At 37.7% G+C, this 58,827-nt stretch overlaps 2 protein-coding genes across 3 annotated transcripts; one reads left to right on the forward strand and one right to left on the reverse strand.

Annotated features, from left to right (window-relative positions):
* The first annotated feature begins 16,066 nt into the window (after positions 1–16,066).
* On the forward strand, positions 16,067–21,173 carry LOC139733921 (thioredoxin domain-containing protein 9-like). Of its 2 annotated transcripts, none has more exons than XM_071644734.1 (4): positions 16,067–16,119; positions 18,455–18,650; positions 19,259–19,536; positions 20,785–21,173. In XM_071644734.1, the coding sequence occupies exons 2-4, from the start codon at positions 18,477–18,479 to the stop codon at positions 20,993–20,995; spliced, it is 663 nt and encodes a 220-aa protein (XP_071500835.1). In that variant the 5' UTR covers positions 16,067–16,119; positions 18,455–18,476; the 3' UTR covers positions 20,996–21,173. The 2 variants fall into 2 exon arrangements, with proteins under 2 accessions (XP_071500835.1, XP_071500834.1); XM_071644733.1 differs by having other exon boundaries at positions 16,076–16,119; positions 18,451–18,650.
* Positions 21,174–31,734: 10,561 nt separating this feature from the next.
* Positions 31,735–56,266, reverse strand: LOC139733945 (protein cramped-like). Its single transcript, XM_071644758.1, has 19 exons — positions 56,144–56,266; positions 55,476–55,738; positions 54,191–54,315; positions 50,133–50,225; positions 49,540–49,600; positions 48,739–48,859; positions 46,436–46,518; positions 45,068–45,179; positions 43,938–44,019; positions 41,938–42,708; positions 41,483–41,626; positions 40,491–40,838; positions 39,395–39,466; positions 38,625–38,877; positions 37,540–37,688; positions 36,301–36,796; positions 35,564–35,718; positions 34,620–34,796; positions 31,735–33,224 (listed from the first exon to the last, which is right to left on the reverse strand). Exons 1-19 carry the CDS (start codon positions 56,203–56,205, stop codon positions 33,009–33,011), a joined length of 3,783 nt encoding a protein of 1,260 aa, XP_071500859.1. The 5' UTR covers positions 56,206–56,266; the 3' UTR covers positions 31,735–33,008.
* Between the last annotated feature and the right edge of the window lie 2,561 nt (positions 56,267–58,827).

Genomic DNA, 58,827 nt, shown 5'->3' on the forward strand with positions numbered 1-58,827 from the left:
AGCAAAGTTTGTGAGAGCTGTACTGTTTACAAGCTCAGCCAATCACTCCATTCAGCCTGAAAGAAGAAAAGAATTTGGATTCTAAATGCAGCCCGATCCACACGGCTTCACCTCACAAACCAGCTTCACTTTTCCGGCTGGAAAAAAAAAAAGAGAGAGAAAAAAAATAGGAGTGTGTGCTCACTTTTTCATACTTGTGTATAAATGGTTGGTGACCCAAAACAGGATTATACAATACACTTGCAAATGAGCAAAATAGTTTCCCTGACCGGTGATATCACCTTAATTTTATCAAAGGCTACTGAATGCTGTGTGAAATAGACTTGGTGCTTTGAGGAGGGAACAGGAAACAGTGTGACTGTGCTCCATGTAATACATTACTCTCTAAAGCAATGTATGCAAGCTCTTTCAAGACCCAACAGGATTTTGACATCATCGACACACAGTGTCAATCACCATGGTAAACATTGAATGATACAGTGATTGGAAATCTTCATAAATTTGCAATCTGCTGAACAAGAATGTCATCCAAATATTTTCAGGAGATATACATGTACACTGTATATCAAATCAGAAATGCTCTCAGCTGCGATATTATATGTGACTCTGCACCTCAAAACAAACAAAAAGTCGCCAGACAGGAATTTTTAGTTAAGACCATATTCTGAAAGAGCAGACCCTAAGCTTTAAAATGATGTATAACTCAAATCAAATGGACTCTCCTAACCTATCTAAATATTGGAAAGAAAGCACAAACTCAGGAAAAGTATGAACTGAGAAAAGAGGCTCTGAAGTACAGTGTCTATTCAAGCGCTTAATCTTTACCAAACCATGCTGGCTGTGCGATGAATGGGACAAAAAACAGGAAGTAAACCACCAGAGTAACAACAATGAAGGGATTATCAAATTAAACTGAAATTAAGCGTGCCTCATTAACACATTCTGTCCATAATTAATGCCAACTTTCAAAGCAGTAGCACTATGTTTTCAAAAGTTATTAGAGTTGAAAGTGAAGAGTGTGGACAAGGTTTTTCAGTTATGAAAAAGGGATTCTAAAGACACACCTGATCACACTATTCTACCAAAAATGTTCGAGATAAACTGCTTAAAAACACACTTTCCTGCCCGTTTTATGATACCAAATTTTAGCATAATGTAAAAGAAGACCCGCTCTTTTAGAAAATATGAAAAAGTCAAGTTCGGCTAGGTTGACCCATTTCACTTATTTTCAATCCTCACGCAAAATCAGTGTGTGCGACTTTATGTTCGTTTTGAGGTGCACAGTCACATATGTAAATATGTTAATCTCACTAAAATGGGTTGAAAATGGGAAATTTGTGATGCAAAAAGTTTCCATTTTAACAGTGTAAACTTGAGGTGTGTACGCCTATAAAGTGAATGAGAACAAAGGCCCATTTCAATCCTTGTGAAATGCACAGATACAGTCATCAACAATATTACAATGGCTATGGAAAGGCAATCAGTAGCCTCTGTGACAACACATTTGTACTTTTATTTGTCAGCTAAAGGTACAATTGTACATGTACATGTCATTCAATATTGCCATGAAACTGCAATGTATAGATCTAGACATCTAGAAACACTCTCGGTCACCTTGTAAACATATTGAAAGTGTGCATTGTGGTATGATATGTACAAGTTGTAGGAAATGGATTCACTTGACACTAAGTCCTCCTTTAGTCACCATTCAGCTGCCAATCAGTGCATGTCAATGATCTAAACTTGGTGCTACATCATATGGATGTACAACCAATCTGAATCATTGTCATGGTACTCTTATACAGTCTGTCAGTGTACAGTACAATATCCATTGTACAGTGTATTACCCCAAATATATAATTTGTGAATATAATGTTCATCTGCATTGTACAGGATGCAATGTTTGAATTTCAAATCATTCCTTTCTTTTAGCCTATTAAACTTCTTATACGAGCCAGTACCCTTAACACTGAAGTCTTTGAAATCCAGTGGCCAGGATAAGGCAGGATATGAAGAAACTCCTTAAAAAGTTGTCAGCTGCAGTGTGCCCACTAACCCCTTGAAGTCAAGCAGCTGGACCATAAAGGAAATAGCTGGAGGAGTAATTGCAGTGGCTGTCTGTCATTTTGACTCAGATCAAAAGGAAGTTATCAATGATAGGAGAGGAAGACTGAATGCACAGCTACGCACACTGCACTCTTCCTCTTCAACAAACAAAACAAATATTATACATAGCCCTCTTCATGTCTTTAATACAGTTCTTACCACAAGGTAACTGGTACATGTTACATGCAAGACTACATTGTACATTGATGGATGCACCAATTGTTTCTACAGTTGACATCATGTCAAACATTCTACAGGTAACACATTCCTGAGCTGTGCCATCAGATTGCTACATGTATGAAATGCATCATGTTTAAACCATTAAAATGTACATGTATGTATACTGTCCTTCATAATGATGAGAGCTAATTCCTGTTTGGAAAAGGATCATTGTATGATGAATTGCACATTTCTGACGCATGAAGGTCTACCAGGGGAAAAAAAAATGTACAGTATATTATGAATACGTTGTACAAAATGTGTATAATATCCATGATGCTTATCTGCATAATTTCTTCAGTCTCAATGGGCCGGATGCATAAACGCTAGCAATTGCTTGTGCTAGTCTTTTACTTGAATCCGTATGCATAAAAACAAGCAATTGCTTGCGAGCAGAAGCTTTTGCTAGCAAGCACAAGCAATTGCTTGCTGCCCGCAAGCAATTGCTCAGACACCAAGCATTTGCTTAAACACGTATGCATAAAACATACCTTTTGCTAGTTCTTGCTAGCAATTGCTTACGATTTTCCAAGCTCTGTCAAATGAGCTCGAGCTTTTGCTTAACCGGGACGTTCCCTTTAAGTATCATTTTCATATTTATAAAAGAAAGACGACACTTGTGTGGGAGTGGTATAAATCTACAAGAAATTACTCCTAAGTAGTGTTAGAAACTTTTTCGTTTCAACAACGGGAATGTCCAGTGGTTAGCACGCAAAATGTGATGAAAAACAGGTAGGATGTTTGACTTCGGTGGAGAGCAAGGAGACCTCTCTCCACGTGCGATGAGGCGCATCCGGGCTACTATAAGCAGTGATGGGAATCAGCCACTACCAGTGTGTGTATACAGTGTAGATGTGTGTGTGCGTCTGTGTGTGCATTTATGAATGTCATTTCATAGCTCCTTTGCTATGTCAGGAAATGTTTCCGCACACACATGCCCTTTCAAATACATGCTGTTACATTCGCCTTTGTTCTTGTGTTCGCACAGGCGTGACGTCCCTTTTGTTGAAAACGTAAGCAATTGCTTTTGCGAGACAAGCAAAAGGTATACTGTAAGCACAAGAAAAAGGTCATGCATATGGTTAAAGCAATTGCTTGAACTAGACCTATTGCTAGACGAGCTTGTGCTTTTGCTTGAAGCAATTGCTTACAAGCAATTGCTTGTTTTATGCATTCGGCCCAGTATCACGGAAGTTAAAAATGATCTTGTATCTACAAATGGTGATATCTACACTGTACAATTGGCCTATACTATACAGGATATCACAGTGTAAATCATTCAATAAAATAATTGGAACACGGTTCAATTGTGGGGAAAACTTTTAATTAGCATTCTTTGCTATCAAACACCATTACTAAAGAAAACCACTTACATTGTAGCATATAATGGCTACACATCTGTTCTACACATGCGATGCATACTACATAGGCCTACATCATATGTCTTGGTTATATCAGGGAATAATTTCCCTGGTATCGCATCGCAATTTGCTATGCACTTTTACACCACTGCTACACAAACTATCTTTTGTGTAGCAGTTTTCTTCCATAGAAATGTACAGGATACCATGTGAAATATTGTTCATCAGCTGAAATTGCTAAACAAATTTGAGTTGGAAAATTATTCCCTGTAGGCCTATATACTGTACACAATACAGTATACAAAAAACTCCACTGCACACAAACAAAGAAGCAGAAATGAGTCTCCCGGAGAGGTCAGCACTAATTACAGGTCATGCCTCCAGGGTCATGCCTCTACATCAGTTACTGAACTCACCTACTGAGGCCCCCTATAATTCTCATTTTCTTCAAGTTGAGGTATTTAATACACATTACATTCTGTATATCAATTTTTTCTGTAAAGGTGTCCCATACACATTGGTGGTGTCCAGAAACTACATTATGTACCTCAAAATGTGATATCTAATACAATGTTTCCCAGACATGTGATGGCATGCAGAAGACAAATAAATGTTCATCACATGTGCAGCCAGAAACTCACTGCACTTGTATCATTTTTTTTTTCAAATCATATATTTGTAAATATGACAGCCTCTGCATTTCAAGTGTAATTGGAGCATGTGTACAAATGTATCTCCGTGATATTATCATGGTGAGCATCCAAACTGTTGAAAACCCATAAACATATTAGCCCCACAATAATCACCTTCACATCTCATCACAGCACACCCCTCCGACAAATGTTCATCCCAAATTCCTGCCTACCGTACTCCTAACACTCCTCAGACTACAGGGGTCAGCACCTCTCATCACCTCCATATTTGTGTTGTGGAGTTGACAGAGACTGAGCTCCTATGACATTCAAAAAAAAAAAAAAAAAATGGCAGCCACTGTGTTTGTTGGGAAAGACGTGCCGTCTCCTGCAGAAGTGCTCCAGCCAAGAAAAAGCAGGACTGCCACGTTCCATCATGTACTGGAGACAGGATATATGCACACGACATACTCCACGCACCAGTGGCATACTCCAGCTTACATACGTGTGTGTGTCAGAGGGATTTATTACTGGTAAATTCCTCGCTGTGTCTGCCTTCTTTTTAACCAGATCTTATGCAGTATACTGTTATTGATATCGTTTCATGCAATCACATCTCACATAAATGTCATGTGTTATCTTATATCATCATTTTTTGTTTCACTGGTATCCTACATTCAAGTAGTCATCTACAGTCAAACACATTGTGTAACAAGCTTTGCTTGTTAATCTTATTACTGGAATATACATAAAGTCACTTTTTTGTTGTTGTTTGGGGTTTTTTTTCTGGGGGGGGGGGGGGTTCAACTAATCACAGATATCCCATTCTCTATGTGCAGAACAAAGACATTTAAAGCCAGTCCAACTTGAAGCTTTTTTTTTCACACAAACACATAAATTCTATTACTTTCCCACAAAGAGGGCCACAGAAGTTTACGGGACACTGAGATGTACAGTACTGAACACAATTCCAGACCTGTTTGGTTTGGGTGTTGTTTTTATGTTTTATGTCTATTTCAGCCATAACTGGGGGCTTCCATGTATGCCTATTGATAGTGGATTCATGTACATACAGTAGCTGTACCAACACAGCAATGCACCTGACTCATCGCATTACCTATCAAATCATCTTTCTTCTTATTTTGGAACCCCCCCCCCCCCACCCCACTATGGCTAATAGACATGTGTTATACTAAAGCAAATCTATGTTTTAAAGGGGATGGCTAGTGTAACTGATCAGTGGGAATGCCCCGTCACTGTACAGGCATGCTAACCTGGAAACATTAAACCGCACATTACTTGAATATGAGACCATTCTGAAGCAAACAATTTTCACACACCAATAGATACATGTACATAATGTACTCTTAAATGAATCCCACAAGGATTGGAACAATCATCCCCAAGCACTCCCACTAATTCCCACCGATCAGTTACTAGCCATCCCCTTTAAACCTGAATAAGTCTTTACATTCATGACTGTAGTTGGCTCCTTGTGAATCCTATTAAGTACATTTGTTGATTGGTTAAACCTTTGTGGTGTATTTCCTTTGTACAGTGTGATACTCTATCTTGCATGAAGTCTACAGTACCCAAGACATCCATGGTCACTGCATTTTCCATGGTGCAATGTACACACTGTAGAAACATCAACACTGTGAGATTTTATGATCTGCCACAGACTTTAATAGGCAGATGATACTATCCATATCACTCTAGAGCACTTTTCTCTGAAAAATATTAAGCTCTGATTGTCTGACAAATTTAGTGCAAGTTCTGCATGCATATAGCATACTGCATACATACACTGTATGCCATCTTTATTTCAGGCTATACACAAATATTCACAACAACATTTTGTATGTGAATGGGCGATTAGAGCCTCAATATTTCATCATGGCACGATATGCCATGGGTTTTAAATTGGCACAGTGCTAAGGACCATACTTACATGCAATTTGTTACCAGAACTATGTTCAATAAACACACATGCTCTATATTATGGGGGTTTCTCGTGGAAAACTATTCTTGCACCGACTATATACATAATTATATAATATGTGTGTGTTTTTGGCAAATTACACTATTTTAAAGTATTGACGTATTGTACATGACTGACACATCACACTCAGAATTATAACTCAGTATCTACATTTGTACCCTCCACCCCCACCCCCACCCCTACCCCCAAAAAAATGCAGTGAATGCCTTTGAGTGGCAATGTACAAACTGTAAATTTGTGTACAGCATGTGTACTATGTGGTATGTGGGTGTGCTACCACTCCAATTCAAATGGAACGAAGTTATATTTTTAGCACTGTCATGTGTCACACATATCACCACTGTCCCTTGCAATTGGAAGGATTCCTGAGATACTGTTATATGGGAACAATTATGGCACACATCCAAAGTCATTAATACCCACTGCAGCCAATGTCAATAATAGATCAGGTTTCCAGTGGGTGCAATGCTTTGATACAGAAGCCTTAAAAGCATCATGAGCCAAAAGTTTGAAATATTTTGCTTTTTTATTGCATAAGAGAGCTTTCTACAAGCTAATCGCCAGCTTTGGAAGTGAGTGAAAATAGAATACTTTCCAAAGGTACTTAAATGGATCATGGTGAATTTTCTATTACTTTGCATTGTACAGTAGTGAATCTAAATCTGAATTTCCTGGTAACTGCAAACTGTCTATGTTTGCAGAATAATATAGTGTATCTAGTATACTAGTATGACAGACTTTGAATTCCTGTCACTATTTTCCTGCCTATTTTTACATCTTGTCACTAAAAGATCTCTCTTCATGTCCAATACTTTCCTGAATGCCTTCTTAGTACCTCTAAGTTACTCAAATGCAAGTTCTTTTTTTTTTCCTCAAAATAAAGGTCATCAATTGAGAGACAGGAAGCATACAGCAGACCAAAAGTAATGAAGTTTTTTCTTTGCCATCACATTTAAAATCACACAAAGAGTATACTGTCATGTTTTTGTCAAACCAGATTGAACATTCCCGCAACAATCACCAAGATTGACGGAGGTTTCCTTATAGCTTACAGGAGATACTCTGTTGAGCTAAAGAGCAATCTGTTCATTAAGTGTGTTGAATCAAGTCTGGTTAAGGGAGTATCTGTCTTTAAGCTAAAGAACATAAAATCCCACATCATAAAACCAGATTTAGAAATTAGATTAGCATTTCTTCTTCACAGAAACCTCACTACACACAATACATTGTATGTACTTTTCACTCAGACCACCTGCAATTCTGTGCTATGTACAAGATACATCCCAAACCCTAAGCCTGTATTTAACTCTTACACCTGCTCACATGTATCAAAGAAAGGAAATTGCAACAGTATATATTGCACTTGGTTTATAATCAGTGTTTTTCAGTCATGTTGAGGATATTGCATATAAATTTTTACCTTGATCTTGTACAGTAGGCCTAGATATACTGCAGTAATTCCTATATAATTTTTACCTTCTATTCAACTTGCATTAATTAACCTGTGCTGATTCCTGTGTCATGAAACAAGCACATGCTGCTATACTCGTACCTACCAACTGTACAATGTACACTCCTATTCTCTGTCATCCAGCTCTGGTGTATGCAGAATTCAGCAGTAACTTGACAAGGCATCTCAGTTTCAGTTTGCACAAGTTCTCATATGGTTGTCAGACAGTATGCTATCAACATCTCAAGGTCACACACATTAAGATAGTAGAGTACCTTTGGCTTATTTCAGCTCTATGTTTGATAGTCTACTTGTTGTTCATGTGGATGGTGTGTCCGTAATGTCATGATGAGAGAAAATGAATGAAAAATGTGTCTGCCTTCAAGTTTTGTATCGCACATGACGTTCACTTGCTTGACATATCCAGGGTACAATGAATTGAGTTCAACAGCACTGCTTCTTTCTCTACACATCTGCAGGAAGATAGGCATCCTTGAGTTGGATGTAATTGTGAATTTTGAAGAGGATTACTTTGCACTGTAGAAGGTTGTTCCAGTGATGCATAATTGCCAAAACTATAAGCATGAGACTGATATGGGATTTCTGTCTGTATAATATACACGTACATCAGGGAGGTTTCGTCTCACCTCCCTGTATGCATGTCTCTTTGTATAATCAAAGCTTGTGTGAAGCTGATGCCATGTACAAGGCGTTTGCCTTTGCCTTTGCATTTTACTTCTTTTTTTTTTAACAGATATACTGTATGTGGTGCGATACAAATGTTGTGTCATCATCATCATCATCATTTGGCTCATTGCATGGCAGCTAGAACACATGGTTTAGTGCAATCCCCACATACATGTAGATTTCTACTGGGTTTCATCATCATGTGGGATGATTTGCATAGTGCCATAGGTCAATACCACACAACTATAAATTAACAGCCATCACTTTAGCAGCGCCTTGTTTAAACGACAGAAAGTTTTGTTTCCCAAACTGTCATGCTTTACATTGATGTAAACAAGGACTTAGGGACTGTATCTAACTAGATCTATACACATGACATAAATGATTCAACAGACATTATACCGTACATCAACAACTTACAGTAGTAGAGTGTTAAAACAACTCTATTTGCGGCAGGGTGCCTATTTCTGGATGGGGCACTTTCATTCATCAATAAAACAGCTAGACTACTATGAACATCATGTGTGCTTTTAGTCTCACAGTCACATTATGACATTAGAACACAAGCAGGATATCTTGCAAGTGTTATATGGGAAGTGACACCTGATTGGACCTTTTCATTAATGAACAAATGGCTCCTGCCTCAAATTGGCACCCTGTACAAAGCCTGCCGCAAACGGGGTGTTGTTTACTCTATTCTTGCAAGACAGCATTGTGTTCATCATTCATTGCCTTGCCTTGGCCTTGGCTTGCCATTGACTTGACAGAATTAAATCTCTCTATCGCCTTGTATTGTTCAATAATTCTAAAGAATCAATAAAAGAATGGCTCAAGTCATTGTGAAGCCATAGACGGTCTATCGTCAATGAAAATGGTGGGTGGCACTAGGTATGTAAGAGGTCTAGACAAACATTATTAGTACAGCATAGCAGCCGTGGTGGCTGCCACAGACTCCATTTAAACCAACGTCCAACAAGACAAGGTGATGCTCATCACCGGTTGCCGCTTACTTCATGCAGCACCTTTCACGGACTGTGATCAGGTGAGTGAGTGTATGGGACTTACTTCGTGCAGCCGCAAGCAGAGCTTTTCCGTCGCGAATCAGCTCCTTGATAGCTTTATTAGTCCTTTCCAGTTCAGCTTCATGAGCGTGCAGTTTCTCCCGGAACTCGGGACTGTCCAAGAAACATTCACTAAATTCCAAAGGTGACAAAACCATCATGAAAGAGGGTTAAATTCCATGTATGAGATATAGTAATCCTAGTAGTGGGCGCCTCCCATTTGACGTAGCACATAGCACATTCTACACTCGCTTTGCACCGGGATTTAGCAGCGTAGGGTAGCGCCTGGTTGAGGATGAGCAAACGCTAGCGTGATCATCGGCAAGTGTAGTACTCGTGTGCAATACGAGTACGGTGTGCGTTTTGTATGCTGTGTATTGTAGTGTGGTGAAAACAGAGTTGAGGGGGCTGTGGGTGGGTACACACGGGTGCACGATGGTACTCTAGGTATGTGTGGAGGTTTGTGTGTACGTAACGATAATCGTCTACAAAACTCCGATACACACTAGTACACTGTACTCCGCTGCGATGGTCTCGCCTCTACACCAACCATGTATTCTAGTAAGTATTTTCACGGGACGTGGACGTCGCGCCGGTAAGGTTGGCAGCCAGTTACATGCGAGGTGTTACCATACTCAGTTGGCTCCAAAGCAAACAAAATACATGTATCATAAATCCGGGAACTGTCTTGTACCAACCGGATACGCAAGAAGCCATCAACATAAGTTGTGTGCCAAACACCAGTATACATTTCAAAACTGTCTTTCGATTTTTTTCCACAAGATTAGTTCTATTTGTGTAATCGTGTCCATAGATTCGGCAAAGTGATAATTCTTATCAAGATTGTGGTAATGATAATGATAATTATAATGGTGATGATTAGTTTCATTGTTTATGTTATTTCAATCAATATCACTCTCATTTGTTTTCATGTGTGTGTGTGTGTGTGTGTGTCATCTGGTCCCATTGCTTTACTTGTACCTCTTCCTCTTAATCTTATCTCTTCTGAATCGGAATGCCCATTCGTTTATTTGAATATATACGCATGTCTGCATGATATGCTTTTTTTCTTTTTTCTTTTTTTTTTTACTCGGGGAACTTGCTGATTGTACAAGCTTCGCTTCTTATGCAAGTTCCCTTCATATTCGTTACTAAAGCTAGTGCTATTTCAGTAAAGTGATTTCATGAAGATCAAATTATTTGCATATTACGTAGGTTCATAATAATATTGTGCTTGTAGCTGCTGGTGTGTATGTATTATACTTTTGTTTGTATTTGCTTTATGACACTCCCACCTTCTTGTACAAATTGTTAATCCTATGTAGCAATAAATTTGTATTATTTGGATATGGAAATAAATGAAATGAAATGAAAAAAAAATGAAATGAAATGTTTTGTCGTTGTCATTCAAGTTTTCATCACTTTTATCACTATCATCTCTATTTTTCTCGACCCATTCCCCCTTTTTATAGGGATCTCTTAGTCAATGTGAATTATTGATATTACCTCTCGCTGTGATTTACTTTATGTTTCATGATAACAAATCGGTGAGAACATTGTGAAAACTTTATTTCAATCATATAACACGCTGAATTCACACACACACAAATGTTGTGTGTGTATGACATATAGCCTATGTTTGTTCCATCCTATCCGTCCTTATATGAATATCACGTGTATTCATTATTATACCATTATATTTATCAACGCATATTATGACTTTATAGAATCAAACATGAGTTGCATGATATGTAAGGCCTATAAAGCCTACCTGAGAGTACATATTTTGCTTATTGTTTCCATGTCTATGGGTAACATAACAGTAATATAGATCAACCTTTATAAAAGTGTACATATACAACATACAGTTATAAAAGTAAAATTTGAATGAAATATATACAATCAAACGGAGAAAATGGACATAAAAAAGGATGTGACAATGTATGTATAGATCATGATGTTATACCTATATATAAGAGAATCAAAGAAGCCAAAATAGAGTCGGGACTGGAGGAACAATATACGATGGATGGTATAGTTTTGGTTAAAATTTGGCTTCAGGTTTACAACTTATGTGTGAGATAAATTCTTGTGAAATATTAAAAGGCATAAAAAGGAATTAAAAGTTTTTTTTAATGAGAATCCGTTATGAAATGGGTGAGATACCCAACTGATACAATGTATATAAAGTGATCCTATTAATAAAAGGTGGGTCCCACGTTATGGGACCGCTTTATTTCTGGATATCTCAGCCATTTAAAAACCAGTTTTCATCAAATAAACTTAGAATTTCTCGTCTAGAATTGAAATGTATGCGCTTTCATGTTTCATAAGAAGTTTTTCATTATCCCACATTGATTTGGAAACCTGGAGCCAAATTTCAACCAAAACTATACATCATGCATGCGAAATTATTTCTGTTTGATATAAGCATACAAAACAACAACAATAATAATAATAATAATAATAATATATTATTATTATTATCATTATTATTATTATCATCATCATCATCATTGATAACAAAAGTACCAACCTCATCATCTTCTTTATCAACATCTTTATTGTCATTAACCACATTACCTCGAGAATGATACATTATAGAAATACTGATAAGATTATTCAGAAATGCACATTTCATATTGATATTAATTTCATGTCACAACACACATATTCATCAAGGGACTCTAATGGGCATTTAAAGACCAGTATTTGATTTTTCTCTTTCAATTGTAGTTTTCCATACTGTTGTTCTCATAAGTGTCAATGACATCAATTTTGAAGTTGAGAAAGCAGATGGTCTTTAATGAACATGCATGCGTGAAATTAACAGCCTCCGGCATGCACCAAGCGCTTAAACTGCATATACGCAAAATGTATACCCGAGGCTTCCAGATAGTATCATACTTTATAAATGATATAAATCGATATACATGTACTTCATGTATCTCAAGATTTACTTAATATTTATTGCATATCATCAGTTTGACGGAGAGATTTAGACCAATCTCTGCAATTACCTTCATTCGTTCGGGACATCTAAATTCTCGTCATATCTGGACAAACATTTCATTTCTCACATTAATGTGGTTATGATAATCAGGGTTCGTTGTTGTGTAGCACGATTGATGAAACGCTGCAATAAAAAGAATAGTTTGTGTTGTAATGACATGAGATGGATGCAGTACCGTATCAAGGTTCTGATCATTAGCTTCCTGGTCGCCAATTATACAGTTTTGATAAACGATTTTCTTTCGATACCATTCATATGACTTGGACTTAGAAGGAAAGGAAAAAAGGAGGAGGAAAAGGAGCATGAAATATTTTGTTTTGAGGTTATTTTCAATAAATAGGATAGATAAAAGAATCAGGATAACACACCCCCAATATAAAGAGAAGGAAAGGATCACAACGTTATTTTGCTCGAGGGACATCAAAATTGTATAGTATTGGTTGTGGTGAGGATTCAGCTTTTAACTTTTTGCGAGATGCTTAGAAGCCACTTTATGAAATGTTAAAGAGCATACAATTCTAAGAGCAATTCTAAGTTTATTTGATGAAAGTCGGTTTTGAAATGGCTGAGATATCCAAAAACAAACTAAAACAAAGCAATTCTAACAAGAAATGGGTCCCATCTTTTCTTTGAACCTCTTCGTTTTTGGCTATCTCAGCCATTTCAAAACCAATTTTCATCAAATAAGCTTTGAATTCCTCTTAGAAGTATTTGCTCTTTAATATTTCATAAGGGGTTTCTCATTATCTTAAGGGGAAAAAAATGAATAAATATATATTTTTTTAAATGCTGGAAACCTGAAGTCCCATCTCAACCGAAACTGTACCATCAGTTGCAAAAAGAGTATTATATACTCGAATTACTGGAGTACGTACCTGTAAAATCTCTTTGGTAAGTTGTCAAAAGCTGGCGCTCGTCTCCCTAAGGCGCCAGTGCCATGTACAAAGAGAGTCTGGTCAACTCGGTTTTCGGCTTATGAGATTTGAAGCCTGTGATTGGTCAAAAGCTGGTCCCGTGATCTACAGGCGCCATGTCGTTACCAAAGTCAATTACGTGGGCGCGAGCATAGCTCACACGCAGTGCCCATTGCTCATTAAGCCCCGGTCACACAGCGCTTTACGGCTTAATCACGGCCAAACCCGTCTAAAAGTGGTCTCCCGTGAAGCAGACGATGTTGTTCGCGTTGATGTCGAGTTTAACGAGCTACCATGTGGCTACGGTCGATTTATAGACGTGGCAGGACGCGGGGAAAAATCGGAACGGCGTCGGACGCGGTAAAAAGTTTTGAACTGCTCAAAATTTTACTCCGCGGACAACCACGGGTGGCACACGTGGTAAAGACTTGCAACACGTGAAACACACGTGATAATCCGTGTTCCGGCAGTGATAAAAACTTGGGGAGACGCGGTATAAGACGCGAAAATTTAGCGGGCAGAGCACGATCATCTGCAGGCGCGTGTTACGCGTTGGTATCACTGGAAATAGCGTGTGTTTAGCGGCTTATCACTGACAAATTGATTTTTCCGCGTGCATGCACGTGGCTGGACGTGGTTAGCCGTGCTTAGGCAGTGCTTCAGCAGTGGAACAGCCGCCAACGGCCATACCCCGTTAAAAGCACGGCCAAACTAAAATTGACGAAAAAATTACCACTGACGACCACGTCCACCAGATTTTCATAACTTTTTGTAAGTGATTTAGACGTGGAGTGCTGTGTGACCGGGGTATTACGCATAGTTACGCGCTAATTGCCTTTTGGGATAATTGCCGTTGTCTACTTTAAGAAGTAGAAGGTATACACGAAAGAGATATTTTGATATCTTACCGCGATTAACGACCTGGCTCTGTAATGACGCACCGCTTTCCGACAGATCAAAAAGGAAGGAAAAAGTGAGAAATCAGAGTGCGACGAGAAAGCAGATCCAAAAGGAAGGAAAAAGTGGGAAATTAGAGTGCGACCAGAAAACTTGTTTCTGTGCTAGGTGAGATTCATTAGACAGGTCAAAAGGATCAATGTCAGGTAAAATGTTGAAATTCTACTATCTATTGTTGAAATATTGATACACAGTTCCTCCATACCTTGGAGATTACCCAATGCATAAAAAACAAACACGGTATATTTGCATGCCAACATTACTCCACAATGACGAGTAGGGAAAGATTTTGGCTATGATGGTCAATAGTCAAGTGAAATACTAAAATGACAGGATTTTTCCCATGTTTTTAAAATGACCGCTCAAAGTATTGTCATAGAAATAGGTTGGTCAAAGTGAAAATGCTCAAATTCCTTGTCTTGCTCAGTCTATACACGAGACTTTAAACAATTTGAGATCATTTTACATACCTTAATACGCACTTGCCGATGACGTTGTCATGTTGTACATTATACATAGGTGTATTCCTTTTGAACTACTAATAGGCCTTCATGTCAGTTTTATACATATGGGAGTAAATAGGATGGTAATTGATGGTTACTTTATGCTTATCACCAGACCGAAGTCGTCACAGGCATTGGCGAATAAATTGGTCAATGCTTTCCTGCATGTCAGACTGGGTACTAGCATACAGGGCACAGTCATCAGCAAAGAGAAAGTCATGGGCGATATCCTCCTGAACTTTCGATTTTGTCTGCAGTCTCCGTAGGTTGAAGAGCTTTCCATCAGTTCTGAATATGAAATCGACTCCGATGTCACCCTCACGAAAAGCATCTGTCAGCATGGCTGAGAACATCACGGGCCTATAATATACTGGACATGAGGGGCGAGGACGCAGCCTTGTTTCACGTTTGTGACAGGGAAGGCAGGACCGCCAACATTGGAAACTAGTTGAGAGTGAGACTCCCATAGGCCAATGCTATAATTTAGGAGTCAAAATGAGTGAGATCAATAGAAAATGCATGCAAATGAAATAAAGTTTTAGAGTGAGAAAGGACCAAAATGAGTGAGAGTTGGCAGCCCTGGGAAGCCCCGCTCTGAGCGTTCACAGCTAGAATTGTAGATTTATATATCATTTTGTTATACAATAATCTTGTTACCTGGGCAACTTGCTCAATACAATATAAAGCATACAGTCTATAGTGACAGTTAATTATTATCATTTTTTACAGCAATATTATCTATATTCCTGGGGAATTATGTCCTTAGACAGCTTCCCTAAGTATTATTTATGTACCTGTGTGTTTGTGTCAATTTGAATGTGTAAGGATGATTGATTGTTGGCTTTGTTCGAAATGGTTGGAATGAAAGAATGCCCCTCCCCCAACCTACCCCCTTTCTCTCTCTCTCTCTCCATCCATCTCTAAGAAACAAAACAAAGCAAAAAATCTAGCAACGCAGAGAGTATACTACGCTGAGTAACGACATGGCGTCCAAAAGCTCCGTACGGCTGCACGGCTTAGGTGGCGGTGCTCGCTGCGCTGGCGGACCTTTTCTACACACGGGTACCCTGTAACTAACGTTGACTGATGTTGTTGTGTGAGTTTCTATGTTATGTTACGAAATTACGGTTCGACTGACGACGACGGAATTACTGTTTCATTTCGACACACCTTCCTGTTGGTTTGAATCTCTTCGAGAATTACAGACTTGTTGAGTGAGTATACATTTTACGTACCGGTACAATTCAATTTTAGGACTAGTCGAAGCGAATTTCATTTTCAGCCTGGAACAGGCGCCCGAACAGACGATTAACGTAAGGTTTAGTTGACCTGCGCCTGCCTGCCTAACGTTAGCGCTAGCCCTAGTCACGTAGTACTACTCACCCCAGTCCCAGTAGTGTAATTTTTTGTTGGAGGTTCACGCGTACGTGTGTAAAAGTATATGCAGGCATGGTCATGGTTTAATTACCGGACACCATGGTATTACCGGACACGCACATTTTTTGCGTACTAATAATGACATTCTGTACGCGCGAGACTTCGTAGATTATCCTCACGGAACTTTGTGTGGACCGAAATCGCAAAAAACACGACATAAAAATGTAAAAACACGAGGAAATTCACGTTTTACCTCAAATTTATAGCTGAGTGACCCGCACCTTGTCATACTAGTCTAGACATAATTAATAATTTAGACTAGGGTTCTATGCGTGTTTGAATCACATTTCGTGACTGAAATTCTATGAAATCTACTCACATACAGGAAAAATGCTGAAGATTCCAATAGGAATCACAAAGTTCACTGATCGATATCGGAAATTTGTAGCTATCGTCCTCAAACGCGAACGATGCGGAATAGTTGTGCGCTAAGGAAGGGGCCCGCCCGCGCATGCAGCTCCCATAGACAAAGCATGTAAAATAGAAGTTGTCGATTTCTCACAAGGTTTTTTGCTTGAACTGTTCGAAATGTTCAAGACATACATTTTGCCGTAAAATACGAAATTTTAGCCTCATTTGCCGATTTTTTCTTTGTCATCCTCTCGGTGAGAATGTGTACGGTGATTTGTGGGATGAATTGTGATTCTGGTGCAAGGACTAGGTGCGAAAGACGTCAATTATGTCACTGTGAAAATCGTGTCCAATAATACAATGCGATTTTGCACCGCGCAAAAAGACAACCTTTTTTAGAAGGGTATGTTTGAAGCATATTTTCTAAAAACTGGAGCGAACAATTGACATAAGTTGGCTGAATTTGTAATTTCCAGGAGTCTGTGAATAATTGGTGTTATTTTTAGCCAAAATTTCATCCTCTGAGTACGGAATTCAGAGCCACACAAAAAAAAGCGTCCGCTGATTGGATCTACTATCCTACTAGTAACATTTTTATTGACCGTACTAGCATAGATTTGGTTGATTGTGTGTAAATTCTAGAAAAATGGAAGTGAAGATTGTTTTTCCCTCGTTACTGTTATCCCAGTTTAGCTTCCAGAAAGAGCTGCAAAACGAAGTACTTCTACTAGTACAAGATGTGTCTAAATGTTGAATGTTGTATTGTTGGCCTCTTGGTGATTGTTGTAAGCCGATGATGAGAGGTCATGCTAAACACATTGCACACACACAATTTCTTTGATGGATGCATGAATGGCTGTTTAATTGCAGCTAATTAAATCAAATCCAGACAGACAAGGGACTGAGGTCCTGTCACCTCGCCGATTCTCACTTCAACTCTCTTCTCTTTCCATTCAAACTAAGCTTATGTTATTTTCGATTGTCTTTGCGTCTTGTTGTTAACAACACATACTACGCTTCGCGCAACATAACAAGTCATATGGTAACGTTCACATAATATACGCTGCAAAGCTGAATACGTAACAATATAGCGGGTCTAAAACAGGCGCATCCACGTCACAATCCCATAGAGAGGGTCTACAACATGATGATGCATGCTTTTCAAGACTAATCGAATTGCAAGGTTAAAAATGACTTCCCCCATAGTCCCTGAAGTATTATTCCTACATTGGTGTTAGTTCTTTTAACAGCAGCTGATGTTTGCTGAAAAACAAGTCCTGTTGAAACAGCACCCCAAGTCTCTTTCTTCTTTCCAGATGCAATTGTGATGGTATTTGTACCAGCAATCAGTAAATTAGTCATACCTTTGAATATTTTCCTTCCATATAGTTAACTACTTCGCACTTATTTATTTTATTCAATGGCAATTATCATTTGTTAGATCAGGTTATAAATTGATCTGTGAATTCGTAGAACTTTCTGCAACTACTAGATCTGATTGGTTTGCTAGGTGTATGTGATCAAGGAATGGGATGCATGGAAACTTAAGATTGAGAAGTGATATAGATCAGTAGAGTTGATTAAAGTTTATCAAAACTTTGAAAGAAGTGAAAATGATCGGAGAGAGGGTAGATTAGATGCTGTTATAGTAAGTCTCATGCTAAATCGTCGGCAAGCTCACCAAGGCCTGTCTGAATAGGGTGCAAATTTAATGGTAGATCATTGATTTAATTCATGTAATATACTTCTGTATCAAGACAGTTACATCAATCGCTGCATCGCCATGGACCAGGCTGTACAGCAACAGATCATCAAGGCCACTGAGATCATTGAAAGCCAGGTAGATGCCGAGATCCATCGTCTGGACAACATCGATTCAGATGAGCTGGAGATCCTGCGAAGGAGTCGCTTGGCTAACCTAAAGAAGCAACGTGAACAGGAGGATGAGTGGAGGAGGGTAAGTCAGGCCAAGCACCAGGAAATCAATTTAGTCGTTGTGTGGAATAAATCTCCATTACGTAAAATACATATATAATATATAAAATAAAATAAAAAAATAGAAAAGGTACAGCTTCATATTTCACACTAGCCCTTCCAAATATATGAAAGTATGAATTGTGCTACATGAGCCTGTAGTTCTCTGTAAGGGGAAATCATACCCCATCAATGTGTTCTTAAGTGTTCATGTGGGTATGTATGATATTGTGACTAAAATATGTCCAGTGCCCAGTGCTCTTTATGTACTATTGTTGGAGTGAAAGGGGAAATTATGCTTTTCCCTAGTACCTGTACTGGTACATCATGGACATGTGAAACATCTTCAGATGGACTTTTAAGTTCTGTCAAAGGAAAGACTGTGATACACAAAGTCATTCTTTCCCTGCAATATTTGTTCACTGCATAGATCAAAGAAAATATTGTTCATTGTTGCTTGATTTTTATCCAGCTTTGATCTTTTGTTTCTCAGATTCCTTAATAGGTTTAAATTTTACTTGAACTTCCTCAGCTTAAGAATCAATGAAATCTGTGTGCTTTTTTTTTGTGTCTGTACTTTGTCAACTACAGATAGGTCATGGCGAGTACACAGAGATTCCGGCCGAAAAAGACTTTTTTGGCGAGTGTAAGAAGAGTACCAACGTGGTGTGCCACTTCTACCGTGATAGTACGGAGCGCTGCAAGATCGTTGATAAGCATCTTGCCCTCCTGGCACCAAAGCATGTTGAGACCCGCTTTCTGAAGATCAATGCAGAGAAGTGTCCATTCCTGGCTGAGAGGCTGCGCATCGTGGTCATCCCAACCATCGCTCTCATTAAGGAAGGGAAGACGAAGGACTACATTGTTGGGTAAGAAGGCTTTTTTTTTCCTGATTGAATTAGAAATCAGTTGTTTTGGAAGGTAAGATTGCAGTTCAGTAAATTCATTTCACTTGTCTGCTACATACTGTGAAACCAGAAATTTTTGTGTGCATGAAACTTAAAGGTCCTGTTTACCTTTGGGAGCAGTGATTTAAAATTTTTTTAAGATATCACATCTGATGCATATGTGTAGGTCAGTTGTATCTCAAAACATCCTACCATATAAAATTTTTGCAATAAAGCCTAAAATGTAAGGAGATATATCTGTTTTTCTCAATAAACCATAACTGTAGACAGTTTGATCTGGAAACATTTTCATTATAATCATTGTTCACATTTTATTTAACAATACTTAACATTGATTATACTGATTCAAATATTTGCATTGGTTGTTTCTATCCCCAACTCACATTTTAGAACTTTTTTGAATCACTAATGTTGGGTTTTTGTGTTATCTGCAAATGGTATATTATGCCTTTAAGTGAATTTCGTGAGGAGCCAAGATTCACAAAGTAAAATGTACACAAAAGGTTTTGTCTACACAATGCTTTGAATGCAAGTGGCAATTCGTGGAAGTTTCATGCAGTGAATGTTTGTGGTTTTTCAGTAGGTGCTGGAGATGTGGTCTTCATCACATATTGTGATAGGGTAAAATATGATGTGGTTATTATCCGATCAAAAATTTGTGGAAAGCTTATTTAGAGTCTATGTTCAATTTTCATGTAAGATTTCTGTAGTTCATCTAATTGCTGTAGGATTGTTTAATGGTATTTAATTTAACGCTATGGGGATGTGATGTGACGAGGAAATAACATTAGATTTTGAGCTGGATTGTGTCATGGATAGTGGGCTCAATGTATTGTGCCTTATCACATTTGTTGACTACTCTATTCATTTGACTTTAAATACTCTTTCATATAAAGATCAATATTTAGTTTGGATGATATTTCCCTCTGAACAGTCATTCCTGGTTTGTGTATATTGAATGCTCAAAAATTTTGCTGGTTTATTGTGTTTACTCTACCCATGCTTTCACTGATGTAACTGTGCCCCTATGGTGAAATAAAAGACATGAGATTTAATGTACAGCTCTGGATCAAAGCAGGCTTCTCTCATAGTTACTTTATTATTTTAACAAAAGAAGAACATGTACATTCATGAATTTATTGATTATGGATAGACACCAACAGGAATCAATTCAAATATATTGCTGAAATGTTTTCTTCCACCCTGAAGCTTTGATGATTTGGGAGGAAGGGACGACTTTCCAACAGAGATGATGGAGTGGAGACTAGGCATCGCTGAAGTCATCAACTACAGCGGTGGTGCAGAGCCCCCCATGGCTGGTCAGGGATCAAGAGGTAACAAGGCAGCTGATTTACTTGGGAGGAGAAACCAGAAGATCATCAAAGGAGGACGTGATGACTCCGACTCAGATCTCGATTGATGGAGTAAAACTGTGTTTCTTTAGTGTTTGTATGTGTGTGCACATGTTTTTGAACAATAATATTACACAATTTACATCTGTGGATCTGAAAAAAGGAAAAGAAAAGGAGCATGTTTCTGTGGTCCATGCTTATACAACAGGGCAAGGCCACAGTACCTGTATTGTGTCCTTAGTTGTGTTTGGGGTCAGATCTTCAGCCTTGTGCATTCACAGTTCCACACATGATGCCTGTAGCAAGATTCACCAAGACAACTTGGTCATATGACCTCGACACTGGTCAGTATGTTGTGCAGTTGAAATACATCATGTGTTTTCTCCTAGTCAGAGGACATTTAGCCTTTCCACAAATTCAGATAGTTTTGTAGTACAAGTAATGAATAAAATGTGCTCTTCTCTGACAGAAGGATACCACAAAGCAATGTAATTAAAGTTCTTCCTTGATGCTTTGTAGAACACAATCATTTCTTCTCTATGTTCTGACATGACACAACCTCAATGACTTTATGTTCAGTGATTGATATCTTGGACCGCTTTAAGTATTAAGATACGTGTATTTCTGGTTTGCTTTTTTTTAACCTATCTATTTTGTTTTTTAAATCTAGTTCCACTGCTTTTCTAAATAAATTGTCTTCAAGTGGTGTTACCACTATATCAATCTCATTCTTCACTCACCCATAATTGACATACTGTTGTTGTTGTTGTTGTTGCTTTTTTTTGACATGTGCCATCAGAAAGTTTGTTGTATTAATTTTGTTTGCAATCACACATGCATTTCTACATGTCATGGACATTGGATCATACCAGGAAAAAATACTGTAACTGCTTCCTATGGAGATGTTTGCAAATGACTATGATTATGAGTGTGTACATAGCTGCTTTCAACCTAGGTTGATGTGCTCAAGGAACACTTCAGCTCTCACATTGAGAGCAATCCTTGTCTTCAACATTTGTATTTTTTTTCTTCCCTGTGACAGCAGTTAGTTATTTAAACATAGACTATATTTATCTAAATTCCAAGGAATGACCGTTTGGTCAGCAAACAGTTGGTTGTCAAGATTTTCAGATGTTGTAACGTGCTTTTAGCTCCAGGCTACCTTTAGACAGTTTGTACATCAGGAAGATTCCTTGCAGGTTGATCCAACTATTTGACTTGCACTATTCTTATGAGTAGTAGGCATTTACATCTTTGAGACAAATGTCTAGGGCATGGCAAGACACTGCTACAGTGCACTCCCGTTATAACGAACACGGTTATAACGAAATTTCGTTCTAACGAAGTAAATCTTCTGGTCCCAAAATTATCACCATTAAAGTCTATGGTAAAAAATTCGCTTATAACGAACACGGTTATAGCGAAATTTCCGTTATAACGAAGTCTTTTCCGAGCGCCACAGACAAGGAAAAACAAAAGAAATGTGCTCCGTTATAACAAAATGCGAATTGCTTTCGAAAATACGTAGCGGAACAAGCATTTATAGCGTCTCTGCATGGGTGAACGCTTCACACCACTGTGTGTTCGCTCCTTGTGTCACGCACAGTTTTTGAGGGGAACTTGCGTTTATTATTGTGATACAGTTATCCCATCATACTTCACATAGCTTTCCAGTGTATGATGAGTATTCAGCAAACAGAATGTGATATATATACGTGGTTTCCTTGTTTTCGTTATATATTGTATTTGTTCGGTTATAACGAAAGAAAACTGCCGGTCCCGAGCATTTTGTTATAACGGGAGTGCACTGTATTACCTTCCGACAGTGTTTGTTGTAAACAGTCCAAGACATCCATCATGGTTTCATTTCTGCATGATAAAATCTGATGGTAGTGTAGCCCTTTGCAAAAACTATGATGCTTCTGTATACAGGTAGATCTAGCTTCTTAATCAAATAACAAAAAAGGGCAAATCCTGCTTTCATTCCCAATGTGGACATTTCCACTAGCTGATCACTGTGTCATGCATTTGTGTTTTGTGATGTTTGAATCTGTAATCCTACCTTCATGTAGTATCTTTTTATTTGTTCTGCTTATGTTTTTGAGATACAATGTACATCGATTGCAAAAATATGTTATCTCTGGATGATAAAATCAGTTCATATTGTCTGTAAATAGAGACAACTAAGAAGGTCTGTGAAAAGGGGGAAAATCATTCATAAAGTGTATTGAATGCCAGTACATATAATGAATGTGTACTGTCAATAGACCTTGACATGATGGCTGCATCATATTCCTTCAAGGACATTTAGTGTGTACACAAATCAGGTAAAGGATCACACATAATCATAATCACAATCTTCATCACAGTATGCTCTGCATTTTAGTAGAAAATAAAGTATTCTGGAAGACAATGCCTCTTTTTCATCCTGCATGGTCTAGCAAGGTTTTCTTGAAAGAGAAGATTGAATGGGTTATTTGTTGTAAACAGCAGTTGAAGAACAGTTCGGAAATGATATCACAGCCATTTGACATCATTACAATGTATTTACATTTTAAAGTGTAAAAATACCTAAGATGAGATACTGCATTAAAATGCAAAATATACTGATAGCACCATAATTCATGCAGTCACAGATATGATGATGATGATGATCAATTTATGTACTTGTAGCACCCTTTATCTTTACGACATTCAGAGGGGCAAAGCTTCCACAATATGTCACATAGTATTTACAAAGTTGATGGAAAAGATGGGTCTTTGGTTCAGATTTAGTGGTATCAAGGCTGTTACTATTCCCAAGTTAGATTGGTACCACCTTTAATTGTACGTTACAAATGCCTTCACCGAGCTTGAAGTTCCCTCTACTATAGCCATGTCACAATAATCTTTGAGGATTACCTGAGAGGTCATTTTAGCATGTCAAAAGTTAAATTTTCAAGCAGTAGCATGCAATGAAGGAAAAAGTAATGATAGATGTAAAGTAGCCAAATCCAGCATTTCTTCTCATTTTCAATATGTCAGCTTTGGCAGGTTGCTTCAACACTTCTCGATATTTTTGCCCTGTTGGGTGAATGTTACTTGAGTTTGTAATAAATGCAGGTTTGTTTAATCTAAAATGGAAATCAAGATTAATAGTGTGCATTTCAGTCTCTCTTTACATGACATGTATCGTATTTAATATGATATCATATAAACAGTAATTCGAAGTTAACAACAGTTGCTGCTACAATAGCAAAAGCATGGCAACAAGCTATTAAATGGGAGATGAAAAGAAACAAAGGAGACCCCATTGGCAGAAAGGCATTGCTTGAATTATTTCAAGTTATCGCAAGTTTCACTGTAAGCAGCTGGAATAGGAGCAGCTAATGCAACATAACTAGTCAACCTCGCCAAGTCAACCTTGCACAAGTCAAAAAAATCAGCCAAGTCTAAGAAGAATTCTACCCCTGATGGATATAAATGTGTTGATTCCGTTATGTAAATTGAAATTCTTGCAAGTCACTGGTTCCTTTGGATTCAATTTATACTCATATGAGGTTGACTGTATTTATCGAGCTACATATTTGAGAAATTTGATGTGGTAAATAAAATTGGCTGCATGGAGACAAGGCATGTCCTTAGTGTGGTGAAGGTGTTGTTTTTGAGAAGTCAAGAAAATGATAACTTGCATGACTTATATACCTGATTTGTGTCATGTAGAAGTATAATTTTTACATGATTGATATTTTCAAAAGGAAAAAAAAAAAGCAAGATGATTTCCACATCAACAGATATAACCAGTTTGTAGTAGATAAAGACTTAATTTCAATATGTTTTGTGGAATCAGTCATTTTCAAACATACATGTATCTTTTGTTTTGCTAATTTGTGTGAACAGGTCGTAAGTCTTGATTCACAGCCACATTGGGACCAAATACATGGGGATCTTGGTAGTCCGAATCATTGGGTCTGGCTAATTTACTGTAAAATGAGAAATGTTCGCGTGCATTTTAATTTCGCGAATTTCGCGAGCGTGAAGATTCACAAAATTAAAATGCACTCGAAAGTTCTTTTGTACACTATATGCACTGAATGCCAGTGGCAGTTCGCGAAAATTTCATGCCGCAAAAAAGGCGAATATATCATGTTTTACAGTATCTTGTCAAATCTGGACCCTCGTGTTGATACACTTGGAATACACCCACAAATGCACACTGTATGAACTGTGTGTCTCAATGCTTGTTTTTCAAATGTTTTAAAGTTGACAATGTTGCATATGGGACCTGCAGTTGACAGATTACATTATTCTTATCCACTAAGCCAATAGGAGCTGCATTGTGTGTATGTGTACTGGGGGTAGGTATGCGAATGCACGTGTCAATGGGAGCATGAAGTAGTTGTATCCGACCTTGATACAACAGGACTCCACTGTACAGCATTTAACAGGAAATGATACCAAAATATGTTAGTCAAGTGTTGAGTGACTGCACAAATATTAGGGGAACACATCTGTTAAAGTTTGAGGAAAATCAGACAATCCATTCCAGTTAATTAACTTTTAACTACATGTACAACAGTTAAGTGATGTCACTGTAGGACAATATAAAGAAAGTGTAAAGAGAAGTCCATAGAATTTCATTTTTACCTCCAATCGGCAACGGTTCATTTGTTTGTTTGCAAAATACATGTAGCTCAAAAAGTTAGAGAACAGATTTCAATGAAACTTGCAGGAAAAGTCAATGATGACACAAGGAACAGATGATTAAATTTTGGTAGTGATCCTGGAATTTTTATGGATTTTTGAAGGATTTTTAAACTTATTAGCATATAGAGTCCATGTATAACTTATGAGTTCAAGTTGCAGGTACAGTATTTGAGTTTTGCAAAAGCATTATCCATAATACAATGCGTGCTCTGCTCAGGGAGCTGGGCAGCAGGAAGCCAATGGCATAAACAAGAGGCTTCTATGCACTCATTGGGAAATTGGGCAATTTTCTGCATGCGTGTCTGGGTGGAAATGAGCTGCTTGGTTGGAGGTCTGTGCTCTCAGAGTGCTTTTCTTTCTGAAAGAGGGAAGTGCTCTTTCAGGGGGGTGTTTCATCAAGTTAGTCAGCGCCGACAAGTTGTCAGTCTCTGACAATCACCATGGTAACAGTCAGTGACCAGAGCATCGCAGCCAAGCAAAACCAAGGATTTTGCTGAAATTGTCAGCGCTGACTAAATTGATGAAACACCCCCCAGTATGCTGGAAAAAGTGGAATACACTGTATGTTGAATTCTCTTTATATTTTCTTGATATCGTTTTCCTGAAGTGATGTAAAAAAAGTGTTGTAGTCTTATCATCGAGTGGCACCAAAACTTTAAAAATTCATAACTTTACGTGGAATGACTAGGGATCAAAAGAATGCAATTCTTGTGTCGATAATCTTCATCTAAAAAAAAACAAAAAAAGAAACAAATAAATCACACTTTGAAATAAAGAAGACCACAGCCAGAATCTTTGTGTTATCATAAAACATTCTTTATTCATACCAAAAACTGGATGTTACAAAAAAATAACACTTTTATGTTATTTTATTCCCTTGATTGATGACTGATTCCTTGCTTCGAGACATCCACTTTTTTTCTCTCTCCTTTAGCTCATCTTTCCCATTACAGGGATGTGTGCATGATTGCAGTACATTATGAATGAACTTAACCAACAAGTGTGGTGTCAAGAAAAAGAAATACATCTAATCTTTGGCTCCTTGGCAGCCATCAGAGTTGTGCAAACGATACCTTGAAATATATTTTCAGCCACATCTAACCTTCATGTGCATAAATGCAATTTTGAAGGTGATCTTACTGTCAATCAAAAAGTATTTCAGATCTCTATAGCTTTGAAACAAAACACTGATGAGTGATAATATTTTGCTACATAACATTCAGAAATCGATGCACAAACAACACAATTTTGTAACTCTTCTATCACAGTCCGACTTGACTTACACATTTAAATAAATGCATTTGCAGTGTATACTCGGTAAGGTCTACTTGCTATTAACTGCGAGCTTGCCATAAGCACTTGTACAAAAGTAGTAAAATACAGTTGCATTATGGGAGGAGGTTTGAGATGGTGAATTTCTCATGCTAAGTGAGGAGGTGAACAAATATGGCTAGGTACATGGAACATCACAATGCACAACTTTTACTCTGTACATGGCTGAAAGGTGAGCACACAGAAACACTTCAAATAATCTGACTTGGAGTGCCATTTCATCTCATGGTGAAGCTAGGAATGGCTCTAGGTGCTAACACATGTCTGAAATTCTATTGAATAAGCTATTGGTAGCAATCTGGATGAAAATACATGTATGTTACACACAAGCATAACACAAATAAATTCAATGCAGCATCATGACTTGCATCAGCATCAAATGTCTGCTCAAATGAAAGACACTGCTGTAATTTCATGAGCCCTTCATTTTCTCTTCAGTAATTTAAGTTTACTAATATTGTTAAGGCCTTGACCACTGCTAAAATTGAAAAATACTGTGTACACCATTTTCCCCCTTTTTATCATGGTCCTTCACATAAAACGTTATACCAGCACAGCAGTCCAGTACTGTAAAAGTGGAAATTTTCGCGGTGTTGAAATTTTCGCGCATTTCGCCCAACCAGAAACTAGCGCGAAAATAAAAGCACGCGAATGTTTTTGCTTGCCATACATTCCTGTGCGTGATGTCTTGATTCCACGGAATTAAAAACACGCGAAACTCTTCTGACCCGGCCTAGCGCGAAAAATTAGTCGCGCGAAAATATCCACTTTTACAGTATATGCCATACATTTTGTGGGGTTTCATGTTCATGAATATCACGGGTCCGATGCTAATCACAAGTTTATCATGTGAAAATGATCAACTTTGATCCCAACATGAACGTGACATGCATGCATACATTTCTCCATTCATTGCTGTAATCCACCAGCCCAAATTTAAACATGTGTAAAATTGATGGGAAGTTCTGTTTCACAAGAAATTCAACTCACTAAATATATGGTGTATGCAGTATTTGATTGGACGCCGAGTTTACTTCAAACTAAAGGCATACTACTAGTAAATGGTGCAAAGGGTTTATCAGTCACTTTTGTGGGCTGTTCATGTAACCAGTAAAGCCAAAACCTGCATAGGCCAAGATGAATATCTTTCTGACACAATATAACATTTTATATATATATATTTGTTTTTCTTTTGACTTTTAATTGATGGTAATTACGTAGTCTGCATTCTCGGCAAAATTCAATGACATGGTAATTTGTTGAATGATCCCCCTCAAAAGCAATAACAATTTTGGTCATACACTTTGCCCAAAAGTTCAGCAAATGTTGGCTTAATTCCAGCAGTCCTAACATGTGATTTAAAAGAGCAACACAGAGGATGGTGAAGGACACTAAAAACAAGATTTCCACTCATCAACTCGTGGAGACTGAAGCAGCATTTAGATGAGAATGAACTTATCATCAAAACATTACTACACTGTTTAATACTTGCGTAATTATTTCTGCACCCTGTGTAAGGCATTTGGTAATCAATGTTTTCTTTTGACCATTTATTTTTTTCTAGGAGGGGGTTGAGGGTGGGGGTGGGGAGTGGAGAATGGTGTAGGGGCTTAAACAGTAAGTGCTGTCTGATAAAGGCCATAAGTTGAATACTTGTACATCTTGAAATTCAACTACTATCCTAATAAGCAAACGCATTTCATCTTCTGTAAAGGTGCATGAGGAGCTGCTTAGTCTGTCTTGGTACTCTATGCAGACACAGCTACTAGCCCAACTTAGCCGTCCATACTGAACAGCACATAGCAACCAAAAGAGTACTTATAGATTCTTTGGCTTGATTGGTGTCACAAGACAGGCAGCTGCCCACCGAGTCATATGCAGCAAATAATCTGTTGTAGCTGCTGTAAAACTTCAGTGCATGGTGGTTCCTTCCTGTAGAGTGCCAGTGTTATGCCTGCAAACCATTATTCAGTTGTAGGACTTATAGAGAAATCTGTATCACGACAAGTAGCAGTTGGCTGATTACTCTCTTCAGAAAATCTCAACAATTACACAGTCCAATAGCTCCCTAGGGCAATGGTATCCCCAGAAATCTGAACATAAGATTAGTATCCCTGGGGTCTCGATTGACCACAATTAACTGTCCTACAAGAGGCTTAACCCTAAAAAGACTGGGCTATTTTGGTAGCTCGAAAGACTGGGGGGGGGGGGGGGGGGGGGGGGCCTAAAGGGCCCCCCCTTAAGATCTCGGCCGTGGATCGCGCGATCGCCGCGGAAATTTGCACAATGGTAGTGTGCGATGTAATCTACAAGATCGTATATTTCAATTTTCCAAAATAGTCTTCTTTTATTTTATTTTGATTAATTATGCTAATTTATGCGAGAAATCAGACTTTTTATCTAAATCAGTAAATAAAGCTCCAAAAGTGCTCATTTTTGGTCTAGATATTCTTTGTAGCATTCTTAGCAAATGTACTTGAAAAAAAATTCGGTATCAAAATCAATTTCTTATTTATTTTATTGTTTTATGAATTTCTTATGTATTTCTTTGTTTTTTCGACCTTTTGTTTTTGTTGTTTTTTTTCAGCAAAATTTGTGGCAGACCCTTTTTGAAGCATAATACTACTAAAACAAATTGATTGTAGCCATTGAGAGTAAAAATAAGCATATTTATATGAACCATGTGATAAAACTCAATTTGTATTGACTTTGTACACAAAATCACATTTTTGAGCCATTTTCGGTCTCACGTGCATGTACAAAAAGTTATGTAACTTCAGAACCGTACCCCCGGGCGTCACAAATTTGGTGTCAAAATGTGCGGGAAACTCAAAAGAAAAAAGTCATAGAGCATCGCGGCGAGAGCATTGCGTGTTGCTGAGTAATCGCGCGAAATGTCGAGGGGGGGGGCCTTTTAGGCCCCCCCAGTCTTTTTAGGGTTAAACATGCTTATCATCAATAAAGCAAAATTGGGATTGACGTTCCAAACATGTTAAATATCTGAATGAGAAGTGAGTGTGATGTTGACAGTTTTGCTCTTTTTTCTTGACATGCCATCAGAGCTATCATTGTGAGTGGCAAAAACTTCACAACGAAAACTTTCAAGGTATTCTAAGATGGTGTTCAAGATGCGGCTTTTGGTCTAGAATAATCTTGATTTGACTTGAGAAAGACACTTCTATTAAAAAAAAAAATGCCACTTGTTTCTTCCTTTCCAATAGACACTGTAAAATTCATATTTTCCGAGTTGCTTTCAAAGTGATATTCTTCTTGTATTGATAAACAAGAAAGGCAGTGTCCCACCTACATTCAATTTGGACTCATGCTCCCCCATGTGACAAAATGCACATTTTACAATAGGACACAAATAAGAATGTTTACCCTATTGTCTAAAGAACATTAAAAACAATGCCAACCCCCCCCCCCCCACCTTTGCCTGATGTATTTCACACTCTTCTTTGAACTACCTTTTATGGAATGATCCCTCTTAAAGTGTGTCCCTTTTGAAACAGGGACAGGGTGTTAGTTTCTAATTACTCAGAAAAAAATAACACTAAGGTGTATTTCTGTGACATATCATACAAGATGTTGGGAGATAAGATTTTTCTTCAACCAGGCAAAATTTTGTGACATTTGCCAAGAGGGATATATGACCTTTAATGCCATTACTGATGCATATAATCTGCGTACTAACATGGCATGCAATTAGTATTAGCTTCATGTTCTTTGTACAAAGCTGACAGAAAAAAAAAAAATGCATTTTGTGATGCTGCGATATTACAATCCAATTTGTACTTTAGATAGACCCATATAAACACAGAAAAAAAAAAAACCCAACAATGCAAGACAGAATAGCTTATTGTATCATGCACACCAAATCTTTCATGGAACTGTCTATAGACTTTTTCTCACTTTGATTACATTCAGGTAAACTGTCAAGAGATTTTCCCCTTATCTTTGGGATTTTTTTTTTTATTAGTGAAAAGTACCTTAATCTGTACCAAAAATAGAAATCATTTAGAGAAAAAAATGTTAAAAATAACAAAAACTTGGAAGACAGTGCAAATTTGGCAAGTTGTGATAATTCCTACATGTAAACAGCACATATGTTAATTTGTAGATATATGTTAATTGGTAGATATGTTAACCACTTTTTTATATATAACTTACATAATGTATGATGTTGGGAATCAGAGAATAAGCCTTGCCGACTCTGATGTGTGAACTTTGTGTAAACTTCAGGATTTGTGTCAATCAATCAACTTACGCACACCTGTTAAGTCAAACTTTGGGATTGTGAACTAATTCATTTTAAACAAAAAACAGGACAGTCCAGTTATATTTATCCAACTGACAGTATGAATATACAAAACAAATATATTCCATAAATATATCAATAAAAATGTGTTCTTATATTTCTACAATAATACTGACGTGGACATTTCAAAAACAAATTGTTTACAAACATGTATGTATGCTGGGAGGAGGGGGCCAAATTCCACATCTTTCACATAAGATGACAACTATGTAGTCTCTACCAGGCTCTACATATTAGACCTAAATTATTCACATCAAATCTGTGACTACCATAATCATTCTGACAAAATTACAACTTCACTGTTTTGTCGCTTCTAGATAACCCTCTACAGAATCTCTCATCCAAACTATGCAAGGTTAAAAAAATATGAAAGACCAAATGATTATTATAAACTAGGTATGGGCAATACCCATTGAACATATAGTTTGAGGAGAAAGACTTCCAAATAATACCCTTTAAACCCATCAAACAATTAAATATTTCATTTTCTCCATTGAGAAAAGTACACAAACATAAAACTGGGGACATAACTGCATTAAGCAGAGGGATTATGGGATTCAAAATTTTCCTAAACCTCAAACAGAAATATTACGTGTTTGATGGTTGGTTTGTGTGTTTGTAACATGGAAATCATGTCAAGAAATGGGCTCCGGGTCTACAACTTACATCAAACTAGAATTAACTCCTACTTGAATTCATAATTACTCAAACATTGCAAAGCAGTCTTGGTCCTAGACCTTCTGAGGTGAATAGGCATGGCAAAAATCAAAACAGCAACCATACCAGACAGAATATATACCTCCTAGCTTTGCACACCAACAGAATATGTGTTAGAGTGGCAGCAATGATATTTGGCACACAACACTCGGGTCCATGTCCTTGACCCATGTGTGTCACACTTTTAGTTGAGCTGAGCGGCAGTGAAAGTTTGGACGCGATATGATAATATGGTGTCTCCGTGATATGAAAATAATCCCAAAATAGATTCTCTATTACATCGCTGTGCATCCTTTGAGAATTACTCGCTGGGAAAAAAAAAATTCATAGCACTTTATGAGTGTGTCTTGTGTAAGGCATAAAGTCAGCCAAACAATAGAGGGCTCTGTTGAAGAAAATGCTCCAGCTTCTTAAAGATGGTGAGGCTGACCTCGTACTCGCCATTCTGTGACAGACTGCTGTTGTACTCAGAAGCCAACCCCGGAGTGAGACGGCTTGCTTGACATTATCTCGAGGCAGTGTTGAGAACCTTTCCTATGTATGTCCATCCTTGGGGCAGCCTTTAGATTCACCAGCCTACCAATACTTCCATCACATGGAATAGTTCCAGCACACTGTCTGCCTTCATATGCTGCAATTACGTACTGCAGACATAAAGGTTGTACCTGTACTTCTCCTAAACAAACCTCTGCATGGCATATACATACCACAAACCAACTTCAAAAGCTAATAGTGCCGTGTAGATGAGTATGCCCGTCATACAACCCTACACCATCTTCCAGTATGAAAATGTCATCAAAGCTGTCATGTTTCTGAGTACAAACAGTAACTGCCAGTCTCAACCTCGCCTCCTGCCTGCCTTGGTGTATTTCTGAACGTTGACAGAAGTGGAGCCATGCCATGACAGACCTCAACTTTTCATAAAGAGTTGCAACCCAGTTTGAGGTTGGCCCAAGAAGGGCCTCAGACCTACTTGTTAGGCACTGAATGAAAGAAGTCTCAAAGGGGTGTGGATGACAGTGGATGGTTCATACATCCACCAGTGCAGCTACTTCTGTGGCTTGGTGTCCAGCTTTGGTGTCCTGGGTGGCCCTCTCCATCTCCTCTGCAGCAAGAGCCTTGTCGATGATGTTGTTCTTGTGCTGGGTGTCGGACGTTGCTGAGAGATGGGCTGTCAGGTCAGCAAACTTGGCCACATAGTCCATGCTGTTCTCATTAAGCATTACTTGCAAGGTGGAGTCGACCTACAGAGAATGACAAACAGGAATGCGTACCAATGCAGTCCTTTCTTTCAAATGAACCATCTCATATGAATGATAGCAAACAGTTCTAATAGATTTTTGAAAATATAGAGACTAAACATCTGCATCATGATGAGAAAAAAATATATTGCCCACTGTACTCTTAGTGCTGACACATAACAAAATCAGAAAAAAAAAACAACACCCAAACATTACTGTGCCAGAAAAAGAAAATGTTTAATGCATTTTAACATTAATAGTTAAACTAGATATATCGCTACGGCTACTGATATGCCTCCGCCATAATGCATGGTTCTCCCAATAGGTCTATAGTACAATGTCTTGACAATGTGTGATGACAGTTTCACACAATTGGCAAAATATTAAAATGACAGGTTTGCCACAAATGTGCTGAATGTTCACTTTCCTAGAACTAGGTTCAATTGGATGAATGATTAAAACATCAGAGTGCAGGTATTGGGGAAACTGATGATTTTTACTTGACTTTTGACCCTTTTATAAGTTTATGCATTGAGTAATTTTCAAGGTATTGAGAAAAAGTATAATTTCAGTATCAAATGGGAAAATAGCATTATCTAAACCTGGCCTTTGACCTTTGACCTCACAGTTCCAAAGAGAATCACTGTTAGGTTGAACATGCATAAATATGTAAGTTCACGATGATACCTTGAGTTACTTTCGAGATATGGAGGAAAAAGCGCAATTTAGCACTTTCACTTGACCTTTTACCTTTTGACCTTTGACCTTTTGGCAAGAAACTTCCCCAAAAATATATATTGGGTAATACATGCCATACATCAAGTTTTAAAAAAAAAACAACCTTCAGGCATATTGCATTTTAAGGAAAGTAGTGATATTTTGAGGAGTTGACCTTGACCTTTTACCCCCTGACCTTTGACCCATGACCCCCAACTTCCCTAGATAATCATTGCCCATCGGTACAAGCATATATACTAAGTTCCATGAAGATACCTTGAACCATTTGCGAGATATGGAGAAAAACATGAAATTTCAATTTTTTTCACAAAATAACCTGTGACCTTTGACCTTTGACCCTGTGACCCTAAAATCCACACAAAGTATTATCCCCCAAGGATATACCCTCATACCAAGTTTGATGTAAAACCACCACACCGTTCTTGAGATATCGACAAAAACAAAACGGGACGGACGTACGTACGGACGGACGGACGATCCGAAAACATACTGCCTCCGGCCACTTCGTTGCGGAGGCATAAAAATATCTTTCCTGCAGGAAACTGCATATCATCCTGTTAGTACTGATATGTTTGCGGGTGCTAACTTGATCTATCCCCTCATTGAGGGGCTCTATGAAGCCTGGTAACCATAGGAACAGACATGTGCCGCCAAACTTACATCTCTAGTAATGATGGAATCTCTAGAAGACTCAGAGAGGATGCCAGGAGGAAGGGCCAAGGAGGAGGAGGAGGATGCAGTCGTGGTAGCAGCACCAGAAGAGGCTGGGATGGACCGGTCCTTCTTCTCAGGAGACTCCAAGTGTCCAAGCAGACTGGACATTGATATGTCCAGGCTCTGAATGAAAGGGGAAGGACAAGTGAATACAGTAAACTTGACAATACAAGCAAAGGGAGTGTCATAATTTCCAGCCTTTCACTTTTCCACAAGGTCTACGATTAACAGCCCTTTCTCTCACAGGACTGACACAATCAGATGAGATTAAAGGGTGTCAAAACCGACTGACTCTAAATACGATTTTAAATTCAAACTTCCTACATGTGAAATCCTTCCAAAGACTCTCTGATAAAGGATAAAGACGTCGTTTCTTTGAATTATTATCTTGACAGTGCTATGATCACCACTACTACAACAGATCAAAAATGAACCACGCCACAGAGGAATGCATAAGAGTTTTGAAACTTCACAGCCTATAAAATTACAAAAGTAAAGCCTGTCATTTTCACTTCCTATTTGTTACACTGTAACAGTTTTTTGCACCCATAAATGGTAGTAGACCTAATTTGAAAATTGCCACTAGAGGTTGAAGAGTAAAGAGATCCACTGCCATGTCAAATGACAATTCATACCTTCAGTACAGCACCCAGTTAATAATCATGATATCAAAAGAACCTTTCACCAGAGGCAACTTGAAAAGTTCCTACAGTGAAAGACACAATACAGCTCTCTCTTCATTATATACTTATAACCCCATGAGCTACAATCTGACACATGCTCTTTCTATCAATCATGTCACCTAGTGAAATTTGGGTTAAACTGGGACACCTTGACCACAACAACTGCTACATTACAGGCAATGAAACAGACAGTGAAAACCCACATACCTCTCCATTGAACCACTGGGCTTCAGGACCGAGTGAGTTAATCTTGAAGGGCGATGAAGTGGGACTGCTGTTTCCAATGTCTCTTGAGAGAGTGCTGTTCAGTAAGTCAGCTGTAGTCGAGTTGGGACTAGTGGCCGATATGTTCTGTCCAAAAGCTGTTAACGTCATGAAGAGAACCAAAGGATTAATGGCATCACCATTGAAACTAACCAGCAATGAAGCCTTTATTCAAAATTTCTTAATATTGGACAGTAAAGAGTTCAAGGCATACAAAGATAAAAGAGGACAAGAACAGGTATGTTACGAAATTCTCTGACTTCAAGGAGAATATCCTGCAAAGGAGAACATCCTGCGAAGGAAAGATTATCATTGGAACTGTTTCAGCACCAAAAGTGCCACAGGAAATAATTCTTTCTGGCACTGTCTGAAAGCAGTTGTACAGTCAATATATCAAGAAGAGAAATAAATGTCAATATTTTCTTAAATATAATATTTACCATTCCACCCCCCCCCCCCTTAGATCACACTATTTCTTTGCAAGCAATAAGAAAGCTGAAATGCATTCATATTTTGTTTTTCTTTCTCTACAGAATAACTTAACTTTGCAAGTAGCGCCTAATGAGACCAGCATGGACTATGCAGCTCAGTTTGGTTCTGTTTTATGTATTTTTGTTTTGCTGATGGGATACAGTAGAATAACTTCAATCTGAGAACACAGTAGTAGTTCCACTACTTACTTCTGAATGTTGTAGAGTCAAGGGAAATTGATGACAACCCATCTCCATTCTCCGATGCTGAGAGCGAGATATCAAGCAAGGCTGAAATCTCAGGAGGCGAGATGTGCAGAGTGGTGGTTGGCTGCATGTTTGTTGATGACGGCGTGTCCCGCTCTGAGACGACAGGTGTGTTTAAGAGGGACGAGTCGGCCACTGAGATGGGCTGCATGGGGGTCATGGGCTGGTTCACTAGAGAAGAGTTGAGCAGTGACGTGCCTAATGTCGTGCTTGGCCCATCCTTGTGGACAACGACAGGGGTGTTCAGCACGGAAGAATCCATGGGTGACGGCGGTACAGTACCTTGTTCCAGGATCACTGTGGTACTGAGGATCGATGAATCAGCTGAGATTGTGTGCGGGGATGTGCGTGCTGGGGTTGAGCAGCCCAAAGGCTGTGATGGGGATGACGACGGTAGCGGTGAGTTGCACAGTTGAGATGTACTAACTTGATTAACCTGCTGAGAAAATATCATTCATACAACATAAGAGAAATGTCACATGAAGCTCTATATTCATTTCCTCAACATAAAGCCTGAATGGGAAATAAAGTTGCCACAAAAAGGCCAAATATGAAGGACATCATGCCTCACTATTGCATCAGTTTCTTTCTTGTAAAATATTGGATGAAATGAATCCTTGATTGTGAAACCATGAATGTATATTATTTCTCTTCTTCAGCTCTGCACATATAATTTGACAGGATATCAATCATATAGAAACAAAAATATCAATGTTAATACCAAAACCTTAATGTAAATATTTATAAATTGCTGATAACTTCATTTCATGTGTTGCTTGGTTTCTATGACTTAACTGGATTTAAGAAGTTTTGAATGAAATCATTACACAAAAGTGCATAATAGTGGGTTATTGTATCATCACTTAGGAGAGAGGAATAATTTGTTCCTTTATTGGGTTATTCGTTGATTGAGAAGTATAATAAATTGAATGTGTTGTTCACCTTTTTAGGAGGATCCATACATCAGAAGCACATGTGAGTCTTTCCACTCACAATGGTATTTGAACTGAACCACCTATTACATGCATTACTCATTTTATTATGCATAGTGCAATCAAATATACATGTTCTATACTACATTTAAAAATCATTTTTCTACACTCTACTATGTACAAGTTTATGTGAACTGTCTATTTTTCTACAAGTTGCTGAGAAAGCAATGAAGTTGAATTTGACTATTACTTGAGACTCCGGAGCTGGGCTGCTGGGCATGAGAGGCGAGTCAGGTGAGAGGCTTGTCTGTGATGATGGCTCGAGAATATTTCCTCCACTCAAAGGTGAGTTGGTAACATTCACAGGAACAATCCTCCTCACCACTGTCTTGGTTCCACCTATGCAGCACACAAAATATCACACCCTATCACAAATTTCATCAACTAGCACAAAATCTACTGCTCTGGAGTTCACCTAAGTTGCTCATATCTGGCACATTCAACAACAGAAAGACAGGCACTAATGTATTTATCTATAAAGAACAATTATTTCATCTAAAAATGTGGAAAGTATGTGACATTAGATATATTCTCCATTGTTGACCTGTATAAAATAGCAGCCATGTTCCTATGGATGCACTATGCATAAGTCTTGTGCTTCATCTGAAATACCCATGAACATCTAAATTTATGTTATTGGGTGAGGTGGCGGAGGGGCTGAAGACAAGTTATCTTCATCCATAATCAAAACCTTTGCATACAGGAAAATTTTTAAAATAATGATTCAGACACAACTTCAAGTGATGCATGACATGCGGTCCTATCATCTCACAAAACCATACTCATGTGATATTTACCTAGGAATCAATTTTATATTACTATGACTTGGGGATGGCTCAAGAAATATATGAAAATTACATTTAGGTCACAACTTTTCTGGTTGTGGAGCTTTTGCTACAAGTAGAAGGGCAAAGAATGATGGTGAGCTTAGCAAAAATAACTTTGTGCTAGAGCCAAACTGAAAACCGTCAACTGTGTTAATTTCTAAAACAGCTCTCCGATATAATATCTTATGTACAGAAATAGAGTATTCATTGCATACATGACATTGAAAGAAAATCAAGTTGCTGAACACAGAGAGCAAATGGCTAAAAAAAACCAGGACACTCAAGATCAATCAACCCTCCATTATCTAGGGTCATTGGTTTTGAATGAAAAGCAATGACCTAAATATTCCAGAGAAAGACATGCCACTTGGTAATAATGCCTCGAATGAAGAAAATGTGAGAACTACTACGATCTACATATTAATGAACATACTTCAGTGTCCTTTACCCGAGTTTGGAGCTATGACCGTCTTGGTCACTGTCTTGCCCACCCCTGCAATGGTGGTAGTAGACACTCCTGTGATGTTAGGCTTGATGGGCCTTGGCTGCGTCCTAGATGGCACCACGTTGCCCAGGGATGACATGTTCACCTTTATCGGCATGAATTGACCCATGTTGGCCTGGGAAGAGTCCAAGATGGCCATGGAGACCATGTGATCTGCCTGTTTGTCGTTAGGCAGCGGCCGTGGCAAAATTGTCCGCTGGAGAGAAAAACATGAAGGGCATGGAGGTGATGTAGGAGTTTTGAAGTGAAAAGAAAACAGTATGCCACTGAATCATGTTATTATGTAAGTATTCCATCATTTAAAGGGGATCACTAAGAAAATGCAACACAAAACAAGCTTTGTAAACTATCATTGGACATTAAATTTCAGAGCACATTTAACAGGGATGATGTGAACTAAAGAAAGATGCACATTTACACACATACACCACACATACCATATCCATACCCACACCACACAGACACACACACATACACAGATATACAGGTGGCTACAGGTGGCTCAGCAACTTTAAAGAGAGATGGCTGTGAGTGGTTCAAGTGCTCCGGGGTAAAAAATTTACATTGCTTTTATGATTACAGACAAAAATACAGTAATGTCAGTGAGTTGCATGCATAAATTTTACACTATGATAGTACTCAAGACCAAAAACTGTCAATGACATCCCAATACCTTGTAAAAGGTGAGTTGGAGCTAAGGAAAAGTTGATTACCTGTACAACCAGTGGCTTTACACCTCTCTGTCTCTTCTTCATCCTGGGCAAGAGGAAGTTTGCCTGAGGCCTCTGTTCAAGAGAATGAAATAACAACAAATATCTAATCTGTGTACTATTCACTGATCATGCCAGAAACTAGTAATCAGTTCAATATACAATGGCACAATACAAGTCTGGTTCCTACAAACAAATGTGGACATTGTCTAGTCAGATTACATAACCCAGTCTGAAATACATCAGCATTGCAATAGATTTAACAATAGACATAAAGCAACAACCTACTTGACCTATGTACTGAACAAGAAGAGCACATAAATCACCAAACTTTCATTTCTCCTGACTGAAAATTGATTAGAAATAAAATGTAATCGACTCCATCAGGCCAATGTACTATAAAACTAGAAATGTTTTTGTGCAAATTTTGTGACAGCCAAGTTATCGCAAATTTGAAATGCTTGCAAACGTTATATGCATTGAATGCCAGTGGTAATTAGGGAAATTTTCACGCCATGAAAAAGGCCTCGGCTCCATTTCACAAAAATTTCATGACGCGAATATTTCTTGCTCTACAGTAGCCAAGATGGAGTAAGTACTTTTATTCATCGTAACATGCTAAATTTGAAAGTACCTACATAATCTTTGTGCTTTTCCAAAGAAATCCAGATAAAACCACCAAAAATCTCCTTGACAACAGACTATGAACATCAACATGATGGCTATGTTGTTGAAAAGTCATATGATATGAAATGAAAGTGTTACTGATCAAACAGTCACATAGTCCCTGTGATCACTACAAAGAATATCAGAGGTAAAGTGATGTAAATACTGTATACACCAAATATTTTGTGAGGTCTTATTTTTGCGAATTTCGAGTCAGGTGCTATTTATGAATTTAAAAACATGCAAAAATATTGACTTCTATCCCAACACAAATGTATATATGCAAGCATACATTTCTCTAATGATTACTGTACTCCACAATTGAAAATGTAACCATCTGCAAAACTGTCGGAAAGTCCAAATACGCAAAAGATTAGACTCGCTAAATATACGGCCTATACAGTATATAAATGCAAAAATGGTTTCCACAGACCTTCATCTGCTCAAACTGGTTCAGCATCTGCTGCCCCTCTTGAGCATGGCTTGGTTCCTGGGACCTCCGTAGAGCGATCGGTGCTGCGGACTTAGGCACAGCAAAGTGAACCTCCTCCTGGGGTGGGTCTGCTTGGTTCTTTTCTCCATGATCAGGTTGACCACCCGCTGTTGATGCTGCCGACCCCTTCCCTGGTGCCTTGTTGCCGGCAGCACCCTTTGAAGAGTTCCTGGAACCCCCACCGCGAGGACTGCGGCTGTTGGCAGGGCTGTTGTGACTACCAGCCTGTGACTTTGATGGAGGGGTCTTGTTGGAGATTGGTGAGGTCACGACTCCTACAGAGACATACTGAAATGAGACAGAAAGAATAATGCTACAGTTTGCCTTTGGGCTACATCAGTAATGAAACATCAGAAAATCACACACACCTCTCCTCCTATATCCTCCTAGGCAAAACTAACAAATCCTTTGAGAGACCAAATTCCATACCTCAACAACTTATTTTGAAAAAACAACGACAACAACCAAAAAAGCAAAACAATCTCAGATGAGATGGAAAAGAAAAAGAAAATCTAGCAGCAAAGAACATGACAACAATCACAAGTAAACAGTCTCTACAAAATATAACAGCTTTTGTCTTAGTTACCTGACAAATTTGATCTTTCTTTTTTCAAAGAATAACAGGGATTTAATTTTGGAAGAGGAAAAGCCTGTTTTCAAACTTGTTATAAGCTGGAGCCAATTCACCTCATACAGTGCACTCCCATTATAACGAACGCAGTTATAATGAAATTCTCATCTCAACAAAATAAAATTCCAGGTCCCCAATTATCATCTACATAAGTTCATGCACTTCACTGTTCGCTTTTGATGAAATTTCGATAAAACAGAAGAAAACTTCCAGTCGCGAGGACTTTGCTATAACGGGAGTTGCCTGCATTTGCCATTTTGCATATATGCACTATAAAAGCAAAGATTGAAAGTGTGTCTACCTGCTTGGGCTTGACCACTTCAGTAAATGAGCTCTTGGCAAGATTGACAAGTTTATTCATCATCTGATTCCCAGCCTCCTCTTTGGCTGCATTTGTCTTCTTGATGAATTCGTACTCAAATTTGAGCGTGCTTGGCTGACCCATCTGCAAAATAGAGAGGACTGTTGTTAAAAGTGCCTAAAGTCACAAATCAATACCACATGGAAACAGAACAACTTTTCACTTCACGCTAATATTGATCTATTATGATAAAATGAGAATTATGGAATGGCCAGGACATTCAAAATATTTTCCATGAATGATGCTTTATATTCATCTTGCAAAGCAAAGATTATGTGGTGCAATCACATGAATCTTTCCTTGATTTCTTAGGTACTGACAATTCCCACATTCCAATCTTTACTGATTTTCAGGAACCCCACATTCAGAAACCATGAAATTGATTGTAAGATTACCATGAGGTAAACATCAGTGATGTTCATGCCCGTTCCAGTTTTTGCTGTCAAACCATTTCTTAAAAGTTCATCCTTGGATAACACTTTCTCTTCCTCTACAGTCTCATCAGCCTTTACATTGCCATCCTGTGACAAACTGTCCGTCTTGCCATCGACTTGAGCTGAAGTCTGGGTATCTTTACTGCTGGCCACTGGTACACTGGTGGTAGCAGAGTCTGTTGCCTTGGAAACGGGATGCGACAGGATGGTGCCAGTGGGCTTGGCAAGAGACAGGGCTGGTATGTGGTTGCCAGGGAGTGTGAGAGAGAGGTTACTGAAGGTAAGGGTGTCTCCACAGTGTGTGTCAGTCCCATTGGTTATTGTGGAGAGCAGGTCCCCAAGTGAATGGTTGTCTCCGAACACTGAGGACAAGTTCCCTCCATCTCCATCTGTGATGATGGGATCTGATGGATGATGTGATAGCAAGTCAACCTTCACATCTTGGATGTTACCATCGAGATCTGGATGCAGCATACCCTCATCATCACTGTTCTCATTTTGATTGCCGGTCTTGGCATCTCCATCCACCTTGGCACTCTTTGGTGGGGAGCCACTGGCTACTGTGCCTTCATCACTCGGCTCTTCCTTGGCAACCATTGTGAAGGGCGTCTTACTGTTAGCATGAATGAAACATCCCTGCAGCTTGTGGTAGGGTGTGATTGTTGTTCCTTTCGGCACATGCAGCTGCACTTGACTGAAGTTGCTCTTGTCCGTAGGCTTGAGTGAATGTAACTTTATACAGGTTAAGAGAAAGTTCTGTTTAAAGATACACACACACATTCAAAGACCATGGCTAGCTGTGTATGTACATTAGTGCCAGCTATGTATATTATGAAATAACTTTTGTTCAATATAAGCCTACAATATCCTTACCCACCAGAGCTGTGCAAGGGTAACAGCTATAACATACATTACAGTGTTCAAGCTACTAGAAAAGTCTCAAGTTTGCACGATAAAGCTATGCACTCGGTCCAGTGCGATAAATCTCACATTCTTAATTTCAATGACTAAACAGACACAATACCAGACACACAAATTTATGTGAACTGAGAATAGTGAGCACATTATTTGCATATTTTTATGCTTGTTCTTGTATCATTCTAATCGAATATATATTGTCAACCAAACTCTTTATTAGGGATTGCTACACATGTGATGGCACCATTAAGAAAAATCAGAGTGTCTATGAATGGTTAAAAAATAAACAAACTTCAATTCTATTCCCCATCAACTTATCTATTAGGGGCCGTTCACAATTATCAACATTTTCACAAGCGTACAAACCGTACATTAGGGGGGAGGGGGTCAACACTCGGCGTACGCTTTCCAATTTCGAAAAATGTTGATCCATATTAACAAATCCTGTTAACAAATAGGTGTCCAGCATGTGCCCAGAAATATCCTACTCGGTATCGACTGCTAAAGCACCAGGATGAGGAGGGACACAAACTGAAAAAAAGGCAGACCAAGCAAGAACTGTATACAATGAAAATAATGCGAATTAAAAATCAACATTTTTCTTCGTACACTTTAATGGGGGGGGGGGGTCTTGAAAAGTGTATGGTTTGTACACTTGTGAAAATGTTGATAATTGTGAACGACCCCTTAGACTGTGAACATTAAATGCATTTTTATTGCCAAAAAGTCTGAAAAGTGGGTTTTTGGCAGAGTAAAAAAGTCTGAACTCAGATTAAACCACAAATTCTGACATCCCTGCTGATATAATTTATCCAAATTCCAAAATTTAAAGATACATTGCAAATCAAACATCAGGCACAGCACTGAAATAATTATCAATGTTTAATCACATGTGGTGACATCTTTATATACTGAAAAACCCTTAAGAAAAGACTTGAAAAGTATGGATCAAAATATGTCATATATGATACATCATTTTATTGATGGTGATTACAACAGCACGTACATACATGTACATGTATATATCTGTTAGAAGAGGATACCAATCGAATGCGGTGAGGTGTCCATTTCTCTGACAGGTAATTCAGCAAGTTACCAATGTCCTTCTGGAGTGGCACTACAAGTCTGCAGGGGGGGGGGGGGGAATAAATAAATAGCATTGCCCAATGTATAACATGTCAATATCACACAAATCCTACCATCTTACCACAAAGAATCCTAAATATCAAGAAATCTTTCAGCTTTTTAGCTGCCTAGTTGAACTCTTGGGAGTTTGAAAGTTGTTGCTAATATTTCATATCTTTAATACATCGCCGAATCCATTTATTTGATCAATACTTATTCCAATCACTGACAAACTATCAACTGGCTTACTGCTGTCCTATCTGCATACAAATTTTGCAAAGGACATACCGGTAAAACTTTACCAAGATTCTGTTGAAATGCATAAACACAACAGATGATGTTATGATTTTCTGTCATCACCACTCAAACAGATAATATAGTCTACTACATGAGCTGGAAATTTTAACACATCTTATGTCTGCAGTGTAATCTTTCTCTCCATATTAGAGAGTTTAGAGGTATAACAGGTAGGGCTTTGGACTATACACAAACAGGAGGTAAGGTAATGAGTTTGTATTCAGCACACACCCTGGGACAAGATGTCTTCTCCACAATGTCCCTCCAGCCTGAGTGGAGAGATGGGTACCTAGCTATGCTAGCTAATCATAGTAATGACAGGAGCCTACTGAAAAGCAGTGCTGCTAAAACTGAAGAGGCTACCCTGGGTACATAAGACAAAACCATTATCATTACCAGAACAGTGGACTCCCATTAAAATGAAGTCCTCGGGACAGACAATTTTCTTTCGTTTTATCGAAATTTCGTTAGAAAAAAAAAAAAATAAATAAAATAAAGAACAAAGAGCTAATAATTTTGCGGCCTGAATTTTTACTTTGTTGTAAATGGAATTTCATTATAACCGTGTTCGTTATAACGGGAGTGCACTGAACCTCCATCATTACCACTATCTGCAGCAGCAGCAGCAGCAGCATAATCCTCACTATCTTTACCATCATCAATATGGTTATGTTCAGTATCATTACTTGGCGCCTTTGAAATTGAATGCAACTACTGTTGAGTAGGTGAGGAAACTTTGGTGTCTGCTGACCTTAGGCGTGGATTGTGTGCCACTCCCTGGACTTCTGCCCATGCAGCATTGCTACGTGGCTGCAACTCCAGCAAGACTCTTGCCGGCAGTTTGACAGGTTTCTCCTCTTCTTCTGGGGAGAAAAGAGAGCAAGAATGTAAGTCATCAAACTGCCATCCATGAACAATACAGCCACCCAGCAAAGGTTCTGAAGCTAGTGCTTCTCTCTCTATCCAACTCCATCTCACACTCATTATAACCTGAGGAAGTTAAACACAGTAATCATGAAGTGTCAGGAACAAAGGTTTCTCATGCTTGAACGGCAGCAGGCACTGACCCATGCAAATCTCCCTCACAAAACCCAGTAAAATGTACACATCAAGTCAATATGCCTACAAACCTGCCAAAGCCCAGAAATAGGCAGTGCTGTGAACTTAAAATGTGCTTTTGAATATATTTTTCTTTCACAATTCCAGTGTAAGCACGAGGCGATGGCACTTGATATGACCACAGCACAATGCTACCCTTTTGCATAATCCCACAAACAACCTAATGCTCAATGGGTAGAATCTATCCAGGATTGAGTAGAAAAATTATCGATCCAGTTAAGAAATTAAATCCTTGTGAGAATTTCCCTTCATATAGTAAACACATTTAAATATTAATGAGGGACGTTGGAAGTGTTTCTGCCAAAATATGCCCTGACTGCCCAATTCAGCAGTGAAAATGACATACAAAAAATGTGATACATTGGATGTCAATGCACTATAAAGAGGTGTCCAACTGAAGAACTTCCTGATTATCAAGTGCTGTCTGCCTAAATTGCCAAATCCTTGGGATTGCTTCTAAATAGTATTGTTACATGGCCATATTCTGATCTTCTACTGATAGTATTAAACGAATATCGAAAGTAGAGGAAAGCTAATAAAATTTGAATGCTCAAATTCATAATTTAGTACTTATAGAGAATTACATTCTCATCAATTTTCAATACTCTAACACAGAAAATGCTAAGTAACCACTGAACTGAGGGTCAATTTAAATGAAAAGTCTCCCAGTAATTCATCAAAGGTAATGTACCATGTTGTTTTCTGTTTTTGTTTCTTTAAGCAGCAGCATGGACTATGAGCAAGTACATAGATATCTGCTGCTTTCTTTACTTTAGGAATGAATTCCAAATTCATCACTTCCAATATAATATACAGATGTTGTTTCACTAAATAATAAAACAACGTAGTTTGAACAGTTTTCTTAAAAACGATGACAGTTTCCAACTACTCCTTCAACTGTTCACAGGTTTAACTACACAGGATAGATGTTCAACAGGTGAAAGGCTATTTACATCAATATCTACAGCATATCTTTCCCTTTTGGAGGGAAATTACTCACTCAAGTTCTTCAGCTTCTTCAGAGCCTTGCAGACAGGAGTTTTGAGCTTGACATTCCTCCCATTAAAACGCACATACGTGACGCTGGCAGAGAAAAGGATAAATGCATTATTCAGGAAGACATCACAGACTCTACCAAAATGTTGATGTCCTTTACGCACATTATTTCAACATTCTATGAACTCTCTCCCCCCTGATTTTTTGTAGTTGGAATATTCATGAAATATACTCCTTCAAACAAAACAACCAATAGTATCTCATATAAGAGGGAAAAGTAAAAATACTTGCTATGGCAACTGACAACTTGAAAGTTTCTGTATCTCTTCATATTTGGCATGATGTCACTAGTAGACAGAGTATTAGGCATCACCTTTGGAAAAGGTGATAAGCACAATCAGGGTATGCAATCATGACTTTCTCACTTTAAAAAGTTGTAACTTCTAAAAGAATGCACCGACTTAAAAATTCACATGCAGCATGCTAAGACATCAGTAATCACATGTGGTAAGACAATAGCTAATTTCTTCTCATTTACTGTTAATTATCAAAGATTAATTACCAAAAAGTCCCCCAAAACCCACGTAATGCGTCAAAAAAAGCGTTTTACAACTTATGTAAAATCAAGATTTGAGGTCCATATTTTAAGTCTACCCCTATGTGTTTGGTATCAAATTAATGGATTTTTTCCTGGCATTGCTTGCATGCAAAAAAAAAAAATAGTGGTTCTTTCAGCTGGAGAAAGTTATGAGGTCTGAAGTCCCGTCCTGGTAGGAGTGTAATGCTGGCTTATTTTTGTGACATTGTGACCTTTTAACCCATGCTGTACAGCTATACATGGAGAAAAAGCTTATTTTTCTGCTTTTCCTGAAAGTACTGAAGACACACTACAATATGGTGCGCTGTTTGCCAATAAATGTTCAGCCAGTTTTGAGTTTTGAGCCATTTTCAAATGCTGAGGAAAATAAGTGCAGCCGTTTTTCAGTATTTTCAGTGAGGTATATCCTAATTTGACTACTTAAAAGAATCTTTTCCCCTTATTGAATATCCTTGTTTTTTTAACCATGAATTGTACATATGTAGAAATCTATTGTGTGAAAATTTAGCAAATTTGAGCAATAGGAACTTATTTTTTATATTTGTACAAATTGCTGAGGATAAAAAAAGACTGCTACACGACTATGTTATACTGCATGATGGTCATATGATAAGTGTTCAGTGTTCATATTTCAATGCTTGTTCAATTTCTAAAGATATCATAAGCAAAAACATAGTATTTTGGCTTAATATGTCATTGTTTGAGTGTCACAGCTTGGATATCAACTCAAGTCATCATAAATCTTACATTCATTCTTCTATCTGTGTTTACAAATATGAGAATTGATCCAAACACTGTGCGCACATTCAAGGTCAAACTGTACAGATAATTTTTTGATGAAAAATATCATATCTTCCAAAGTACCAGCCCTAATTTCATAAAAATTTGTAATAATGGCCACTATATGTCTGTTACCTATTCCTGAAAGTTTCGCCTCTTCACTCTTTGGCAAAAGTGAAATATGATAAAATATGTAAAAGAGGTTTTATTTGAATTCAAAATAATACCTACAAAATTGATCATCCATTTCGAGAAGTGAAAATATGAAATTTATTCATATTTTGTGATATGTCATGGCTATGTGCTGGTGGTGAATGAAAGGGATATTTATCAGGAATATCTAACAGCAATATCAGATGAAAAGATGAAAAAACATTCTCCTTTTTTTAAATGAATTTTTCCAATATATTAGTCATTTCAATGTAATTTGACACCCCTAATTAAAATGCTAATTTATGCGCAGTTTAATGCAAAATTTTGACTCTTTCCTTACATGAAATGAAAATTTGAACACTCGGCTACAACAAACAACAAAAAAAGCATTTTCACCAAGTTTTTTTCATTTTTACCCTGTTACACAGTTGCATACCCTGATTGTGCTATTGACCAAAACTAAATGGAGTCATCACCTCTCATTCACTTCCTGTGTATGTGTGTCCTGCTAGCCGCTTCACAAATGCAAAAGTGTGAAATGTAATAAGTATTAGTATTCTATGCTAAAGTACTACATGGAAACATCATTAGTCACATAGGTAGACAGATGCCATCAGTATTTCTGTTTTATGTTTTGTGTAGCTTGCACTGTTAAAACTTGCTTCTAATGACAGAGTTAAGTCCTTTCAGAGATGATAAATCAAGTTTTCAGGGCTGTAAGTAACTTAGTACAACTTGATAGGAGACTCCATGGCAGTGAAACCAGGATATCTTACCCCTGTGTGACCAACTGGTCCAGTTTCCGTTTAACCTTGACGTTAAACCCTCCCTTGAGTTTCTTGCGCAGCTCTCCATAGTTGATGAGTGCCAGCATTTCAGTATTCACCCTGGGTTGATCTGCAGATGATCATAACACAGAATCTAAACTTCAATCTAATCTCATTGCTTATCAGAAGTATATTCTAATTACTAGAATAAGTGTCAAGCTTCTTACAGTTGAAATAAAAGATTTGGATTGAATTGATCATTTGAGTGATGGTTATATTGTTAGAATAATGATTTATCTTATTTGTAACATAATAAAAACATCTTTTATATTCCAAAGATGTACTACCAGCAAGTGCAGAAAATGGAAGTTAGAAACTGCATTCTTAAAGGACAAGTCCACCTTCATATACATGTGGATTGAGTGAATGCAGCAATATTAGTAGAACACATCAGTGAAAGTTTGGGGAAAATCGGACAATCCGTTCAAAAGTTATGAATTTTAAAAGTATCTGCGTAGTCACTGCTGGATGAGAAGACTACTACAGTGTATGATGTCATATGCTTACAACCATATAAAGAAAATAAAAAGAGAATTTCACAAAAATTTTACTTTTTTGAATAAAATGCACATATCTTCGACTTGTTACTGACATGATACGTTAAGAGCAATATTATTCCCCCTGCCTTCTGAAAGAGAGAAGTCAAGCATTTTGTTATGCGAGAAAAGTGAAAATATGTTGAATTTTCTTTATTCTTTCTTTCGCAAAAATAAAAACCTCGCGAAATATTCGGCGAATACAGAACCATACCTGGGATTGGTGTGACACAGCTCAGGAGCTTGTGGCATGTACGATAATAGAAATGACGGACCTGATGACAGGAAGGAAACACAAAATGTATGTATATTCACAGGTTGAACATTTCTTTATTAACATTTGCAATTCAACTAAGTAGAGACATATCACATGTTCAAAATACATCACACAGAAGGTGCAATATGAAATAAAATTTGACTTTGGCCTAGAACTCCCTGAACTATGGCAATGTTATTCTCCTCATTTAAAAAAAAAAATGAAAATGAAAAACAAAACTTATATTTGAGAGGTCAAACGCTTATTGATTTATCACAACAAACCAAAATGATGCATACAGTACCTTACTTAGGCTATTACACACTTCTGTTCCCTTCAAGTTACAATATTCCACTAAAAAATCTGGACACATGCAGTTTAGAGAAGTTTGGAATGAATCCTAGTTATTTTGCCACCCATTAAAATTGTACACAGAGAACTGAGGGATGAATTTTTCCCCCTTTGTGAACCCACGAAACAGATATGTAACAAGGCACATGGGTACAACAAAACAAACATAACATTTCACTTGAAACTACACACAAAATCACCTGGTCCTTGTTCTTGATCTGGTGAGGAGGATACCCAAGCTTCTTGTGTCGATGCTCGATATACTTCTGCACCATCTCAAAATCCTTCCCATGCTATGTGATAGAGATAATGAAAAAAAAACCCACCAAAAACAAACATATAAATAATGTGCAACTACACCACTGATTTACCAAACATTTCAATACTTCAAAAAGCATATTTCATTATGAAGAAAGCATGTGTTTTTATATCATGGCAGTGAATTGACATTGTAACTACAAACACAACTGTTAATAAATGTCTGACTAAAGTAAAGTAAAAAGCTATGTCCGCACATTAAAAACTTTAACTAAAGAGCTTGAGTTGCACTCACACCTACACATATACAATTGTTTCCCTATAAATATGTCTGAATTTGTAACTGCATCTTAAAAACAATACAAGCAAACAGAGAAGTATCACAAGCTCAATGTGTGTCACCCTTCTTTACTAATAGCAAAGAAATGAAGTCAAATTAAAAGTACACTATAAGTATAAGACAAGGAAGTAGGTAAGGCAATTCACAACCAGGCCGTCGTCAATTTTGTGCAAAAACTTTCCAGGCACTGTCATGTGAAAGTCCATATCTTAGCAACTGAACTTTAAAGGCATTGTCTACTATTGGGAGCAGTGATTTAAAAAATGTTCAAGTTATATTTGATGGATACATCTAGGTCAGTTGTATCACAAAACATCCTACCATATACAAATTTTGCAATAAAGCCTAACATACATGTATAAGCAGATCACTTTTTCAAAATAAACCATAACTGCAGACGGTTTATTCTAGAAACAATTTTATTATAACTATTGTTCACAATTTTTTATATCTAACAATACTTAACATTGATTGCAAATACTAATTTTTTTTTTTACATTGGTCGTTTCTATCTGTAACTTTGACCCACCTGAATTTAATGTGTACATCGAGCCCATGATTGTGTCCATAAATGTTGTCGTATTTCATAATTCAAGGTCAAGATTACTCCCTCAAATTTGATAAAAATATATAAAAAAGTGATCAATTAAGAGACAATACCAAAAATTCTTTACGACTAGTATTTCATGGGTAAACTACTGTATATGCCTCCATGTAATGCATGGTTTTCCTAAAAGGTCTATACTATGTCTTGATAATATGTGATGACAGTTTCACATAATTGGCAAAATATCAAAATGACATGTTGGTCTCAAATGTGTTGAATATTCACTTTCCTTAAACTATGTTTAATTGGGTGAATGTCTATATTGTCTGAGAGAGCAGATATTTAGAGATTTGAGGATTTGTACTTGACTTTTGACCTTTTTAAGTTTGATTTTACATTGCATCGAGTAATTTTCAAGGTATGGAGAAAAAGTGTAATTTCTGCGTTAAATATAGCAAGATTTTTAGCATTTTAACCTGGCCTTTGACCCTATGACCCTAAAATTCCCAAGAGAATCACTGTCAGGCAGAACATGCATGAATATGTACCAAGTTTCATGATGATACCTTGAGCCACTTTCAAGATATGGAGGAAGTGAAATTTATATAGCACTTTCACTTGGCCTTTGACCTTTTGACCCTTGACCTTTGGCAAGAAACTTCCCAGAGAATCTCTATTGGGTAATGTGTGTATATATTAAGCTTCAAGAAAAATCATGGAGGCATTGCATAAATACGAGGGAAATGGTGAAATTTTGAGGAGTTGACCTTGACATTTGACCCATGACCTTGACCCCCAAATTCCCTAGATGATTGCCAGTCAGTACATGCATCCTATACGTACTAATTTCCATGGAGATACCTCAAACCATTTCCGAGATACGGAGAAAAAAAGTGAAATTTTAAATTTTCACTTGACCTTTGACCTTATGACCCAAAACTCTCTCTAAAGAATCTTTATTTGGTAGTACATCTATACACAAGTTTCAAGAAAATACCTTTAAGCATTGCAAAGATATAGGGGGGGGGGGGGGAATAGTGAAATTTTGAGCATTTGATCTTGACTTTTGACCTTGATAATGTGCACCCAAAAGTTGCTAGGCACAACTTCGCCATCTCATATACATGCCAAGTTTCATTAGGATAACTCACACAGTTTCTTAGTTATGCTGTGTACAAAATTGATTATGGACAGAAGGACAGACGCCAGACTCAAGGACAAACAACCTGAACACATAATGCCTCCAGCGGCACTTCGTGGCTGAGGCATAAAAAATGCATAGAGATTGGCAAGAAAGTTTAGATATTGGGGAAAGGAATACAGCTGTAGGTCATTGGCCTTTCGAGACTGATCATATTCATAAATTGAATATGTCATGTCTGAAGTGAATGAAACTAACTGAAGGAAAAAAACTAGAAATGTTGCTATGGTGACTGATGCCTCCGCCATAATGTAGATTGATGCCTCCACCATAATGCATGATTCTCCCAATAGGTGTATAGTACAATGTCTTCACAATGTGTGATGACAGTTTCACATAACTGGCAAATCAAAATGACAGGTTTGTCAGAAATATCTTGAATATCTTGAAAAGAGTGTAATTACAGCATAAAATAGATTTTTTTTTTTGCATTTAAACCTGGCCTTGACCATTAACCTTTGACCTTTGACCTTCTGGCAAGAAATTTCCAAGAGAATCTCCATTAGGTAATACATGTATGTTTTAAAAATAATAATGCAAGCATTGCACTAGTATATGATGGAAATAGTAAAATTTTGATGAGTTGACCTTGACCTTTGACCACTGACTATTGACCCAGAACCACTAAATTCCCTAGATAATCCCTGCCAGTCAGTACATGCGTATGTACCAAGTTCCATGAAGATACACTGAACCATTTGTGAGAAAAGTGAAATTGTAACATTTTCACCTAATCTTTGACCTTTGACTTTATGACATGAATCTCTCTGGAGAATCTTTATGCAGTAGTACATGTCTACACTAAGTTTCAAGAAAATACCTTCGGGCATTGCATGGATATGGGGGGAATAGCAACATTTTTAGCATTTGACCATGACCTTTTGACCTTTGACCTCTTGCCAATGTCACTAAAATCTACTCAACTAATTGCCCCATCATACATCATCCTTGGACCAAGTATGGTGATAGCTGCTTCATCCAGTTTTGAGTTATCACGTAAACAGATGAATTTTAGGATTTGACCTTGATCTTTGACCTTTGACCTCTGTCCGATTTCACTCAAAAATCAATCAAGTAATTGTCCCACTATACATCATCCTTGGACAAAGTTTGGTGAAATTTGCTTGATCCAGTCTTGAGTAATCGCGTAAACAGATACAATTTCATGATTGGACCTTGACCTTTGAACTTTGGCTTCGGCCAATTTCACCCAAAATCTAATCAAGTAATTGCCCCATCATACTTTATACTTGGACCAAGTTTGGTAAAATTCCAGTCAATATTACTCAAGTTATCGCGTAAACGAATGCGGACGGACAGACAACCCGAAAACATAATGCCTCCGGCACCACTTGGTGGCGGAGGCACAAAAAAGTTGTGGGCTTATATACATGTATCATGAGTGAAAATTGCATTTGGGTCAAAGTGTTCAAGTTTTATTTTCCTCTTACTTTTTTTTTCACATTACAGTCAAAATACAAGGAATTCCTTACAAAGAATTTTGATTTAATGTAATATTTTTTAATTAACCTTAAAATGCGACCTTTGACCTGTTGACCTCAGTCTTTGGTAGTACACTGTACGTATACACACACACACATACATAAACACATACACACACAATCTACTATTCACAAAGGTTCATGAACAGACTATGCCAACCTGAAGTTATTATATGCACCAGTTGGGTAAGGAGAAATGACCCTATGACATAATACATCACTGTACCACCAACAGCATTACTGCACATAAATGTCAAAAACACAGAAATTTGTCAACAACCTAAAATGTGCTGCAAATCATGTAGATGCAATATATGGTAATTTTTGGTAAATCTAGGCAGTAATAGTATGAGTATGGGTACCCAAAGAATCTATATTGTGGGAAGTTATTTCATTAATATTGTGTGTACCTCTGAGACTGCCTCAAAGAAGAGTTGTTTGTCTTGGTTACTCCAAGCCTCCCAGCGTTTCCTCTCAGTTTTGGGCGGGTCTGTTTTCCCTTGCTTCTCTTTTTCCTCCTTCTCCTTGCTCTTGTCTACTAGGCAAGACAGAGAAAATTGGAATCAACATACAGTACATGTCAATGAAACTAGCCAGTTGTCAGTCAAATCTGGCTGCAAATGAGGGTGGGTTGGTCAGAATCATCCTTGCATGATGAACAAATGCTGAACAAGTTAATTCACAACTAACAAAGTAAATCACAAAGTACTCTATGTTCAATTAAAAAAAAAAAAAAAAAAAAAAAAACTTTGAAGAAAAAGAACCAATAATTTGTAAAAACTGTTTCCTGGTAATCATAAAGTATGTTTCAAAAAAAAAAGTAACAACATATACAAGTATTTAGGCACAATCACAAAATATTTGTAACAGCCGACTCATATCAATTTGACAATATTTCTCACCTTTTTTTCCCTCACCAAAGATGCTTACCAGTCAACTAAAAAGGCCTATTAATCACAGCAATTACAGAATTGTACTATAATTATTGAAGCATCAGGCTCTGTAGTGGAGTTGTCAACTAAAAAAAAAAAAAAAATCAAAAAAAAAACATCAAAAATTAAAATCAAAATCATGCTGCAAGAAAGACAGCAAATGTACAGATTATGGTAAACAGCATTTTAGCAGTTGCTACAATGTACACAGTATGCTGAGAATATCATGTCCAATATACTGTAAGTACAAAGTGGTAAAGCAAAACAAAAATAATAGAAATGGCATAATACCCATTAGAGAACATCAACACATCTCTAACAATAACACGTTACCTGGAACTTCTGACCTTGATCTGCAGCACAAGCAGCAACTCACACTAGTTTTGATTTCAAGAAAAACAAAGTGTGGCTGTCCATGAACCAGCAGTAAATTTTCTCTACATGTACATGGTGTTATTGGTAAGAAGCCAACGTTTAAATATTAAACTACAACGTATACAACAGAAAAATATAATTTTTCATATACATCTAACAATCTAAAAAGGCATATATGTGCATGATATTTGCTAAAAAAGATTTACCGATATAAACTGCAGAAAGAAATTCTCAAACTCACGTCATGGTTCATGGATATCCCAACAGCATGAGCATCCACCACCAGCTAGTCTACAGTACAGAGCTGCCATCAAATACAATGGTTATTCAAATACCTATATTATAAATTATAAATCTATATTCAGAAATTGAACACATAATATCATACCTTGAGATGGTCCCGGAGGTGGACTCTGATTTCTTGCTGGTCTTCTGACGCTTGAGCGCAAGAAAGGATGATTTAGTCTTGATGGAGTTGTGATGATCGATTTGCTCGTTTCCAAAATCGAAGACGCTGGCACAGGTTCATTTTGTTTTCCACGCCCAGTAGTGCTCGAGCTCGTCCCGCTTTTTTTCAGCTCTCCACTTGCCGTTCTTTTCTTGCTTTTCGTAGTTTCTTTTCCATTTCCACTTCCAGACGTGACTGGCATTCTGCAATGACATGCGAATTATCGATAAAACAGAAAAGAGGAGGATATATCAAATTTCTGATTCTGATCACTTCTCGTTAGCCGTACGAATCTTTTCAAGATGGCTGCCGATGTGTATTTTCTATGCGAGAATCGTGGGCAAATTTACAAATTTCAAGCTCGATGTTTTCGTTCGAATTTCAGAAAAATCTAAAAAACTAATTCAAAACCATGTAAAATTGATCATAGCTGTCCATAAAAGCAGAAATCGGCTTGAGAATTGATAAAACACAGCATATAAGCGACGACATTTTCTTGCTACGTAAACGAGAAAAATTGTTCCACCGAATTTGAGCGACTAACAAAACACACAGGCACAGCAACAAAGCAACATTATTCTGAAGACGAGATACCACAATTTAATTACCTTCTTCTTGAAGAACATTTTGCTGTTTTTGATTCCGTGGCTGTTTTCTTTTTGCGAACCATCAGAATAAGGTTTTAAAGGCTCTGTGAGGTGTAATTTCATAACATTTTAAGAAAATATATCCGACGATAACACACAGCGCACAACGCCTTCGACAGTCAAGCCCTGGAATACCGTAAACATCCACAATGCGCGATGTGCCGTACGTGTACGTACGTTCACAGAGCAGAGAGTCGCGCAGGCGGCTCGCCACCCCTCCTCGCTCTCACCCGCGGGCCGTGAGTCCCTAGATTGGCACAAAAAACCTTCCAACTCAACTGGAAGACCTCTTCGGGTTGAGGGTTATACACCACTGCAAAGCGACGGCTCTAGAAAAAACAAACACCCAACAACTGGAAGAGAGCTCTTACATTTTTCATCCAACATGACTAAACCCATTTAAACGTTCTAAAGAACCAGAACTCCCAGATAAGAACATTTATGTAAATCTGCCAAATTGAATGATAGTTGCTTCAGCAGATTTCACTTCCTTCAGATGTAAGTAACCTGGCAGTAAGCAGACAAAAAGTTCATTGGTTACAATGAAAACATTTGTGCCAGGAATGATAAAATGCTATGCCAGTTTGGGCTTTTGATTACGCCTATATTTTAAAAGGTTAACTGTTAAATTAACACAAAAGCATTTAACATGTTTTAAACCGAATAATGGAGAACACATATAGAATTGAAGCTGAAAGTTCTCAAAGGTTAGCATTTGCAGATACATGTAAAATATAACAGCAATGAAAGTCTAAAAATGTTTGATTTACACACTCAGTCAAACAGATAATAAATAATACAAATTAATTGTTGGAACCAACACACATTTCGAAATAAAATGAAGCCCACTGGCAAACAAACACAGCACATCAACATCGCAGGCTGACTGATGCCCCTACTGGCATTAAATTGATCCATTCACAGCACTGCATTATATGCTAAGAAATATCCATCTTACTGCTGCATGTGACAGTTTGAAAAGCACACATACACACATTATGTGTACATACAAAAGACCTATGTACATTATTCCTTTTCTTCTCTTCTCTCTCTCTCTCTCTCTCTCTCTCTCACTGTAATAAAAACTTATTTTGTGAACACCTAAATACAACATAAGATTTCAAATATTCAATTACAATGACATATTTTGTCAAAATGTCTGTAAAAAAAATGATAGAATTGGAGAATTGAATTCCTTATAATCTATGAACTTTATCTTATCCAAGATTTCAATTCCATTAAAAGAATACACTGAGGGAAAATATTAAATGAATATTCTAATCCATCATTATTTGTGATAGAATATAAAGTACATGGCAAAATTTATTAGTTTAATCTACATATGCACCAAATAACAGAAGACATAAACAGTAATGAACCACAGGATCCATGCAGTTCAATCAATATGCTCTGCACATGGTTCTAAGCCAACTAACCTTTTCACATCAACTGAAAATGATAACACCTTTGCAGATGTTGATGATGAGCATGATCGAGAAGATTGGCAAATTTAAAGATTAACTGCACAAATGTATGTTCTTCACTTCAATTGATAATTCAAAATGCAGGTTCTTGAAACCAACTGCAGCATTACTCAGTCAGTCCTGATATAATACCCTACCAAAGAGATAAAGGTCCAGCCAGTTCAGACATAGATTGATCAAGATGCAGTGTATACCACTAGTGAATCTGTTCCTATTCTCTTTGACATTTCAGACATTTTTAGCTCATCTAATACAAAGACACATAAGATCAACAAGAGATTTGCTATGACATAAACCATACCATATCCCTGTCAGGCTTTTTCCAACAGCATGCCTCCATAGAACACCTGTCCAAGGAAGCTCTTCATGTATTACCTGGTACTAAAATGTTTTTCATATTGCAGTAAAAAGTGTCAATGTTTTATAATATGTGTGGAATGATCACTTTTATTTTCATTTTTCTCCAAGTATACACACTCCATTCTCTTTATAATTATTACTCTGGTCATGTGTCAGGAATTGAGCATAAGAGCATGAAGACTATGCAACTATAATTGTATCATGACACAGTCCTCGTTGGCTTTGCGCGTAACATGGATAGACAGGAATCAAGGAATAGTAGAGGGTGTTCACATGGTCATGGCAACAGCAGTCAATACAATTGAATACGCTTTTCTCCACAGACAGGCGGAGGTTACAACAGGTTTTGGTTGTTCGCTAATCTGTGGGATCTGATCACTTTGAGGAAAAAAATTGGCTATACTCACAATCCATGACATGGATTTTTTAAATATACCATCTGGGTTTGGGTTATTGATCAAAAAGCATCAGGACATGGATGTTGCAAATATTTGTTTTATATATCAGTGTGACATTAGCATTCAAAACATCATGCCATTTAGGGATATTGGTACTAGAGCAGTTGGAAAATTTATGTACTCACGAAATATCTATCAATCTAAATACAATCATATCATGTCCTACACATACACAGACTTCTCCAAAGTCCCGTCCTGGGATCATGGATATACTATATTCACCTGTATTCACCTGTCTTGTTGGACCTCTGGAAAGACAATAGTCTTGTAATACCATCCCACTTTCAGCAAGCTAGTTAGAGTTAGGGTTAGGGTTTCTTATATTACTATACACAGCCCAGTA

Source organism: Diadema antillarum, unplaced genomic scaffold (assembly GCF_040938485.1).
Source record: "Diadema antillarum isolate AM-2024a unplaced genomic scaffold, OU_Dant_1.0 seq00000506_RagTag, whole genome shotgun sequence".
Classification (NCBI taxonomy): domain Eukaryota; kingdom Metazoa; phylum Echinodermata; class Echinoidea; order Diadematoida; family Diadematidae; genus Diadema; species Diadema antillarum.

Excerpts from the sequence above, each read along its gene's own strand:
- LOC139733921 (XM_071644734.1), top strand. The coding sequence starts at position 18,477 with ATGGACCAGGCTGTACAGCAACAGATCATCAAGGCCACTGAGATCATT. Across the intron at positions 18,651-19,258 it reads AGGAGGATGAGTGGAGGAGG|ATAGGTCATGGCGAGTACAC; the intron begins GTAAGTCAGGCC and ends TGTCAACTACAG. Across the intron at positions 19,537-20,784 it reads ACGAAGGACTACATTGTTGG|CTTTGATGATTTGGGAGGAA; the intron begins GTAAGAAGGCTT and ends TCCACCCTGAAG.
- LOC139733945 (XM_071644758.1), bottom strand. The coding sequence starts at position 56,205 with ATGGTTCGCAAAAAGAAAACAGCCACGGAATCAAAAACAGCAAAATGT. Across the intron at positions 39,467-40,490 it reads ACCAGTTTGAGCAGATGAAG|AGGCCTCAGGCAAACTTCCT; the intron begins GTCTGTGGAAAC and ends TCTCTTGAACAG. Across the intron at positions 33,225-34,619 it reads ATTCCATCATTACTAGAGAT|GTCGACTCCACCTTGCAAGT; the intron begins GTAAGTTTGGCG and ends CATTCTCTGTAG.